Source organism: Carex rostrata, chromosome 8, assembly GCF_964058835.1.
Source record: "Carex rostrata chromosome 8, lpCarRost1.2, whole genome shotgun sequence".
Lineage (NCBI taxonomy): Eukaryota > Viridiplantae > Streptophyta > Magnoliopsida > Poales > Cyperaceae > Carex > Carex rostrata.
The window spans coordinates 445,243-512,991 of NC_135925.1; the positions used below are offsets into that span (position 1 = coordinate 445,243).

Consider the following 67,749-nt stretch of genomic DNA (forward strand, 5'->3'; position numbering starts at 1 on the left):
TTTTAGAACTTTTTTACTATATATTAAGCCACTTTGAAAATCACTGATTTTACATTTTCTGGACCATTGGATCAGCGATTTTCAAAGTGGCTTAATAAATAGTAAAAAAATTCCAAAAAATGTAAAATTTGGTCTCCAAGCACATCTTAATATGTAGAACGCATCTAATGGTTCGGATTAACTATTCGGACTTTAAAAATAGAGAAAAAGGATAGGGTACATTTGGGTGCACAAAAATTTGGGTGCATTTGAACCCTCCTCATATAGTAATATATATATAGATTATAGAAGACAAATGGAACATTCGACATTTGTTGTGACTTGTAATTAGTTTCTTTTTTGTTTATAAATTTTCTCCTTTACATACGTAACAATCTAGATCCACCTGGAATGATAGTAATGCCTGCTTGGTACACGTCACATGACCGCACCACCTCTGCTCTGCTCGGCTCTGCTCTGCTCTGCTTTGCTCTGCAAATGATGACATCTCTAGTATTCGATTTTGACGGGAACAATAACAAAAGCTTGGGCTTTTGAAAATGGCAGTACAAATTGGTGTCCCCAAAATGCTCGCTCGATTGCTTGCTAGCTTAATTTGTCCAGTGAGTCACATGCTTTAATTACGGATTACCCAGTAAAAGCTATTAAGCTAGCATCAATCAATCTTGTGCTTTAATTACGGATTACCCCGTACGTAAAAGCATCAATCAATCAATCAATCAATCTTGTGCTTTTAAAAACAGCCATCATATTTGGGGAACGGGGAATGGGGAATGGGGAGGGAGCGGACTAGTGGACCTTCCCCTTAATTACTTAATTAGGTACTGACTGTGTATAGTTAATTACAAATCAAACCATAAATAAGAGTATATATATCTCTTTTAATTAGTAATGTATAGGGAAGAAAATCAGCTAAAGAATAAAGATATTAACGTTAACGTTAACGGATCTCATTTGGCTTCATGCACCATATCATTTTTTCTAATTATATATAATTAACTGCATGAAATTAAATAATAAGCTCAGAACTCCTTTTGCTACTTCATTAATAGTTACCATTACAAGAATGACACCTACTAATCCCTTTTGAAGGAAAATAAATATAATTATTAGGAAATATCTATAGGGATTAGGTACCACTTCACAACTTGTACAAATTCCAGTGAAATTGAATTGATAATTTCATATAAAATCCGTACACATTTTGGCAAATTTTCTATTACCCACTTTTTTATATGTTGTTATTGTTAATGTTAATGAAGTGCTGTTTGTGGTTTTTTTTATGCGGTTCTTGTTTATTGTAGCATTTTCATTATACTTGTAAATAATTGAAATAATTGATGCTGATGTGGTAATTATAATTTACACTCTAATAATGTAGAGCAATTTGCTAATAGAGTAGCAATCGATATATGCTAACGTGGTAACTATAATTTTAATTGTAAAAGTATAGAGCAATTTGCTAATATAGTAATCTTACTATATTAGGTATCTTAATTTTTTTATTAATACCCAAAAAATAATATAAAATTATCGGATCTACCCACTTTTTTGGTGAAATTCGAAAATTGCCCCTTCCATGACTAAATAACCGGACTAAGACCACATTTTTAGTAATTTAGTCACTGGATCCAAGAAAAAATACCTGGTTACTAAATAACTGGAAAGTAGCCCTATGTTTGTTTGGCTTAGTAACCGGTTTTTTTTTTTTTTTTTTTACAAAACATAATTTTTTTATTGAAATATTTGAAATGTTGAATATATTTCTTTGAAAGTAGATGTAATACAATATAATTTGATTTATTAAAAAGACTGCAACAAATAATCCGGATCAACATTTTTAGGCCAGATTTTTCGCGGTTATAAGAAAAATTAATATATTTCTTTATGTGTTATTGGAAAAAAATAAAAATGCTTAGATTCGGAGTTATTGATTCCGGTTCAAAAGTCACTTCTAGGTAAATACAAAAAATATTGCCATCCTTCTAGTACATTTAATTTATAAAAAGTTGTATCTATTTTTGAAAAAAAAACTATAAGTTATTTAATGATTGATATTAAAAAAGAATTCTCAAAATAGATACAACTTTTTATAAATTAAATGTACTAGAAGGGTCCCAATATTTTATGCATTACCTAGAAGTGATTTTTGAACCGCAATCAATAACTCACATTCAAAGTATATTTTTTTTTTTTCAAATAACACATAAAGAAATATATTAATTTTTCTTACAGCCGTTAAAAATTCAACATGAAAAATATTGATCCATATTATTTGTTGCAGTATTTCTAATAAATCAAATTAGATTGTATTCCATCTATTTTTAAAGAAATATATTCAACATTTCTAATATTTCAATGCAAAAAATAAAAATTTAAAATTTTTCTAGTTTTATAAAAAAACAAAAAAAAACAAAAAACCGGTTACTAAATCACCGGAAAGGTTGCATTTCATCTCTTTGTAACCGAGTATTTTTCAAAACTTTTCGGTTATTTAGTAACCGAGTATTTTTCTTGGATCCGGTGACTAAATCACCAGAAAGGTGGTCTTAGTCTGGTTATTTAGTCACCGGAAGGGACAATTTTTGAATTCCGCCGAAAAAGTGGGTAGATCCAGTAATTTCATATTATTTTTGGGTATTAATAATAATTTCGGATTTTTTTAGCATGAGACAGAAATCTGATATCTTTAATTTTTATTTTATGTTATTGATTGTTGCAATTTTCAATTAAATTTAGTTGTTGTTGGGATAGAATTAGAAAATTGAGATAAGGACTGAAACTTTAGTACAATATGATGAGTAGAACTAGGGTGTTCTTAAGCTCACCAAAGTGTTTGGTGAGTTTAACTCCAAAACCTATTAAATCAGTTTCAAATGACGAATCCGAACAGTTGGAACCTGCCTATTTTATGTGTGATGCGTCTACATGTGAAATTTTTAAACATTCGAATTAGTTTAGTATACAGTCAATCGGTCAAAATTGGAAGGTTAATAAATTAATTTTAGTGCATTCATTTTTGGAACGTTTTTTGACCACTAGACTTTATACTAAATTAATTTGAATGTTTAAAATTTTCACATGTAGACTCATCACTCGTAAGGTAGGTGGATTTCAACGGTTCGGATTCGTTATTTGAAATAGATTTGATGAGTTTTGGAGTTAAGCTCACCAAACACTTTGGTGAGCTTAAGAACACCCTAGTTCTACTCCAATATGATTTTATTTTATAAGAAGAGCTAAACAATAGTGATACATACAAAAATTACGAAAAAATAATGGACAAAGTTACAAAGTTTTAATTTATAGAGATGACTTAACCTGTCTCTCTTTTTTTTAAGATTAGTGATTTTTAGGTGCAAATTAATAATTCTATTAATAAAAAACGAATTTACTATGAGTCAAATGACTCTATCTTAAATCTACTTTTTTATTATGACAAAATTTTTCAAATTACTCTAAATAACTCTAATTTTCTAATTTCACTTATATACACTTATAATTATTCTTTTACTTTAATTTCTATCGCTCTCTAAGACCGAATATGCTCTTTCGATCGCCGCCGAGTTCCTTTTCCATTATCTCGGCTTACCGTTATGTTCCTTTTCCATTGATATTATCAAATCATGTTGACAGTTGGGTATTTATTATTTGTAACTAAATAGAAAAGTTAAAATATATCCGTCCAGTAAGGATTCAATTATCATAATATAATCTTGAAATGGAATAACTTCAATAATTATTATGTGAATGCAAATGAAAATATGACCTCATTGATTATGAACTTAAGCTATGAAAATACATATATGACACGTGTAATCAATCAGGGTTCTATTAGGCCCTTTCTCAATTTTAGTTTCTAGCTAGGTGTCAAATATATGAAAATGATAAGAAGAAAAAAAAAAAATGATAATTTATAAGTCATAACAGACAAACTTATTGAATCTGGAAAGGTCCAGAGAAACAATCTTAAGCCCAATAATTGGGCCTATTGGAGGATCGAGCCATCGAGGAATGCCGCTGCAATCACTAAAATGACTAGTAGTATAATTAATTAATTAATTACAAGTTTGAAGAGAAATAAAATTTAATATGTTGATCATATATTTAGAAAACAACCAAATTTTTTATAAATTTATGAATAATTATAGTACAAATCAAATAATATTATTTATAATATTTCTTAAAGTCAAGTCACAACTCCCAAATCAATTGAAAAGTTTCTTATAAATATTTAAGTTAAAATACTATTTGTTTAAAGAAAAATAGAGATCTAACCTATTAACTTTCATTTAATATTTAAAAAAAAATTTCATCTGAATTTTGAATTCATGACAATCACTCATACAGCGAGTTGTCTTCTGCTACTAAATTAAAGATTGATTCTTAAATAAACGTTATAACTTCATCTTTATTCAAATTCACAAATAATTATGATATAAATATGAATATTATTCATAAATATTTCGAGCACCAAAAAAGTTGAAAATAAAATAATATAAAATAATGTAGATATTATCTGAAAACTTTGTTCCTTTAATTCGCCAGAACTTTCTGATGCGAATTGGACATGCAAGCTTGTCAAGAGTGAGTAGGCGAGTAGCCATCTTATAAAAGACAAAAGGAAACTTCTACATTCATGCTGTGACCTGTAATTAATTTCTCTTTGTTTATACAGTTTCTTCTTTACATACCTAACAAGTATGTCCACCTGGAATTATACAAATTAATGTCTGCTTGGTACACGTCACATGACTGTAATGTGGTTTAAGTGAAGGAATAGAAGTTGCTTTAGAAAATGAGAAAAAGATAATAGATGTAAAAAAATCACATCGTCAGCGGATGCAACACATCATGTGTGTTGGTTAGATAGTTAGATGTTGCAGTTTATATAATTAAATTTTTTTATAATATTTTTTTTAAAATTGTGGGTTGAAGGTTAAGTCATCCGATACATTTTTAAACTCCTATGCATATTATAGAGGATTTTTTCAATTTGTGGGTTTCGAACCTATGACCTCTCACATGAGAGCCATGCACCTTTGCCACTAAACCAAAGATAGGTTCTTTGATAATGTCTTTCGGAACATGAAAAACAATCAGTAGACAATTAGTATAAAGTAGTAGAAAAAGATTAAAGACAACAATTACAAAATGCAAGACAACTAGAATATGATGAAAGACAACTAGAAGAATATAAAACATAACTAGTATAGCATGAAAAACAACAAGTACAAAGTGAAAATAACAAGAAACAGATGAAATACAAGTAAAAAAAAATGAAATACAACTTGTAGTAGACAAAAGACAACTATAAAAGATTAAATACAACATGTAGTAGACAAAAAAAACAATTAGTATAACATAAAATATAACTAGAAGAAGATGAAAAACAACTAGTAAAATATGAAAGACAACTCGAAAAAGATGAAGCATAACCAGTAAACGATGAAAGACAATTAGAAGAATATAAAAGACAACCAATAAACTGATAGAGTTAATGTTCTAGAGCAAATGTCGTTGCTTGTTTGTTCATATATTGGTTGATATGATCAACTTGTTCTTTGAGTTTAACTTTACTTATAGTATTTGAATAAGATTCAGAGTATGAGACACTATCTCGTAACAAGTAATAAATTCTAAATTTCTCTAATCTTTGTAATTAACAGGGAACACTAATTACATACAAGATTAGCGTGATGATTAAATATTGATTGAGTTTCACGAATCAATCTATAGGAGATCGGTTTAATACTTTAATATCACGAATGCATATAAGAGTGTAGAACATTGGAGTGACCTTTTGTTGGACATTATAAATGGAGCATGTGTATATGTGTCATTAATGTTCACATAGTGTATATTTTTGAAGTTTGAGATGATTTAGTTTTCTCATTTGAAGGTTGTGCATATGATATTATTCCAATGTGTTCTCATGTGTAGAGATTACGAAGGATAACTACTCTGTGTGTGTGTGTATCACTTGGAGAAGTTCGTGAATATCAATAAGACAAATATCCCTCATAACAACATGTAATATTGTGATGAGTGATTATATCTTTGGGACCCTTGATTGAGCAAGATTATATATGCGCATTACAATTAATTACTGATTGTAAATATAATCAGTCTCTTGAGTCAAGAAACATAATAGATAAGTAAGCAATATTACATGTTCCTGACTTGCGCTTATCATTATAGATATTATGCGATATTGGATATTACACGGGCAATATATGATATGTCTATATATTAGAATATGATACTATTAGAGAACATATCATATGTATTGATTAGATAATTATATTGTTTTATACTAGAGGCAATTTATGATCAATAAAATATGATTTCATTGCAAACATAAATACAGATCTAAAGCGGTCACACCCTATAAGGTACTTGTTGAGATATCGTATTGTGATATGATACTTAAGGGTGTTATGTGATAATACTAAGTCAATTATAGAATGTATCATTGATGTAGGACAATATATATGGCATTAAAATAACACATATAAGTGTGGATCAATAGTCCAGTTAATTTGGTACATGTGATGTACAAATTAATCGAGGAACTGTTTAATATGATTAAACAAAGAAATAGGTTGATTTAAATTATTCATTAGGTCAATTTGATTGTTGTTGTACCTTAAAAAAGTTACCAATTAAATAAATGGAAATCGGTAACTATTTTAAAATGCTTGAACAATGCTAAATGTGCACAAAATCTTCCTAAGATGAAAGGAAACGACATATTAGAATTCATGACAAAATTCTATATGCAAAACCATGAATTTTGATGTTTTATACAGATCCTAACTCAAAATGGTTGAAGAGTTATGGATTTTTGAAATATATGCTGACATGGCAAGACCTGAATGGTGCCACCTCAGCCTGGGTACCCCTAGCAATTACCCTAAACATTCTGGGTACAAGTTGGGAGCCGCAAACCCCATCCTACAAGTGGAACCCCTTATCCAGTGAAAGAAATAAAATTTCGCTGAAACAAGGAGATGAGTAGACTTGGAGCATGAGGATTGAACCCTGTACACCGAGCTGTAAGAGTTTAGGCTTACACTGCACCAAATCTACTCAAATTGTCGGGTTTAAATTAAACCCAGCGCCTCAGCGCTTCCGACCCCTTCAATTGGAGTACACCCGGCGCTTTGTGCACCGTATTCAAGCCTTTACATGGCTCACCAAACGCCAAGTGCACCCAAACGGACCCAAGAGGAGTACTGTGCTCTGTAGTGGCTGACTTGTGGGACCCGAGCCCTGACTTCTTCTTCTCCCTTCAGCCCGAGCTCCAAGCATGGAATCAAGGCTAAAATTCGAGGAAATTACTAAGATATAACATAGATTCTCACCTCGAATTAAAAGATATTGATGATCTCCTCTCTATACCTGAGAATTGAACAATGTCTCTCTCTCACAAGCTTTGATTTTAGCCGAGAAAGGAAAGGGGACAAAGTTGTGAACTTGAGTTTAAAGCATAATTGAGCTTCAGGGTTTCACAGGGATACTCAATACACTCAGGCGATGCTATCTATGCCCTCAATTTGAAGTTTAATGGGCTTAGGAAAGTAAATCGCACGAAGAGCACCGGCTCAGTTCCTGCCATGGCTGAGAGCATCAAATTGATTGTGCAAAGGGTAAATTGAACCTTAGACATTATAAGGGAGTTCAAACGATATTATCTGTCAATGCAGCATGCCTTGAAGCGCAATAATCAAGAAGGGCACATGTTAAGCCCTGTGTGAGCTCGGGTCCAATGTAACTCGGCTTGTTAGCTGCTAACAGCTCACCCTGGTCCCCAGGACACGTGCCCAGAGCACCTGAGGTCAGTCCAAAATAGGGGAATCTTCCCCTGCACAATGGAAACATGCAATTCATCACACTCCTTTGAGATGGCAGTAAATCAAGGGCTACAATGCTGCCCACTAATCTAAAGACTAATCCAAGAGCCAGGATTGATCTAGCAGCTTTAAATGACATGTCAAATGATGATTGGGTGATCCCCTGCCTTGATGGCACTACAGATGACATGAAATAGCTTCAAGCATTTGATCAAGCATGTATGGTCAAGATGAGACCACCTCAGCCAAAGCAAAACCCTAGCCAGGCTCATAGCCTATAAAAAGGCACCCATAGATGAAGCTCGACACACACACACAAATAGAGAAAAATATATGCAGAAAGCAAAGAGATAGAATATACACTTGAGAACTTTTTTAGGCTAGACACAGAGCTCAAATTAGCTCAAAAGCTCCCTCTTCTTGGGCATTTATAAAAATTTCGGCTTTATTTGTATGTGTTGAGAACTATTTTGATTAGATGAATGTTTGAGAACTTCTATTTGATAATTTGCGTTAAGAACTATTTTGATTAGATATAAGTTTGAGAACTTAACTATTCTATCGAAACCGTCTCCTCTAAGTTAACCCTAAAATGGGTGACTGGGGGTAAAAAGAAGGATCAAGCACAAAAATAGTTAGCCAATTTGAGGAATAAAAGTACAATCTGGCAATATGATTTTGGTACAAAAAATTAGAATGAAAAAACGGGTACCGTTTTATTAGAAAATTTCTTTTGCAGACAATAATCGTGTATTCTGACGAGATAACCTTCCTTTGGACAAATAGAGGCCTGTAAAATAAAAGAGAAAAAAGAAGTATGAAATGAAAAATGAAAGATCTCAACTGTTAAACCTGAATGAATTCTGGATTTCTGATGCATATTTAGTTGAGTTAATAGAGAGACTCATTACTTAAAAGATCAGGTGCAGTTAAGTAATATTCACTTGGTTTTATCTGGATTTTAGCAGCTTGCTGATGTTTCCGATATTAGAGTTAAGGTTTTCATGCAAATATGACAAAAAATCAATAAAGACATAGCAGATTAGCTAAAACAGCGTACCTTCACACCAGCCTCGTTGCACACATCACAAGAAGGAACCTCGTTGGTATAGAAAAAGGCCGAGTTTGATGCATTCAAGTGTACTTATAATAAGATTAAGGTGATTTTGTGTTGTTAAATTAAAAAATGTTCTATTTCTATTTGAGGTTTTAAAAAAAGCAAAAAAAGAAAAAAAAATACCCAAGTTGCAGAAAATTTCTGCGACTTGGGTATTTAAAAAAAAAAATCAAAATCTGGTTATTTTTAATTAAAAATATTAAAAAATGGATATAAATAAAAATGTCGGGGATGAAATCGGCTTGTCTTTGTCTTACATTAAATTAAGCTTGTATTAGTCATTGCTTGGCTGGTTTGAATTTAGAAAAGAAGTATTTTGTTTGATGCTTTTTTAAAAATAAGGTAGTTTATATAGAAAAATCCTTGAAAATAACAATATATAATATTTTTAAAATATATATCAAGTACATTGATGCTTTCAATTAGAAAAATATAGATTTCATTTCCTCATTTATCTGCTCTTGAATCTTGATGTAAATTAATATGATATTGACAGAAAATGACGAAATCCACACACAAACACAAGCACGTGCATGCACGCACACGCGCACATAAATACAAATACAAATACAAATTAATTATTACTGAATACATATACAAGTGGAAATTTAAAAAATATGTTATCATAGAATTATCACATGTTTCAGAATGCTCAACATAAACATTTAAATTTACATTAATAAGTACTTCATAATATGTGTGCCAATTAAAAATTAGATATTAGCTAATATAAGTTTTTCACCAATTATTATCATATATATTATGATACAAAACTCACGAACAAATTATGAATCTTAATAGAAGATGAAATGTATGCGAAATAATAACTGAGTAATTAGGTTGATAATAACATTTTATATTAAATTTCAGAGAGTAAGTTAAAAGTATGTATGATCCTATAATCCTATCAAAACTTGGGGGCAGTGGGGAAAAAAAAAAATTATAGTTGACTGCCTCACCGTGGTCCGTGGAGCCATCAGGTGCAGGAATGGTCATGGACCACCCCACACAGTGAGGCGTGGGGCAAAGTTAACAAACATTGTCAATATGTCCCTCCGAATCATAAAACATATACTGACAAGTATTTTCAATTAATTCCAAAACAAAATTACCAATTAGTCGTACAAAGCAAAACTTACACTAAATTAGTCTAGACAAATTTCATAGAATACTGGCACACACAAAAAATATGTACAGGAGGATTCTGGTTAACAATCATAAACGAATAAGCTAATGAGTCCATTTTTTTTTTTTTTTTTTTTTTTAAATTACGTTTCTGCATCTACTTTGTCTGCTGAAGTAGTTGTCCTCTTCTAAGGTCAGTCGCCTCCTACTAAGAAAATCACTGCTTAGTACAAGGTAAGTTTTTTCCTTGTATACATAAAGCAATAAATTGATAGTAAAATTAGCTAACATATTATATTTAAATAAATGCTGTAAAGATAACAGCTAGCTTAGGAATATGCAATTCATTTCGAATGAGAAACCATAAGAAATATGCAGCTCATTTTGAACCACGGGCTTGGTGCAGTGCCATGACCCTCTCTCTAAAGAGAAATACAGATTCAATTCTCAAGAATAGCATCTAAAATATGTTGGGGTGCACCGAAGCCCTTTAATAAAAAAAAAAAAGGAAATATGCAATTCATTTTGTTCATTTTGAATAAAGTCAGGATGCGCTAAGCTCACGAAGTGGGTTCATGAGCTTAACCTTATACGAACAGATCAGCATCAAGAACAAATTATAACTTTTGATCTTAATCTACTTAATGAGCCATGTGATTATCTTCTAAATTTGTAATCTTGTGACATGATTTAGTACATGTAGCATTATCAAGAGGTTGGAGTTATTTTGGTTTGTGCACTTTTCAAACAATTTCTGACCTCTTGATCGTAATAGAAGACAAACTCCAACGTATGTGAAGTGATCAAGATCAATAATCACAATTAATTGTTTGAAGCCCAATCAAATGATTCTGAGGTAAAGCTCGCGATAGCAAACAGTCAAAAAAATTGTAATTTCAAAATTTTAAATTAATTTAGTATAAAGTCAAACGGTCAAAAAATCATGAAAAATGAATGTATTTAAATTAACTTATAAAACTTCTTTGTTGACTGTTTGACTTTATACTAAATTAATTCGAAAATTTATAAATTTGGCATGTAACCATATCACTATCACTCATGAAGTAGATCGGTTTCAACGGTTTGGATCCATTATTTGAAGTTAATCCAATATGTTTGGAGTCAAGCTCACCAAGCCTCTTGGTGAGCTTAAGAACACCCCAGTTCTACTCATGCTATTGTTATATTCTCTAATAATTCAATAATTTTCAAGAACATAAATCGATCAAACAAAAGATACCTTACATTCCTATTAGCTGTTTTTTGAACTAGCCATCTTGACCAATGTTTGTTTTTTCTCCTGTAAGGATAAAAAAGCATTATATACTATATATAATTTTAGGAATCTAATCTTCAAAGAAAAAAAAAATCTCACAAATTAACCTGATCATGGATTCGCATTTGAAAACTGCCAAGTTGCCCCAATTGACCTTCATAATATTTTTTTCTCTTTATGCATTGCATTACCGCTGTCATAATATAGATAATTCCAAACAAAATTAGTTGAGGGCAAATAGAGAGTATTTCATGATGCAAGAGGCAATTCAAAGTAATTTAGAAATTAGAGCATCAATCTTGAGTTCAAATCTCACCAAAACCTTTTTTGTGTACTTAATTACTTCCTGCCGATCCATACTTATACAAATACCAGTAAGCTAAGTTGCTAGTATAATGCATTATTTTGTTTGTTAGGACAGAGATTATAATAATTAAGCTTTTGTTTTGCTGTTTCTTGGCTTTAATAATATGGAAAAACCTGACTTTACCGGCCGGTACAACAGTACCTCAGTAGTTAAACTGGCAACAATCATACCATGTATGTGCAAGCTAATTGCTATAAATCCAAAGTTGCTCTCTCACCTTCTTTATTCCGAGATTTAGTGAATTCTTTTGCTCGCTCCGCCTCAATTGAAATCTTCTTTTGCAACACTATCTCCTTTTTCTCAAGTGTCTCTAGAGCCTACGAAGTTTAATGGTGAATCAAAAGTGTGTATTACTGAACAACCCCTCTAATATTTTCCACAATGTCAAGGACTAAGAAGCGTTCAGGTATTACTAAGAAGAAATTTCTTTCTTTCTTTATTTTTCATACTTCCTTCCTTTTTCCCATTTCTTTTATTGAAATGAAAAGGAAAACAATCAAATATTTAGAAACTGTAGAAAACCTTAATTGAACTAATTACACAAAAGACCATTCATTATATCCAGAAATTACTCCAATTGATTGCAACCTAGTAATTTTATCGATTTAGACTGAAGCCTACTTAACCCAACAACAAATTCAACAAAAATACTGGCAAACAAGTATGAAAATGGAAAGAAATCGAATTGAACAGTAGACATCAGCAATGCAAGTAACAAAAATACCTGCTTGAGTTGATCAGAGGAGGAGATCGACTCCCCTTTGCAACTACGAAAAAGCTTGGAGAACATAGAGCGCCGCAAGTGGTAGCGAGCGCGCCTGTGTACACCTCTACCTGTGCTGTGGCCTGTGGGAAGGAGACAGAGAGAAAAAGAGCGTAAAATCCCGTTTATTTATAGCAAGTTTTTCCTTCGTCTCTTGATTCCTCGTTGTGGCAGGTCGATTTCTTGGGATGGATTGGAATTTGGAAATGACGTGCGACGGTGCGAGTGTCCCTTGGATTTTGATTCGCATTTTACTTCATGCAGCGGAAGGACTATAGAATCAAAGCAGCGCTTCATACGATTCGTGCGCTGCATAAAGCTAAAACGACACTGTTAAAATCTCTACCCTTCCCTTGGGAGTTGGGAGTAGGGACTGAAGTCCACAGATCAGAGAATTGGGTGGGATACAGATTAATTATTATAATATCGGTGTAGCGGATCAATGACGTAAAAAAACCGACATTGCATTATTGTATCATTTCAGGAGCCCACATGTCGGAAGATGAATGCACGTTAGACATGTTAGTTTTTAGTACATATTATTATAGGAAATTGTTTCTGCTAGTTGTACAAATTATAAATTTATAATGGGCCAGTTTATTTGAGACTTGTTTTATTGTTGTCTAAATGCCCGTGGGCCGTTTATTTGAGACTTAACGGACTCAGGCCTTTTTAAATAAATATTTAGGTTTTTAGAACCCAGATTAAATCGAGTATAATGCACAGGACAGTATTAGTTACAAATGGATTGCTTTGAGATTCATATCGTAAGAAATTAAACGGTCAGATTTTCCAAAAAATTAACTCAAATTTTGAGATATCTTAGATGATGATGTGAATTCTAAAAATTATAAAACCATCCAGTACATAATATATTATTTCCAAAATGAGTGTCGCTGCCATATTTGAGTTCATGTTATATGATTTCATACGTAAGTAATTTAGTTATGTGAATGAATAAATAAGAATTGAAGGTATATATTTATCAAAATTAGACAGTAAGCAGAATAATAATTAATCAGTTTGTAACAAATGCTCCTCTTGTTAGAAATATATAAGTGCTGGTAATTAAAGTTCCCAGAGGCACTTCGTCATCCAAAGTCCAAACCCATAAATTGATTGTATATAATTAAATTCACCTATAGAGACAATATAATATCATATCATATCTTCTAACAGGTACATTTGAGATCCCTTTGGACCCGTTAAAATTAAGTTCGGATTACACCAGCTAGCAATTCCTCCAACCCAATCTGCTTAGCTTAGCCATCTTTTTCTAAATCTTCACAGAGAGACGTGCTCTTTAGCAATTTAATAGAAGTCTTTACTCTTTAGAGTAGTGTCATGTGTGCGACAATTCATGCCCACAGTTAATTTCTACCAGAGAAAATTAAGCAAAAGTACAAAAAAAGAAAATGAAGGCCGGTTCTCAAATTTTTCTTGACAAAGTAATTACATACGGACAACTTAACAAAAGCAAGCAAATTATTTGAGTAAGACAATATTTATGACATAATATATATAATTGATCAAAAAGCCTTAGTAAGGCTGCCTTACAGACTACATATATATTGACAACTTAACAAAAAGCAAAGGAATTAACTTACAGACAACATATATAGTAGTAGTCGGAATCTTATAGAGAGTGCGTAGGTTATGAGAAGCCTTTCCAGTCAATTTTGCCAGAAACTAAGAAATATGTTACATTGTCAGAAAGTTCTCAATAATGTCTGGTTTTGATAAAAGCATAATGTATGGTCTCAAACGACACAACACCCGGTTTAATTTTCTTTAGCAACTGAAATTAAGTTCAGCTCATGATGAGTTTGATTAAGAGTTTAATTAAGACAGGATCCGTCGTAGTATAGCATAGGTTTAATTAATTAATTAATTAATTATTTACCTTTTGATTTAATTCCTGAAAGCAAACAATAACAAGGTACTTAAGATCAGACACAAAGGAGAGAGCATCTTCATTCCCTTTTTCAAAGCATAGTACTAAATAACATTAACACCCTGTACTGTCTGGGAAGCATCGTAACAAAATACCAACTAATCTCAACAGTATAAAGCCACACACATCGGGGCTGAGGTAACATCAATATATCAAAATTAAAGCTAAGAATTAATGTTTTGTCTTGACCTCTTCATGGACTCCTCATACAGCACCATTGCTTGCATCTCATCTCATCATACAGCACCACCTGGTCATCAGGATGCCACTTTCACCTGCTCTTTAACAGCTATATATTGTCCAATAGTAAAACAGTTTATAAACAATTTCTTAATAAAAAACTTTTTACTGCATAGTTTCTAAATAAGAAATCCTCCTACATTTCTAAATTTCTAAAACTAAATTAGAAACTTTTTACTGCCATTGCGGCCCAAATCAGTTCTCATTCAAGGGGCCTCTTCTTTGGGGAAAAAAAAGAAAAGAAAAAAAAAAAAAGCAAATAAAAACAAAAACATACATATCATTACCTGAATTCCATGAATATATTTACTTTGTCCCAACAAAAATCACGTGCTCGTACATTTTGTAGTCGGTCCCTGATTCACTCTAAATAGAGACAGAATCCTTCATGGACAACACAGATCTCAATATGGTGTGGAGAGTCCTTGACATACGGGACCCATACCACATGGCATTTTTAATTGTATGACACCTATTCAGTGAAAAGAGCCACACACTTTGCATACTTTTATCTGCCACAGAGAACCAGCATTCCACGTGACAAACGTATAAATAAATGTATGACAGTAGCACTCCACATCACATGCCTGCTATAATTCCAAATTTCCAATATAAAGAAAATCAGTATCATTTTTTTTTTGAATTTAAAAAATTGAATTATGGAAAACAAGATAAATTGCTTTTTAAATATTAATGAATGCATCCAAACTGATTTTTATATTAATGACCACACAGTAAGTAAAATTAATGAGATCGAATCATTAATTTAATTCCATTAATTTTTTAACTCAAATATTAATTAATTTTTACATTAAATTCACAACTTCTAATTGGAACAAATCAATAATCCGGTTCTAATATTTCTGAATTTTCAGTGCCTAAAACACGTTGTGGAATCAAACTATTCATTCAACTCCAAAAAAAAAACAATCCATCATTTTCTGATAATTTGATTTTTTTTTTAATTTTTAAAAATAAAATCTTTGTATGCCAGTAAGTATATCCCATATTTCTGACAACTACAACTATGCTTTAAAATATATAGTTAGTGAGTCCTGAGTCACAGTCACTTAGTACCAACCACACATTACAAAACAAAGATGCACCGTCGATGCCACTTGGCATTTTTGGATTTCAGATAAGATTTGTGCCTAATCAGGATTTACACACTGTTTGTATATGGTGGTGCTTTTAAATTAGTAATATTTCGTTTTCTTATATCAGATTTTTTTTTAAGGGACGGTGTCTCTCTCGTTTTACTTGAGATTTTTTGTGAGATAGAATATATATATAGTTCTGTTCCTAGTTCCTTGGTACTTATTTGCTTTCTTATTCTCCTTTCTATTTTTCTCTTTATTTATTGATACACATGGAGAGACTTTCGCTTGAACTAAAGTCAGAGATTAGAATTTTAGAAAAAAGGAGATTAAGGAAATTAAGAGGACATGGAAAATGCTTCACATCCTTCAACTGTTCTCTCTCTTCTCAGTGGAAAGGTTAAAAATTATTTAGTATCACTTTTTTTTTTTTCTAAGATTATTGTTTTCCTTTGCATTTACTATTTTTTTTTGTTTTTTTTGCTATCTTTGTTCAGCAAAGGCTTCATATAAAATAGCCACATCATCAACTGGAAATGTCGATTCTTCAAACTTCCTCAGAGTTGAACCTAGTAAAATCAATGGATCCAATGGTGCTATGTCTAACTGGAATTTACCAAAAAATAATAACTATAGCATACTTGACTCATTCGAAGATGAGTATGGTGGAATCGTAATCAATGCCGATCGATTACCTCGGGATCCGGAAACCTTTTCCTATGCTTTGCCAATGTCTCTGTCCTATTGGAAACTTTTTGTAAGCTCTAATTAAACACCTTATAAAATTAATGAACATTCTTTTATGCTGTTTTTGACAATAAAAATTAGTACCATTTCGATTCAAGCTGTTGTATATATTAGCAGGATATTTGGCAATATGAAACCTTTTCCCTAATAATGCAGAGAAAGAAAGGGGTATGGCTAAAGTTGCCACTTGAACTCTCGGACTTGGTACCGATTGCAGTAAAGGTACCATATATTTACATCCTTTCTCTTGCTGGTGTGTTCGACTTTCCTTTTATTTTGTTTGACATTACTGCGTACCTGTACCAGACTGGTACGTTATCATTTTGTCTCACATAGTTGGTATGATGTCTTACTGAATTGCTTATGTAGCAAGGGTTTAAGTACCACCATGCTGAGCAAGCATATGTAATGCTAACATATTGGATACCAGAGGGGCCATGCATGCTTCCAGCAAATGCATCCCATCAAGTCGGAGTCGGCGGCTTTGTCATCAATGATCAAAATCAGGTATCTTAGGCATTAATCCCGAACTATATAAACAATTAGTTTTGAAATTAAGCTTCAATTATATATAATTTGCCTCACTTAGAAAAAAAAAACAATTACAGGTACTTGTGGTGCAAGAAAAATATTGCGATTCAGCATTGTTAGGTGCTTGGAAACTTCCCACAGGATTTATTCAAGAGGTTATTATTTATGATATACAATTAAAAATGTGCTATCATGATCCATTGCTTAATGTTCTGATGGCTGAATTTAGTGTAGTCAGAATTATCAGTTAGTATTGTACCAGTTCAAAGGCCTGAATGGCTCAATACCTAGTTGGCACATCAATTACTGATATGCTAAACTTTGTGTTTTTAATGATGATACCAGTACTTATACTGTAAAAATGAAACTGCTATTGCAGTTCTTAATTTCAACAGCTTACAATTATTTCACTTTAAGATTTTAAGTTAGTGCTTTAATTTTTCAGTCAGAGGAGATATTCTCTGGAGCTGTACGAGAGGTTAAAGAGGAAACTGGTGTAAGTTGTTCTCCAAATTTTTGCAACTTTCATGGGACTTAACTAATCCAGATCTATTTAAAATACTGAGTGTACCTTATTTTTTTTTATGACACAGATAGACACCGAGTTCGTGGAAGTCATAGCATTTAGGTAAGATGTAACAATACTCACACTAGGATTACATTTTTACAATATCAAATTTCTTAACACTTGAGTCAAGTCTGGTACCAGCATGCACCAAATGGAACCATAGCAGCATGCACAACTGCAATAATTTGATGATTTATGAATCTCAATTAATGTGGTCTAAAATGAGTTTCATTTCAGGCTTAAAACGGCCAGTTGAACTTTTCTAGAGGATTTACTCATAATTCAGGGTTAATTGAGTTAACTGACATAATAAAAAAAGGATGAGGTTTAACTAAGTGAGATTGGGCTTAATTTTTTTTTTTTTTTTGTTCTTTTTTTAGAAATGAGATTGGACTTAATTTAAAATATAATTTTATTTGAAAGCTAAATTGCATAAATGAGGTGAATTGTGTATTAAAAGAAGGGCTTAGTTGCACAATTTGGACAATGGATGAACCCCTACCGTACTGTCTTGAATTTCAGTACAGCTTATTTATTTGACTTAAAAAATTTAATCTTGAAACCTTTTTTGATCAGACATGCACACCACTTGGCATTTGAGAAGTCTGATCTGTTCTTTATTTGCATGCTGAGACCTCTCTCCCATGAAATTAAAATAGACGAGATGGAGATTCAAGCTGCAAAGGTACAATTATTATTATTATTTTTTAAAGCCTTATAATGTGATCTGTGTAATTAAAATTAGTTGATTTATTTCACTAGAACATGTGGAACGCCCCCATAAATACTGCCTAGTACCAGTATAACCCATTAACCCCACAGGCCACAGCATAGGAGAAACATCATTCAAGTCCCTAAATTCTTGCTGACATCAATTCTGTAATGTTTGGTATTTGTGATGAGTAGTGGATGCCTTTCGGCGAATTTGTGGAGCAACCGTTGATTCAGGAGGATGGTATGTTCAAAAAGATCATGGAGATTTGCATCCAACGGTTGAGAAAGAGTTACTGTGGATTAACAGCTCATCCTGTTGTCTCCAAATTTGATGGAAGATGGTCTTCTCTTTATTACCATGTCGGAAGCAATAACCAAGACTTTAATTGCCATGCCTCCTGAAATTTGAATTTATGTATACACCACCGTTGTGCTACTGCTACCTACCTAACATCATTTATCATTGTAAAAATATTTATAATATCTTTATGTTCTTCAACATAATAATTTGTTGTGCATAGCTAAATATATTTTTCTGAAAAAATTGTAGTCCCCCTTGTACTGTATTACTAATAAACCTAGTAGGTTATTAGTACCTTCAAGTAGTAAGATCTGTCAATTAGTTTCTTTTTTCCCTAGAGAATATTTGTTCAAATGCTGTGTAGATTTTTATTCTTTTAAAATCAAAACTCTCAAAATATGTCCGTCTATTTTTTTTTTATCCATAGCTTACCACCGGTCCACCTCTACCCTGCCATCCGGAAAGAATGTTTCTTCCATTTTCTCAAATTAAAAGCTTTCCGATTTCACAAACAAGGGCTTGAGCCTTGAGCCTTGTTTCTCTTCAAAAAAAGAAGGGGGCTTTTCAACTTCTATATATATTGGGAAAAAAATATTAATAGGATAGCTTTTTGATTATTGATTATATAAATTTTGATTAATAAATATGTATAAGAGGCAATATTCATCCTTTTAGCACGAATGAGATTTGAAATAAAAAATTAAGAGAAAATATAACAACAAGGATTTTTTGATTAATGGAGATTTAATTTTTATTTTAGATATTCATAAATATTTTAATCGGTATAGTGATACTTGTTTAAGTTGAAATATGAGTAAAGCTAGTATGCACTGTGCTCCTAAAAAGGTTTCGTGGGCATAACTTTAAAATCTATCAGATTGACTTTAAACGACGACTTCAAATAATTGATACTGATCTACTTCATAAGTGATGTGTGTACATGCAAAATTTTCATATTCATTTAGTATAAAAAAATGAAGTTTTATGAGTTATTTTAATGCATTCGATTTTCATCATTTTTTACCGCTTGATTTTTTACTAAATGAATTCGAAAACTGTAAAAATTTGCACGTACACACATCACTTGTGAAGTAGACCAATTTCAATGGTTTGGATTTGTCGTTTGAAACCAATTTGATAGATTTGGAATTTGTGCTCATTAAGCCCTCTTAGTGAGCATAGTACACGTTAGTTTTACTCGATAATTATTGTATATTTTATTTTTATAAAGAACTATAAAATTTTCAAGTTTTGCAAAGTAGTCCATGAAATTTAATATTTTGACAAGAGAGCTTACGGACACAAGGATGGGACAGTACTGTCTTTTTTTTGTTATGATGTATTTTAGAAAAGAGAAATTATCCCGTCCCTTCTTTTTTCATCTCACAAGAAATTCTCCAATCCATTTTTTTTAACTTCCATAACTCTTCTTTTTTACCAAGTTTGCAAAAGAATCACAAAAGATTTTTTAAAAAGATTGAGATTATACAACCTGAAAAGTCAAAACATTTAAGTATTACAAAAGACTTTAAAGTGAGAAACTTTCAAGGACAAGTAAAGAAAATAATAGATAGGTCAGGGGTCTTATTGAAAATAAAGGAATCCTTAGTGGTAGAATATTATTCTCGTCAGATTTGAATCCAAGCAAATAAGAGTTCATAGAATTTTTACTTTTTCGCCGAATTCAAACTAAATAAATTGAATCCTTCATTCCTATTTTCGAATTCATGTATCACAAATGGATACACATCAACATCTATGAGAATTTCCAGTAGACTTTTTTGTTTTTTATAAAGTTTATAGGTATGAAGTTTTTAGATATTAAAGTCAATAAAGTGGTATCTAAAAACTTCTATCTATTATCTATGATTGGATTTGAATCAAAGACTGTTACCGTATTAAAGCAATATTCTAACCTTCATCTTTTAAATTTTTCTATGCACATTTGGGACGTTAAGTATAAATATTTGATATATTATATATAAACACTTTCACGCATAGATATAAAACTATAAGTGCTTATATCACAAAGAGAAAAGTTATTTATTTATTTCTCTCACCACTTACCCATCTTTACATATTTTCATAGAAGAGTATTTTTTTGTTCAATCTCGTACATATTTCTGATGATCTGTGAGAAATTTTGCAAATTTAAAACTACAAACGTCTTATACTCGATTATGTCTATCAAATTAGATTCAAATTGAAATACTTTTTGGTTTTTCCTCTCCTTTTTTCTTCTTCTTGATATGCTATGTATGAAAACTTAATATGTTGGATATAAATACTTAAAAGCTTAACTATTCAGACTTAAAAGTATATAGATATAAATACTCAATATGTTAGATATAAATGATTGATATGTCATGTACATATACTTGATATTTCTTTGAGAATGGTGAAAAGTTAAAAATTAATAATTTTTTTAATATTTTACACTAGCTAGTCCTACTTTTGATACAAAGAATTTATAAAAGATTTCAATTTAAATTAAAATCCAATTAGCGCCAAATGTCCAATCTTTATAAAGAGTTGATATGTCCAGCTTTTATAAAGACTTGGTATGTTAGGTATAAATATTTAATATATTGTATATAAATACTTGTACGTTGTAAATACACTAGATCACTAGTAGAGATATGAAATCGGGAATTTATATGAGAAACTATTATCACGTTCCTTTAAAAAAAAAAATTGTAAAAAGTAAATTCTAAACTTTAATTTTTTACGAAAGTAAAACTAATACTCAACATTTAATTAAAAAAAAATGGTCTTAAACATCACAATCGTGAATTTAATACAATTTGCTTTTACTTCATTTAGGCACTGAAAATATCGTTTGTTTAGTATTTGAGAGTCAATATTTGTGTGAGTAATGATTAATTAATCGTGCATTACCTCACCGCTCGATTTTGTATCTGGAGCGTCCGATCAGAATGTGGTCTCCATTACGATTCGTGCTAACATATAATGAACATACTAAATTTAAACTCAACAATGAGGTCCGGTCGAGGTAGATATGAATTCGAAGAAGGTACATTTTTGTGGCGCAAAAAGGAAAGGAGAAAGAGAACCCAAAAATATCCAAATTGAAGAGCAAATAGCAAATTCCAACTTCCTCAATTCGATCGCTTTCCAGCCATCAATTTGTTAGGCTCCGCAAAATCCATCTCCTCTGGTCCTCTGGATGGCGATTTCGAATTCGCTTCCCATTTGGGGGTTATAGAGATTCAATTTGGTTCCCCTCCCCTCATGGGGAAGGATAAGAAACAAAGCTCCAAGAAAGGAGCTGTAACCAACATTTATTTGAACGTCTATGATCTCACTCCCATCAATGATTATCTCTATTGGTTCGGTCTTGGAATTTTTCATTCAGGGATTGAAGGTACATTTTTATTTTTCAAATCTTTATCTTTGTTTACATCTTCAAATTAATTCGTATGTTTCTCTTCGTTTCTTATATTGACCAATTTAGTTTTTTTTTTTCTTAAAATGTTTTGAATTTAAGATGTACCGCGTTTTTTTCATGCTGTTCAATCGATTAGAATAATTTGTTTTGTTCTTATAGATCGAGCTTTAAGATAATAAATAGACCTCTACCAATTATTTCAAAAAAAAAAAGAGATAATAAATAGACATAAATTGTAATTTTTATTTCCAAAAAGGTGTTATTAACCGTTTCCAAACAAGCTTAACAAAACCTATAAGCATAGATCTTGCATCATCACGAATTTCAACTTTCCAAAGATGCATTAGAATCACATTATTAAATTACATACTATACTACCCATTCTTAAATACATTTCTCTCAAAAATAAATTACTAAAGATGGTCATTTTAACTCTTCTAATTATTATTATTATTATTTATTTCGACTTTAATTCACAGTACATGGATTGGAGTATGGGTATGGGGCCCACGAGTACCCGACAAGTGGGGTCTTTGAGGTGGAGCCAAGGCTTTGTCCCGGTTTCCTGTTTAGACAGTCTGTAAGAATTGGTACCACTAACATGCCACAATCAGATTTCCAAAACTTCATTCAGGACCTGGCATCTAAGTACCACGGCAACTCGTATCACTTAATCTCGAAAAATTGTAACCACTTCACCGAGGAGGTAGCAATGTATCTTACAGGGAAACCTATACCTCCGTGGATCAACCGCCTCGCCCGATTAGGTCAGCACCAGGTTAAATTATGCTATCAACCGGTGCCTGTACAGATTGGGAATGTTACTAAATAACTTGAGCTGTTAAACTGTAATGGTACTTGCTGGTATTGTAATACCTTATACCATGACTTGCTATGCACCAACTAGTGGGCTAGTACCTTTATTTTTTTTTCTCTATTCATTTACTTTTTTTTTTTTTTTTTTCAAATAACCAAGCCCTAGTAAACTACTACATGCCCTCCATGGCGAACTTAAATTTTATTAATTTTAACCATGACCAGATTCTGCAAAACTTCACGCAAACTCGACAAAGCATGTTTCAATAAAATTGTATGGTTTGCAGCCTCTGCTAACCCCACAAAAAACTCGACAAAGCATATCCCTCGTACCTTACCTGACACATATGGTCCCTCAATTGTCCTTTAGCCGGTCAGTATTTTAATAATTTTCATTGACTGGGATGTGATTTAGTATTAATTTCATTGGTACAAAACAGGTTCATTATTCAATTGTCTTCTACCTGACGGAATCCAGGTGTCACAAGTTAGGCACGTCCCAAGTCAAAACCGTGGCACCGCCTCTGGTGCGCTATTCTTTTCACTCTTATACACATGTAACAGAGTTTGTCTGAGGGGATAACATGCTGATTTTACCTGTTACCCAGTGGTCAAGATACTTGGTAGATAATGGGATCAACTGCACCCAATGAAAAAAAAAAATTTAATTGGGTAGTAAAATTCTTAAGGTGTTTTTATAATGAAATTTATTTAAGTGTCTATTGTTGACCCCACATAAATGCAGTGCTAGCTCCGCTGCTGCTGTTAGCTTGGGTTCAGTACCAGCATGTACCAGATTTTATTAATTTTTATTCTAAGCATGCTAGGAGCCAACTCAGATTATATTTTAGCATGCTAACTGTGCATTCAAATTAGAAATTATAATTTTGTCCCTGTAATTAATGGTCTGGGACATGTTTTTAACCTTTTCTGTCCTGACTCTTCAAGTAAATGAATTTGATCTCCAAAATCCCACATAATCCAATACATAATTACTTGTTTCTGACTTCTGAGCCAATGTATCTCTCGTAGATTTTATGTCTTACTAACGGACTTTTAAATCAACATTAGAAAAAGATAATAGAAACATACTGCACTTACATTATGATGTCAGAATAATTACTATCTTACACAGATTATCTCTTATTCAAAATATGTTTTAGGAAAAATGATTGTATCAAACCTAAATGTGTGTGGGGGTACAGTAGTTGGTACTATATGTGCAAATAATGCACATATGGATTGCTTTCCTTGACCCCCTTTTGTGTGCATCAATTACATTATTTCAAGATTCTCATAATAAATTTATGATTTACAGAGGGATCAGAGTCAACGGTTTCATCAATCATTGACGATGAGGATGACCTGCTACTGATGGCACCAAGACTCAGCAACTTCTCCAGTTCTAGTTCTTCCACTTCCACTTCCACTTCCAATTCTAATGGCAATTCCAATTCCAATTCTAATGCTAATTCCAATTCTGATTGCAACTCTAATGCCATTTCCAATTCACATTCGCGTTCGCATTCCCATTCCCACTCTCCTTCACATTCTCATGCACGTTCCCACTCCGGTTCTGTTTTTAACTCTAGAGACAAAGACCAACCTCCAAAACTTGCCAAAGTTCTCATGTGATTTAAATGGGGAAAAGATAGGAAAAGGGGAAAGGGACGGAGTCCATTGATGTGAAACTGCAAATTCCAAAGAGCAATCCAACTCAATTTCAAATGTAAACCGTTCAATCTTTTAACATGTTTGTAGGGGCCAATGGTTGTTTTCGCTGATGTGATGTTATTACATTTTTGTGCCAACTAATGCTTATCCTGCATGTACAGTGTATGTTATTATGTTTTGTTACACACTTTTTTTTTTTTTGTAAACAATTGATTGCTAAACTGATAAGCATGCTTCTGATCTAAATTCATTTTTGTTGGAGCGTTAATGTGTTGTCACTGGAGAGGATTATTACTTCTCTGGTAGTTCTTCAGAGAATCAAATTGGTTTACAGATGAGGCTGTTTATTAATAGTTTTGGATGCTTAAAATTAATACGAAAGAGAAATAATTGTGCTGTATCATGGAAAGGATTGAATGGCTTGTTGTTGTTTTTTAACGAAATTTAGGATTCAAGATGAGTTTTGTTGAAACTAAGACTGTTCCTTTGATCTCAGAAGGGGAAATTAATCATTTAGCATCCTTCTTAAATTGTAAGGCTATTTAATTGCTAATTAAATATTCAGAATCCACGAAGAGCGAATGGCAAATTTTTCTTGAGAAATTTCAGAAAAAGTTGCCGGCTGAGGTGGAAAACTTTGTCTTATATATTACGTAGTTCAGTTCTGTCAGCATTGTCTTTATATATTTAACAATCTTTAAGATGCCTTGCCTTACTAGTTTCTTAGGAAATCTTTTGTGCCGGTGGTAAAAGCCGGGAACAAAACGAAATACCATTTAGTTAAGAATTAAGATTTGGGGGTTGGGGGTTTGAGGATTCCATAATAGATGTACCTTCTTTGAACCAGAATGACAAACTAAATGATTTAAGCCTTTTTGCCATATATTGTTCGAGTATTTGATGAGAAAAAATAAAATACAAGAGTGTTTCAGAGTACTATTGATAGGTCAGCTAGACCACTGTACAATTACATATTTAACCTTCTTTCCAGTTTTTGGACTGCATCTCGTGTAAAAATGGAGCAGTTATACAGAGAGAAAAAAAAAATGATCTTCTACGTGACTTAGTTCAGCTTAATTTGGTGGGAAGATGGATTAGTTTGTTTAGTCTGTGTTGTTTTGATTCATTGATTGGCTTCTGTTATAGCCAAGACAGAGACACTAAACTTGTGTTTTTTTATTAACTTGGCAAAGTACGTGTGCCACTTACTATTTTAATTTTTGGGATGTAATATAATTTTTAATTTACAAAAATTTCTTTTAAAGAAATAGTTTTCAAACTATTTTTATTGACTTTCATTCTGTCTTCCATAATAATTATTGCTGACCAGTTGAGCCATGTTCACTGACCTTCAAAAAAATAATTATTGCTGACGTGATTAGTAAAAGAAATTAAAAGTTAATTGCACAAGTGTACGAGTTTAGAAATTAAAATTAATTTAAATTTTATTTAATGCTTGATGGTTTTTTTTAATTTATTTTTAATTTTACTTGGATGCTTTAAGCCAAGGTAATTGATTGTTTCTATTGCTCTGTTGAAATCGAAGCACAAGATCTAAATACTAATTTCTGGCCTCGTCCCTCTTTCTAGTATAAATACAGCTAGTAGTAAAATTGCAACGTTCTGATTTTTATTATTACATTAGCAAGTTACAATCAATTAAATTATAAAGGATTGCTTCCAATAGCTTCTTTTTCCCCATTTCCGACATTCAAAACAACTCTACCATTCTTTTTACTTGTCCTTTTCTGGTATATATATTTTTGAGCCACCTACGTCAGAAAACGGTCAATTACATGATGTATAACATCTGCACCTTCCGAATGCATTACTGGATCCTTCACCTACAAATTATTAAACAAAACAAACAATGAATATATTATTAGATCATTCATGTTTGGGTATAACATGCATAGTGCAAATACTTGCCATGTACATACTGGTGAAATACTGGCAAAGCTATGAAAAACACCTGAATGATGCTGTGAGCAGCAAATTTCTGCTTGCTGGTGTTAAAACTGACGTCTACCTTTCCCCATGATACATGCATTTCATGTTTGGGTATAACATGCATAGTGTAAATACTTGCCATGTACATACTGGTGAAATACTGGCAAAGCTATGAAAAATACCTGAATGATGCTGTGAGCAGCAAATTTCTGCTTGCTGGTGTTAAAACGGACATCTACCTTTCCCCGTGATACATGCATTTCATGTTTGGGTATAACAGGCATAGTGTAAATACTTGCCATGTACATATTGGTGAAATACTGGCAAAGCTCTGTAACATACCTGAATGATGCTGTGAGCAGCAAATTTCTGCTTGCTGGTGTGAAAACTGACATCTACCTTTTCCCATGATACCCTTCTCAAGCCTCTCACAAGATTTTCTGTGGCGGCATGTAAAATTAATTGGTGTAAGCTATTCAACATTATATTATGTACCTTTTCCCTTGTTCCATTTTGGTCTTTGAAGTTTCAAAAGTATCAATTTAATCCTCAGAATTTCTAATTCGTATCATATCGGTCCTACATTTACCATTCATTAAATAAAAAAATATGTTCATCCATCTCGCCATCATTTTAGTACGCTGCAATTAGCATAAATGTTGGCATGAATACTGATATTACTATCCACAGTATCACATAGATTAAATGGATACTATCATACTAACGTTAACATCCATGTAATCAGAAACTAATAAACAATAATGTTCATATACATCTCACATAAATATCATCATGACATGGACGCTAAGATGGATTTTTCATCTAACCTCTGAATGAGGATAGAGCAAACACATACCTATACAAGCAACCAATCAGAGGTCTTTTTTTATGAATACCTATATAAGTAGGCAGGATGCTTTTTAACAGCTTATTCCCTCCTTTTAAATGAGAAAGAACCCAAACTTTTAAGGACCAATATAGAAAATGAGTGATACTTTAGGGACCATTTGTGTAATTTACTAGTTAAGTGTTAGTTCACTTGCCTTCTATCATGTCATAATCACCATCTGTTATTATAGCTTCATTGCATTTATCAGGATTTTCACCGTTTGATGTTTCCTCGTGGACAATATGTGGATATATCTCGCTTGGTATCTCTTGAAACTGTCATAAATGCTCCAATTTAAATATATATACATCAAATATGGTGATGCAAATGAAATTGTCGGACATTCTCTTCAACCAAAAAAAAAACACACAAACTTAATAAGAAAATGTTTATAGTTTTACCTTGGGCAGTTCAGAATTTCTTCTAATAGAGGATGTTCTCCAGCCAACAATATCTTTCAAACCATAAAGTTAAGGGAAATTAAAAAAATATATAAAAATGAAATAATTTAGCACCTTTCCCTACTACGTTGACTACAAACAAATTGACAAGTATACTAACTAACAAATGCAAATAAATAATAAAAATGAAAAATGAAAAATGAAAAGAAAAAGGATACGATCATAGGCAACATTTGAGTAAGCAACCCGACGCTTAAATGCTCGCAATGCCGACCTACATACATTTATTACAATTACTTCATTTGAACCAGCATTTGAGATCACATTATGAACCTTTATTTTGGATCAACTAAATGAGAAAAAGGGAAGTTTTGCAGTCAAATCCTTATAAATGACAAACTCACCATTCAACCCTAAAAAACTGAGAGAATACCACTCATCGGCCCCAATTTTGCCTCCAGAAGTATATTTGTGACAAATGACAAATAAAAAAGTAGTAGTTTGGTTTGTGGCGCACATAGTTGAGGTTTATGCAAGGGTGCTGAGATGGCATCCCGGTTTTCTTTTTTAATAAAATATAATTTTCTGCTGGAAAGGATTCTACGGTGCAAGCAATATGCCCATGTTTACACCGTAACAATTTTCCAGTGTTACCTATTGTCCGAAAACCTACCCGACTCCTTCCCTTTCTGCCTAAATAAAAAAAAGTCCGGTATCCCTCTTTCTGTTCATGAATAATAACAAAGAATAGTGACAAAAATCAGCTTACATGAAATACAGATCATCACAGTCTTCTATCATACGCTGTAACAGAGGTGGCTTTCCATCATCAGAATCTACTAGAAATAAATGTCTGCCGGTTCGTCTAAATATCAAATGAATTACATGGCATGCTAATTTTTCCACGGCCGTAAGACCAAATAGAAATGGAACCTACACAGGGAATACAACAATTGAAATAAAAAAGAATGTTATAATGAAAATTTGATACTGCACACACACACACATTTTGTAAAACCATACCATACCACTCAGGTCTGATACTGTTATGAACTAGTCAAACTTAAAATGAAGGGACAAATTGTAATAATAAGAGACCTGTCTGTTTCCTCTGGAACCGAGATGAGGCGTAGCAATGGTGATAAAATTCATCGCTTCAAGGCCGCATATGGTACCACTACTGTTTTCAAAATCAGGAATTTGCCCCTCAGAATCTCCTAGAGATTTCCTTCTAGAAGGTCTAAAGAGTCGTCCAATGGCATATCTTGCCACCAGTCCTCCAATGGAGTGTGCAACAAAAGATATTTTTCGAAGGTTTGGTTTTCCTTTAATTACTTCAGTTACCTGCTTATTCATTTAAACAAAAATAAATGACAGCCAAATTGAAGTACTTTTTCTACACCTGGCAATCTTCATATAATTAATAGGTTATGAAATTCAGTTTAGGTTATCCCATTACTTGCATTTTGTTTCACTTCACAAATGCAAGACAAGGATAGTTTAGGCATTCCCAACTATCCCCTTCTTTACAGAACTACCTAGGGTCATATATGACATTATACACAAAATATATCAAACCTCTTCAGCTAGGCGTTCACCCATCACATCAACACCATCCAAAGTGAGCCTGTTTATGTTACGTTCGCTACCTGGAGAAAGTAACAGATGGTAAGTAAAGAACAAACAATTTGAAGATGATAAACCAAATCAAAGAGATATAGCAATCCATATAACATAACCAGGAGGAACAAAAACAACAACATTCGGTAAAAGAAACGAGCATCATTCCATGGAGGTAAAAACTTACAATGAACTAAGACTTTATCAGGAAGCATCTTCACAAAATGCTCCTCCGCAAATTTCCAATTTGTATTGCTGTTAAAACAAATAAACTTAACTATATTAAATAGTGAACATAAATTTATTCCATATCATCCAATATAATGAGTTCTTTTTTTGTGATTCACTAAAATTTATGCTCTTTCTCTCTCTCTCTCAGTGCACATTTTAAAATATACCACCAGGAATAAAATATGTATGTCTGTTATATATAATTTCTCCTAGAATAGCAGCTGGACATAAGCATACAGTGAACCACACTTTCAGCACCCCCATCAGTTAATACGACAATATATGTGTTCTGAACAAACCCATTCAAACATTTCCAGAAAGGACAAAAAAAAAAAATGTTTCTCCTTGTACAAATAAGCATCCAGTATGCAATGCAAAATATGGCTTTTAATAACATAAATTAGATTAAATATTCACCAACTACTCTCCAGACTCAATAGATGGATCCCCAGCCAACCAGTAGCAAATTAAATATTTACATGCTTCTGACAGGGAACATTTGTTCAATAATCCATGATTTAATATAATAATTATCAGACGTCTCTATCTTTAATTAATTGCCAGAAACATCTGAATTATTAAAAAAATACTAGTACTTAAACTGTAATTATCAAAGCTACATAAAACTTGGACAGACAAACAATTCTTACTATAGTGTTCAGAAAAAATATATATATATATATCAGTTTAAACTACAAACAGGATAGATAGCTCAGAAAAAAAAATATATTACGGATGTAGACCTGTAATCCTATAAAAAAAAATGCATAATCTGAATTAGACACGGTAGAGAAAATGGGAAATTAACCCAAATTGCACAAAACAAATTCGATTCCGTGAGTAATTCCTCAATTCAAATAAAATTCAATTATTCAACAGCTTTGAGCATAATTCGAGCCCCAAATAACGCCAATCTAAAGCGCCCACCTACTTCAAAAACAAAAACTCCCGAAAATCAGGCAACATGTAAAACCAATTAAAACAAAAACAAAAAATCAGCTTAATTCATCGGTCCGAGAAAATCAAATTCCTTATGAATTCAAAATTCATAGAAAGAGCGATCCATCGTACCTCCCAAGGATCCCGTGTACCATCACGACCAAGTGATCCGCTGGGGAAACAGTGCAACCGTCAGATGAGCTCCACATGTCCGTACCTCCGGCGCCATTGATAGATTCCTCCTTACAAACCCCTAAATCCCCCATTAATCGCTCGATTAAAACCGATAGGTATTCAGAGGGACAGGGGTGCAAAGTGCAAAGTGCAAAGTGCAAACGCAAAAATAGGTGAGAAAAAGCGATTGCAGAGAAGTAAATTAAAAGCGACGGATGAGACACGCGGGTCGTTTCTTAATTCTTATACAAAGCCTCCGCAACACTCGAAAGAGTCGGCATTGTTTTTCTGTATCAAATTTTGTGTAACGAGTGGAATTTGCACGTGATCTGGGTCGTCTGATAACCTGCTATAATTAGTACAACATATAATACGGTACGGAGAAAAGTAACCAAACCGAAAGCGGCTAGTTTTCTATTTTCTAGGAGTCCGCATCGTCTGCATTAACTCAAAAGAGCATCTTGATCGTCCGATTATAAATAGAGCCTATCCGTCCACCATCTATAGTGTAGTGGATCCTTAATATGAGTGCGGATCTAATCTGTACGAATCTTAAATCTCATCGGATGGTCCAGATACATTAACTCAAAAGATTCCTTTTTGAGTTAATGCAGAGGATACGAATTTCACATTGGGAGAAGATAAGTTGCTCTCAAGTCTCAACTGCAAAAGAAATTATAGGCGGTTTGCTTCAAGTTCTAAAATCTAAAATAAAAAATGTTTATACAAGATTTGTAAATAGACAATCTTTAAATCGTAATAATTTATAATGTGGTTTCTTGTTCAAAATTTATTGGTCCAATTTAATTTTTGCTAATTCTTTGTCGGCCTCAAAACCGAACTCCTTCCATTTATGGTTCTGTGGTAAATGTAAATTTTCATAGCCGTTACAATGAACTTTCTATTAAATATTTAAAACTAACTCTTTTATAAATTTTAACAGATTTTTAAGTATATTTTTAAACAATGGTGAAACTTGGCAATGTCTTTGACGGAGCAGCTCTGCACACTAGATTAAAAAAAAAAAAAGGTTCAATATTAAATCATTTCAAACTCAAATAGAAATTCATAATTATATACATATATTCATTATATAAAAATACTTAAACTCCTTCTATTGGATAATATCACTAAAAACTATGGGGGAGGAGATACTGTTTTGATTCATCCTTATCTTAAGATGCGATGAGACTTTATTTAATTAATATTTGATGTAGATGTACGCCTTCTAAAATATATGAGACTTTGGAGTAACTAATTGACAAATTAAGGTTTTTTTTTTTTTGTAATAATCTTGTAGGACATTGTTTTCATATATTGACATCATCAACACGCTCTACCATCCGACATTTTTTCGCATTTACTATAGTAAAAAAAATTATATTTTCATGTTATTTTCTTCGTTTAAAAAATTAAAAGAGAACATATGACTGATGTATTTAGAGGTAATAAAATTCTTAAAACACAATCAGTTTTTTTTTTTTGTGTTTCTTTGTAAAGTATAATTAATTGTATTGTTTTTTATTATATGCAATTTTAACAATTTGAAAAAAAAATAATATATATTGGCGTTTATTTTTTGTTGAATGCAGAAGTTATTTTAAAACAAATTTTCTCATTTACAAATCATATTTTGTAGTAGATATTTTTTAAAAAGCGAATTCTCAAAAACTAACTCTAATAACATAAAACTAGGATGAAGGCATATATATTTTCATACGCATCATAATGCATCAGTTCTATGTTCATTAAATAATAAATATAAAGTTCCTAAATTTTACATAGAAAAATAAATTATCAACAAAAATGCATTGTTTGCGCTACCTATAGCTATGAATGTTGGTATCAGCTTTTTTTTGTACTAGCTGGGAAAAAATAAATAAACTAAATCCACCGAATTCATGCGTGGCAATTATTTGAGAAGCAATGCACGGTCACGGATAGCCTCTTGCGAGCTGTAAGTTGTAGGTTAGACCAGAGCTAGGTTTCTATTAACTGTGTATTTTTCTGTAGCCAAATTTTTTTAATTAATTGGGTGTTAATTTTACTAAAAAAAAAAAAATTAGAAATGTAAAAATTAAATTATCGGAAAACTGATGAATGACCTTTTTTTTTCATTTGAAAAAAGGGACCTAACTATTTGAACCGATTTATTGATTTTTTTTAGATGCTGTTGTAATCGGCTTCCCCTAAATTTACATACTTAAATGGACCGAATCATTAACAATGTTTCTACGTATCACAAAATTGATCCATTATTTTCCGATAATTTTTTTTATATTTCTAAAAATAAAAAATTGCTAGTTTTTTTTTTGTGGAATTGAGTTTTCCGTTGGAAGTATAGTAGGTGGTTCTGAGTACTACCGAACCAAGCTGGTTTTGGTAGTTGAAAACTCGTTAAGATAAAAGTATCTTTTAATGAAAATATGTTTTTTTTTTTTAAGAAGATACAAAAAATAAATAAATAAATGGAGAAGATGAAGATATGTTGTTTAAACATGAGACAGCGAAGAAATGCACATTTGATCATCGACTACCCGGTCTTAAATTTTTCTAAAACATCTTGTGTTTATGGCAATGATATGCTCAATAATTTAAAGTCCAGTCTTGTGTTTATGGCAATGATATGCTCAATAATTTCAAGTCCAGGTGATGTGGAGATAAGCATCAGACTTCTCAGCATGTATATTCACTTATTCCGTCTAATCTTAGTAATAAAAATGCTTTAAGTTTCTCACATAATGAGATATCATGGGGATATCAGAAGATTAAAAAGCAATTTATAGTCAAATATAATATTAATAGAATTGCTTATCCAATTTTTTACTATTTTTTAAGAGGGGTAGAAAATCACTGTTTTTTGACAGGTTCAAAGACAATGATTTTGTACCTATTTTAAAAAATAGTAAAAACATTCCAAAAAATATAAAATTTCATCTCCATTCATATTTTAGTATAAATTTTCATATGGCTGACAAGTAAAAAAAGATACTGACGAAAGATAAACTAATTAAAAAAGGTTGGAAGCTAGGATAATACGAAATGGCAATTATGTGATGAAATAGAAACAATAGACCATTTATTTGTTGAAGGTACATTTGCCCAAAAAGTATGGTTCTGAATGGGAGCTTGTTAAACAAATTATTCAATTTTATTGCCAATTAGCAGTCAAACATAAAAATGTTTTTTCCTTTGAACAGTTAGTGACTTAGTGCAGTAGTTTGGAGAATTTGGAAGCATAGTGATATTTGTTTTAATGCAGCTAAGCTAACCCTAAATTAAATAACCTAGACAGACAGGTCATATTTGTAATTCTTTCCTTGGTTAAATATTGGAGAGGTCATGGCAGAGACAGACCTATGGCTATGGCTATGGCTATGGCTATGGCTAATTGGCTACCAGTCAATACTGATGAAATCCCAATCAAGAGTTTATGCAGTGCCCATGTTGGTGGCTTAGTTTATGCAGCCCTTATATGTGGCTTAGGCGCTTAGCTAAAACATTTAGAATTCACAACTTCATTTTTTATATGTGGCACTGGACCATGATATGACCATGATATTCAGGATGTCGTTTTGTGGTGTGAGATATCCCTCATCAGACTCTACTCTACTCTAGCTATGTAACTTAACTCTGTATCTGTATTGAAACGAGCTTATGCCTTTTATCCAAAAAAAATAAAAAATAAATCAAATATAATTTGAAACCAGATAATCTAAAATTCAAATTGACCCAATCTAAAATAGAATATAAAATAACATTAAATTCTTTTCCAATTTAATCCTAACCGTCCAATCAGACTCACTTGATTGCCATTTGCCAGCTCAGACAAACCTAAGGGTACACAGATGGCAATGCATAGCAATTCCGTGATGCCATTAAACTGGAAAAGAAAAATGTGGTCCCCAAATTGGAGAAGAAACGTCGAAGCAGCGTCGGGGGCCCACTGCCCAGGGGTCGGTTTTCAGATTTGAATGTGCCTTGTAAGTTATAAGCGACAGTAATTGTCGATTAGAATCTCCGGCCAGCCATTCGTACAAACCAAACCAAACCAAATCAAACCAAACCAAACCAAGGATATTTCTTTAAAGCACCAAACAACATATTTATCCAGAGGAAGAAGATGACCATATTACCAGAAGAAAAAAAACATAAAGAGAAAGCACAATTAGATGTTATTTAGATCAATATCAAGAATTTGTAAAAACATCATACAGCCATCAACTATATCGATAAACATTTTAAATAAACTACTTGGCAAAAAGTAATTGTTGGACTATTTGTAGTTGACCAACACCAACACCAACACCAACACCAACGTTTTTTACAATGGCCTAACTTGTTTCTAAGTTATCCGGCCGTTATATGAATGAACGTAGACACTGATACTAGAATACATATGTCAATTGGGAATTAGAAGCATGTTTGCCAATTTGTGACTTGTTATCAAGGTTCTAAATAGCAATTATAGTGCTATTAGCTTTTAAGGTCCGAAAAAGCTATAGCGCAACCATAGCTAGCTATTTTAAATCATTATAAAAGAAAAGCAGTTGATAGTATTATAGTCTTTGAGGTCCGAAAAAACTATAGCAGAGCTATTGTGTAACTATAACTGGCTATTTAGAACACTGCTGGTTACTAATATAGTTTTTCTTCAGCAAGTAATGAGGATAAACAAATTGACAAAACAAAAGTTGCATTAGATTTTAAATATGCAGTCTTTCATAAAAAATAACATTTTAGAGCATCTCTATCGGCTTTTATATATATCGAATTGTAAATCCGTATTGACTTCCGATGTAGCAATTGCATTTCGTCAATCACCGATGTAGAAGGATTTCAAAATATGCAAGCTTTCATCTGGCACTCGTGATTCTACAGAAAATATAAGTTTTTGGAATCGTATTTGTATATATAGTACTTTATCGACCAGTTATATCTTTAGTAATTTAAAAATTAAATTTTTTAATTTTATTGAAATTGGTGGGTCATTCGAGTGAATTATTGGTGAATGAAGCTTCAGTGATTGGATAGAGTGGGACCAACTTTTCTACTACACACGCCTTCAAGTTGAAGGCCAAACCAAGAAGGCTTTCTTTCAATTTTCATTTGTGCCTGTGCCTGTGCCTGTGGGGACAGCTAGAGGTCTCATGTGTTGTCCTCACGCAATTGCAATTGCAATTGCAATTGTAGGATATGAATATGATATGGTCTTCTTCTCATATGAAAGTGTGTATTGTATCTTGACTCTTTCTCTATTCATTTTAATAATAATAGAATAATGCGCATTTCCATGGAGCAAAACACCCATTGATGATATCACAATCACATCGTCCATTCCTAGATCACAAGAAAATTTTGTAATTTTCCCATTAAGGCCCAAAATAGTCCATCATGAATGAACCGCGGATCACATTCTTTAAAATATTCTTTTGGGTAGGCCTCTTCAATGTATTAGACCATGTTTTTCGGCCCAAAATTCAACGGATCAAACTCGTGTCACCATTTATTGAGAAACTTGACAGAGGCGCCAACGCCATGGTGATGTGGTATGGATTGAGAACCTCTTCCTCCTCCTCCTCCACCTCAGCTGTTCTAGTCAATGTTTGATGCTGTTTACATGGCAATTTCATCCTTCTCCTCGCCGATTGTCTTCCATCCTCTGTCTTCTTCTTCTCCATCTTCTCAATTTTATTAAGGAAATTGGATTGTGAATTGAACTCTATTCCATCGATACCTATTGAATTCTCCTTTTAATGAGAAAAATGTGAATTTTGAGTCATGAATTTGTGACTTGCACTTTTATTTTGCAGATTTGGAATTGTTAACGGTTTTTCTTTTGATTGTGAAACTATAAATGATGTATGGATGTAGATTGATGCATATATATATATATATATATACACACACACCTCTCAAAGATCGATAGACCTTCAATATAATTGATAAGAGGGACTATATTGTGGTTGGATTTTGGAATGAAAGAAAGAGAGTATGTTTTAATATTCATCATGTAATTAAACCTGCAAGTAGTATATATAGAGTTATAGGCGCCAACAGATTTGCATTAGTTTCGTTTTGTTGTAAGAGTAGGGAGGGAGGCAATTTATATTTTAATTTTTTTTTAAGGTCATCCAGCCAATGCCAGTGACATTTTGCATTGATAAAAAAGAAGCTTTTACATCCCAGTCCTAAACTTTTTACAATTTTGCAATATAAAAAAAATAATACAATTAAATTAAACCTCTATGAAACTTGTTGAGTACGGTCTCTCAATACTCTAGTCGGGGACAACACTTGTGTGCATACCAGCAGACCTTTGTATAAAACAAGACAAAAACAAAGTAGAAAAGTGAAATTCTGTGCCCATTGTTTGAGGTTTTTGAGCACCATATAATTTTTTTACATTTCAATGTTATTAATTACAACACGAATTAACCGATCAACAGTGGCCGCCTTTAATTGACGGATTGCCGCTGCAGTTGCTAGGTCCCGATGGATGACCTTTAGAGCTTAATAGAAGTTGGAGACTATCTAGATCGAATACTGGCCAGCTCCCATCCAACAGCCTCGCTGCTTCGAGCATCGACATGCTAGACATCATGAGCACCAAGAACAGTAATGGCACAATGCATTTTCCATGAGAATTGTTAGATAAACCCATCTATATATATCTCTCTCAGAAATTGTCAAGAAGAAGAAGCTAGTGTTTGCTTATTAATTATAATCCAAGGGCTTTTTTTTTTATGTATGGTAGTAGGCAATGAATATGGTGCTCAAAAAAGGTCTATATATATACACAAGAAAAGGTGATATTGAGTGATTGACCGTTTTTAATTATACGTTGGATTAGTATAATGGTTTGAATTTGAATTGTTGGATGGTTTTATAATTCTCAGCTAGCGAAGACTTTTTTTGAGAGAAAATTGTCAGCGAAGACTTGGAGTGGAGATGCTATTGCCTATTGGGTTGGGTTGGACCTAAATCCAACAACCACTGTACGTACAATCCACATGCTGGAGCTTGATTTGATTTGAATTCATATCATTATCACCTAATTAAGGGCTAAGGTAACAGACTATTTGTACCGTCCAATCAGAATTCATATATATATGTATATATTAATATATCAACTCGGATTCTGATCAGAAATATTCTTCGTATGGGTAATGGGGTTGTGTGTGAAAAGTTTATGTGGTGGACTGGACTGGTCGACTCGAGGGAAGCGCGTGGGTCAACACTTGCGAATAACCGCAGTTGCATTGAGGATTTGACCGGACCTAATTATTCGTATGTAAGTAAGATCAAAGATCAAAGATGTAACAAGTCTGTACTATTACTATTACTGCCCTCTGCCCAGCCCTTAATATTATTATTATTATTATTATTATTATTATCATTCAATGCGTCCGTGACCGTCCATCATCTGCTATTCTGCTACATGGACCATCCGATTTATAGACTTGTTTGACTTATTCTGAATAATGCCAACTAGTGTAGTTGCTACTTTGGTAGCGTTAGCGTATGCGTATGTGATGGGTCAGTGCCTCAGTGGTCAGCGGGAGGGCCCCGGACAATTAATTTTTATTTCAATTCTTCTCTTCTTTTGTCTTGCCGTGTCCGAATTCCGATGGCTAGCTATTAAGTATATCATTTATGATCTGGTGAGAATAATATAATAAATCAACCGATATAATTAACTACTACATTAGGGTTATAATGCTTCAATAACACTGATTTTAGTAGTCAATTCAAGAAAAAGACTAAGAAATGTAAAACAATGAAACAACATATTTTTCTACAAAAGCGAAGGCTTAGAAAATGTCAATATTTGCTTGCATCAGTTGCTCCTTGAATTTTTTTTAGTTTAATTTTTGAAATGTCGTCGTTGAAAGAGAGAGGCCGTCCAGTATGAATATCTCAAAAGCATTGTTCCTTGAATTTTTTTTAGTTGAATTTTTGAAATGCCGTCGTTGAAAGAGAGAGGCCGTCCAGTATGAATATCTCAAAAGCATTGTTCAAATTGGAGCCCCAAATATTTGTGTGTTTTGTTTTTAGAATAATTATATTCATTCCCATACTCCTATCCCCTTCTATCCTCACAGCTACAATTTAGGAATGTTATATTATGGTCCCACTAAATATTTAAACATTTCTAAAATTACAGGGTTGTAATATCAAGTAGCGGGGACCATAATACAACCTTCCTAAATTGGTTATGTCGGTCAATGTCATACGTAATACTTAATATTAATACTTTTATATGTCAGTCAGTGTCATATGTAAAAAATATTTTCAAGTATAAGTATAAATACTTGCATGACGAGGTATAAAATACTTGTGTGATGACGAACCCGAAAGTATGTTGTCATGGATCTCATTTGAAAGAGAAATTACGTAGAAGACACTCGTGGTTTTAGATTCGTAAAATTTCTCATAAATCGTCAGAAATGTGGACGAGATTGAATAAAGACAAAAAAACTACCTCTAAAAACGTGTATGACCCCCCCTCCCCCGTAATTTGAGATTTAGTTGGAAAAACAATTATTTATGTATAAATTATTCATCTTATAGATATAAATATTTTCGTTTTTAGGTATAGATATTTCTGCGCATAGAGATTAATACTTTAGAAAAAAAAAACAATGCTGAAACTTTTGTGGTCCTCAAAGTAGTTATGGATGTTAAATGCGGGGATAAATGTGGAGATAGAGGTGCGGGGACAATTATCATGATCCTTATTTTTATTCATGGAATCGTGGAATTGTAAAAATTTATATGATGCGATTAAAATATAGAGGTCAACATAGCTTTTTTTTTTTTTAAAGAAATATATAAGAAAATTTAGTACAAATGAAAGTTTAATGATAAATCATACTATTTAAAAAAATTGAGATCTAAAATGTGAAATTATCAATATATTAATTTTGGATGGGGTGTTACTGTTCATTCTACAGTAACACCCCCAATATCTACCGTCGGATGGGAAACATACAGATCCAAATTTATTCTCTATATCTCATGGCTGAAAAACACGCGTCGGTGCCATCTCTTCCTTTCTTTGCTACGTGTTGCTCCCTCTTTTCTTTCTGGACACTGTTCCTCATCGTCACCGCCTAAACCTTAGACCATTCTACTTTTGTCCCGTCCCACATCGTTCCTCTTCTCCTCTCAGAACGGACCACGCCATCTCTCTTTGCTCTGCCCGCCTACTCTCTATTTCTCCTCCCTCCGCCGTCTTACTCCCCTTCACCTTCGCATCATCCCCAATCCCGAACCTCAGTCTTTCTGCCTTTCTCTTCCGAAACAAAAAAGGATTTCGAAGAATTCAAACTTCAACTTCAAGAGGCTCGCCATAACACAAATTCGACTCTTGATGCTCCCATGCAGGTATTGCTTTCATTTGGTTGGGATTCTTTCTATTATTTGGTTTTTTTCCTTTAAACTGCCAATTACTCGGTTAAATTGTGGTGCCTCCTTTTCTTTTTTTGGGAAGTTCTTCAGTATGATTTTCCTACATTTCAGTGCATTGTAGCACTGTCTCGTCAGTAGATTGTTTTGGGGCATTGGCTTGTACCAAATTCAGCCAATAAATAAGATATATTTGGCACTAATTCCAAACAATACTATAGAGGTTAAAGGTTTTAACTTCTTATTATGATTTATTCATTTCTACGAATTCTTCAATTACCATATCAATTTCAAACTTACGATCCCAATTTCTATCAATTTAACCCTCTAATTGCAATTTATTTATAATACACTAATTTTGGATGGCTTGGTACTGTAGCATGAACAGTAGTACCCCTTCTGTTCATCGTCGGATGGAAGATGAATGGTTTCAGATTTGTTCCTCTTATGTCAGCTGATGTCATCTCATTTTACTCGGATTTCGACTTCAAATTCGTCTCCAATAAAAAAAAAAAAGACTTCAAATTCGTCCAAAGTTGTGTAAGTTGTCATCTCCTCCTCCTTCCACGCTTGCCACCTGTTCTCCCCTTGCTACGTGTTTCCATTTCTCCTCTCTCATTTGCCTCCTCCGCAATTTGAAGATGGCCGACCTCCCCTATTCATGGGTTCTCGCGCGCGTACTCGCTCCCTCATCGCTCCATTTGTGAATTTCAGATACTATCTTCTTTAGTTGAGCTTCCTTCAGATTTTTCCTTCATTTGCTTATTCCTTTGTTAGTTTGGTTATAAATTGAATTCTTAGTTCGATTGAAAAGTATCAACAATAAGACGAGGTTGATTAGCACCAAATATAGAATTAAAATTGCAGGCTTAGTAGATTTAATGCAAATTTAGTTTTGTACATCGATTTTTCTTGGCTGTATATCTGACGAGTTTCTGTCTCATGGTTATCTCTATGTTGTACTCGATTTTGGGTTTACTGTTTCGTGCAACTTTACTCCAACAGTTGAGACATGCAAACTAAAATGTTTGTTGTTTTGTTTATTAAATGTGAGGTTTGATTACCAGCAAAGGCTCTAGCTGTCTACTGTACAAAGGTATACTACTATTCTTTTGTGTTTTTTTTTTTTAAATTAATTACTTCTTCACTGATTGTTCTTGGGAAGAGGAAATATTTGGATTCTTCTTCAAAAAATTGCGACTTACACAATGAATTTATGCTCTTTTGCTGTTACATTGGTGAAGGTTACAATTATAATGCTCAATTGACTCCGCATTCAGTCTTTCTGTATGCTGAGTTATTGGCAGTGAGTTAAGAGTGCCCAATTGACTCAGTATGCAGAAAAAGTGTCAGTCATTGACAATTATATTAGAGTGCTAATTAAATTACATTGGTCTAGCTCACAATTGCAATACTCAACTGACTCAGTAGTAGGTCCTTTTTCTATTTGCTGAATTTAAAAGGTTTTGATTCATCTCGAGTTGGGTCAGGTCCAGAAATCCAATCAAGTTTCTAATTGTTGAATACCAATTGTTTTGAGTTGTCAATCATTTTGAGTCGGATCATATTGGTTTTAAATCCTTTATGCTTTTTGAAATAACCATCTCGAGTCAGATTCGAATCCAAATTGAGTTGTTGGACATCTCCCTGGAACGAGCTGTGTCAAATTATGCCCCTCTACTGTAGTCACGTCATGACAAGCCAATAACCAGCTGGTCAAAATTATATTATGGACAAAAGGAGAATCAATTTTCTCAGGCTTGAGAGGAATGTAGTAGAACACGTTCAAATTAAAATGGTTGTGGTACCGTCTTTTGCTGACATGACAATGTCGGCACTTGCAGGAGTTAGAATGAGGTATTTCTCAATCTTACCTAATCTAGCTATGTAGCATTTTCACATCATTTTCTACCCATGGGCTTATTGTATAGAGGTGAAACCAGTTGGAAAAGATTCTCTGTTAATTTCGCTATAAACATGAAAAAATTGAAGATCTAATTCAAAGCCAATAGAGAGATGTTAAAATTAAAAAAAATGATAATTTGCATGCAATTTCAGTTGAACACTAAAATATATTTATCTTTTAATTTACTACTAAGGAAAATGTGACAAATGGGGCTTATGTGCATCTAGGTGTCCCTCATGTAAAGAAAAAAGGGCAAGCTAAGATTCAAAGAATTTCTGCACTTACTGAAGAGAGATATGATGGCTATGCAAATGATGATGTAAGATAATCCCTAGAAGGTATGTATAGTGCTGATTTTACAACTATTTTGTAAAGATATGTAATTTATTTGTGCAAAATGAGTTCATCAATAATTGTAGAGATGACAGCTAAAAAGGGCCATGAAGATGTTTCTACATTAACACTTAAAGACATTGCTACAATAAATTACCAATTTTAAAATATAGAGGTCAAGGTCCTTCTCGGCTGCCTACTCATTCAAAACTGGCAAACAAGTATAAGAATAAAAGAGCTTCAGTCTGGTACTTGTACAGTACCAACTAACTGGTGAAAGAGAAAAACTGACAGAGATATACTTCGTTTAAGATTTCTATGATTCAATGTTCATTGCTTAATTATTGGATCAAGACTTTTACAGCAGTATCCAATTAAATCATTGGGAATTATAATTTGCCTGGTTGAATTTTTCATGTCTTTCTGAATACACAACTAGAGCGGTTGACGAGTGGGGAGTGCCTTGTTGGAATGCATAAGGTGGCAGTGTCAAAACGTACACTGGAGGTCGTACAGTGAGTGCGCCAGGAAAATCTTAACTTATGGTGTGTTTCTTCCATTGTAAGTGTTTTTCTCGCAATTCTTTCAAAACCACACCACATGTTGAGGTTGCAGGGAAAGACAACCTGGGTAAGGTTTGGGTTCTTAATTTAGTGACTTAGGTCTCAGCACTTTTAATCTGAGTTATTATCATGTAAAATTTGACAGGATTCTGGAGTTGGACCAGGCTATTTTTCTGGCAGAATAATATTTTTAATGTTGGGTTCGGTTGAGGCATGACCTAATTTTTTAGTTGGGTTGATTTGAATTGGGTTGGGTTGTGGTATGTCCTAATTTTGTTTATTTAGGTTGTTTTAGGGCATTGACCTCTCAACAGTTTTGACTGACCTCTTTCAGAATATACAACATGGCTCAGCTCCTCAATCTGACTGGCATATCTGAATATACAAAAAAAATATTTTATCATGTTTGATCGATACTTAAAATTTGATGATATTTCCAAAAGAATGGTTGGAAGCAGGAAAACTATAGGGGGTTGTTCCGGTCAATTATGAGTGAGGCTACATGTTAGTTTCTGGAGAGATGGAATTCCGATATAGTGACTCATGCTGAGGTTGTCAAAAAGGGGTATATGTTAGTTTTTATGCCAATTTAATTATCTTCTTTGTCTTCTAATAATACTCGTCTTTGTTATTTGCATAGATGACACCCCTCGCATAATTATTATCTATCTATCATTTTGGGTTTTCTTTTTCCTGAGTTGAAAATAGAAAAAATCATATCCACCTAAAAAAGACTGAATTGTGTTACTTTTCAAGTTTATAAAAGAGAAATGTGACAAGGACATAATACGAGAAATACAAGCGATAACGTGTCAGATTACTTCATGCATAACTTACCTGCCTTGCCTAGATGAAGCATGTAAGTTGTCATTGGCACCGTGAACTTTATGAATTGAGCCATATTACAAACTCCAGAGCAGCGTCACGTTCCAAGGTAGTTAGTTATGTCAGGTTATTCTTTGATTTTGCAATTCTTAATAGAACAATACAATGAATAATGCATAATATTTCATTAACTGGTCAGCTTATAGAAGAAAATCTTTTTAATTTAAATATATAATGGATGGAGAACAGACATAACTGCGTGAGGGCGACTTGGTTGAGTTTAACTATGTGTATCGCCTTTTGAATGGTTATTTTCTGCATAGATGAATGTTAACAGCATAAACAAAACCAATTTGAGCTCCTATTATTTGCATATGTTAACATTGTTTTCTTTCAGCTATTATCATTTCAGGATTCACAAAAGAATTCACAAATAATTGTCAACAATTTTGAAGGAAACAGATCAGCTACGCTGCTAGCAAATCCGAGACTTGACGATCTGGCTCGAATCTTTTGTCGGCTAGTCAGCAAGGTAAGATGCTTGCTGAACTTAATGCACACAAGTCAAGCTTCCGGAAGCTTCTAGAACCCAGCTGCTATAGGGTTACTCAAGGGGATATTTATTATGGTAAGGAGTATTTGTTACCTAACTGTAATTTTTTTTAAACTATGTATTCCTTGATATTGCCATATCTATTGCTCAGCTTTGTAATTTTGTCTCAGATAATCAATGGATATCCATCAACACAAATTCATCATATGAACCTATAAATTTCAGCAAAAAACGGTTGCGGCGTAGCCGCAACGACGCACCTAGTTATCTTAAAAGGGTAATAGTAATATTATGAGTTTGAAATATTTAACGAGATTACGTGCATCTTTGAACACATGTTTTCATTTTTTATTCTCAAAGGAGATATTGAGACTGTTACAATCACATGCGCGTATTCATAGGGATGACAATGGGCCGAACTCATGAGTACTGTACTAAGTTCATGTCCGACCTGCTTGTTAAAAACTAATGGCCCACCTGTTCAGCCCAATTTGACGGGCTTGAAAATCTATGTCCAGTCCGCCCATGGGCTTTCCCCCAAGCCCATGCCTGCCCCAGCCCATGGACCTGCTCATACCCGCTGGCCAATCCATATTCAACCACATCAAATAGACTGTACAAGAAAACAAAACAATTCATAGTGTGATTTTTCTAATGGGAAAAAAAAATTCCTAGTCTAACAACAAACAACAATGTGATTTTGCTACTGGAGCAACAAAATAATTTATAGTTTAATAGCAGTAGTTTGTTTATTTTTTTTTAACATAAAGGCCCATGGACTGCCTGTGGGCTTCGACATAAGTCCAGATCCGGCCCGACCCCTCTCTAGGCTTGCCTTTATCTGACTCATCACAATGTCGGACCGACCGGATAAAGAACAGAATGGACGGATAAGACCAGGCTGCCGAGCCAATTAAACTTTTTTGCCATCCCTACGCATTCATGATTCGGATTCGTCTCCTTCATTCCATACTTGGAACTGTTTTTTTAATCCATGCGTCAATCTAGTGTATTTTGTAAATGCGTTATAAATGAAAAAAATAATTCCTGCTAACAAATCCACTCAACAAAAATAAAATAGCAAAGAGAGGACAAGAAGAAAAATAGAAAGAGAATCGATATTCCCAAAATGTTTTTTGAGAAGAGAGTTGAGGATCAAGACTTCAAGCCATCTAATCAGTCAGATTTTAAATTTGCGATGTCTCGTGAAGAAAAATATAGTTTTTTGTCACTGGATATTCTCAAAGTATAAAATTATATAAAAAAAATAACAAAGTGAAAATAAAATCCGGAACCTTGACGTCTAAATGTTCTCAATATTCTTGTAAAGTGAATGATTTAAGAAGTTGCTCTAGTTTAGTCTATTTTTGTCTTTAGCTGACAATAATTGCTAATGGCCCTAATTATCTCGAACAAGTAATTAATTAAAAGCAGTTAAATGAAAAAAAAACTAATCACGTAGATTTGACACATCTACAAAATCAACGAAGAGAGAATTTTTTTTATTTTTTTATCTGGAATATATTATTGATTTCTAGAAAAATAAATAATTATATTTAACTTTGTATATGTAATTTGATGGGTAATATAATAGGAGGAGGGTTCAAATGCATCCAAATTTTTGTGCACTCAAATGCATTCTATCTTTCAAATTCTTTTTCTCCGTTTTCATAGTCCGAATAGTCAATCCGAACCGTTAGATGCGATCTATATATTAAGATATGCTTGGAGACCAAATTTTACATTTTTTGAAATTTTTTTACTATTTATTAAGCCACTTTGAAAATAGCTGATTTTACATTTTCTGGACCATTGGATCAGCGATTTTCAAAGTGGCTTAATAAATAGTAAAAAAATTGCAAAAAATGTAAAATTTGGTCTCCAAGCACATCTTAATATATAGATTACATCTAACGGTTCGGATTTACTATTCAGACTTTGAAAACGGAGAAAAAAGATAGATTACATTTGGATGCACAAAAATTTGGGTGCATTTGAACCCTCCTCATGTAATAGATACTTATAATAACTGAAAGAGAAATAAAAAAAAAATATTATAGATTATTAGAGGTAGAAATAAGAAATCGGGAGTTTGAATAAGGATTTGGATTTTGTCCAAAGGATTATGAGCAATTTCATCCAAAGTTGGATATAAACCGTCCAATCAGCTTTTTAATTCGTGTGAACAAAATTAAGATGAATAATTTTAAATGATCCCGTGAATCTAAACCGTCAAAATGAATTTTGATGTGAATGACGGTTTAGATCGGGGTTTGGATAAGACTTTGTCCAAACCATTTGAACAAAAACCAAACCCTCCGAAGAATTATCGGACTGAGAAGCTGAAGAATTGAATATCAACTGTGGTTGTTGCCACCACCGTAAATCCAATCTGAACACGGCATCGCCATGGGAAGTCAACACCACAGGTCCACCACCTCCGCTTCCTCATCCTCACCTCGCTCCTTGTTCTCCTCCTTTTGCTCCGCTGCTCTCCGGCGAAAGTCAATCGAGCTCACCCCCACCTCCTCCGCCAGCACCGGCGGACTAGAGCGCCACCTCGGCCCGTTCGAGCTCGTTCTTCTAGGAATCGGTGCCTCCATTGGCGCTGGAATTTTCGTTGTCACTGGTACCGTAGCTAGAGATGCTGGTCCTGGTGAGTTTTATTTGATTTCATTGAGACTCAGGCAGTTAGCTGATCAAATGATTTCTCAAAATGCCAATATTTTTCCCATCTTGATTTTAAGTAGGATTAGGATTGTCTAAACAATAAAATTATCATCATTTCATCTGCCATAAAAGTTATAAAATCAAAACAAGCTGAAGAAGGCAGATACAAATTTTCCATTTCAGTTACAAAGTCTATATGTATCTTGTGCATTCAATTAAGATATAAGACAACGTTTAATAATCAAATTGCAATCCAATCAAGGCACACACGCATGCTCGCTGAAAACACACATAAACACACACAGTACCCTTATATGATTAGATCTACCACACTTTCATTTGTCTTTAAAAACATAGAAACCCTGAAATGCTAACCATCAGTGACCCCTGACAGGTGTCACAATCAGCTTCATTCTTGCGGGCGCAGCATGCACCCTTAATGCCCTCTGCTATGCCGAGCTCTCAACCCGCTTCCCTGCTGTGGTCGGTGGGGCCTACCTCTATGCCTACTCTGCCTTCAACGAGCTCACTGCATTTCTCGTGTTCGCACAATTAATGCTTGATTACCATATAGGCGCCGCAAGCATAGCCAGAAGCTTAGCTAGTTATTTCGTGTCTCTTTTGGAGCTGTTTCCTTTTCTCAATGGACACTTCCCTAGCTGGATCGGCCATGGGAAGGAGCTTTTTGGTGGGGTCGTTTCATTGAATTTGCTCGCACCGGTTCTGCTGGCAATTCTAACCTATGTACTTTGTTATGGGGTAAAGGAGTCATCAGGAATTAATTCATTCATGACAGCACTGAAGGTGTGTTAATGGAGTTGTTTTATTTTTCTGTGTTGCTTACATATTACTTGTTTTGCATTTGGTGGTTTGTTTAGGTTAGGATGCTTGTTTTTAATCTTTTGATACCCCAGAGGTACCAATATGCACCTATCAATACCAGGGACTAGGCAGCGGCGGATGGTAATACAAGGAAATGGGTGCTAAGCCACCCCTATAAACTGAAAATTTGTAAATTTGTCCATTGAATTTTGTAATTTTTGTATGCATCAATACTGCTAGCTTCCCTCATAAAATGACATTACATGATTGGCTCCAATTCACGTTTGACCCCCATAGTTTAAAGGTCTGGCTCTGCCCCTGGGTACATTTGTACCACCAGGTTATCATTGTATTATTTGTGAAACTGCATAATCTCTCAAAAGCAGGGCTAAGATTGAAATTGAATGATTTCAGGTGACCATTGTTCTAGTTGTAATACTGGTTGGCTCTTTTGAGGTTGATGTGTCGAATTGGACGCCATTTGCACCAAATGGGTTTAAAGAAATTGTAACTGGTGCTACTGTAGTCTTCTTTGCATATGTTGGATTTGATGCTGTTGCCAATTCAGCTGAAGAAACAAAAAAACCACAAGTAATCCCTTGACTTCTTCAGAAATTTATTTTCTTTAGTTTATTTTTACTTGTTGTTCTTATGAGTGCCAAAATTTTGAGAAATTTCTTGTACCGCTACAGAAAAATTTTAAAATATGCTATATGCATTGGTGAAACATGAGAAATGCCTCAAGCACATAGTTGCAGATTTACCTGTCCCCCTAAGAATCAGTTTCTGAGTAGCACAAACTGAAACACAAGTTACTAACTACAACATCGCCCGATACAGTGGACTGAAGTGTTTCCTTGCATATCTAAAAAATGCTATGTATTTCTAGGCATGCCTTTTCATTGCCTTGACCAAATTATTCACGGGAAAGGACATTGCAAGCAATGATATGGCATTTTATCTCACATGTCATTCCATTGGAAACAAAATTAAACATACATCTGATATGTAACCAAATATTAAAAACAAAATTAAGCATATATCTGATAATAAACCTCCCACGACATACGGGCAGTCTGCAGCTTGTACCTGTACCACATCACCTAGCAAACCACATTTCTGGTAACTGTGCTCAGGCATTGCTGTTTTCCCCATTATATTTTCAAAGAATGCCTAAACCACCCTCTTTTCATATTATCTCTATATGATACACTGAGAAAGAAGGGGCAGTTTGCTATTTGGTATATTATTTAGTGCTATATTGTTCCCATGATGTTTATATATAACTGCATTAAACTTTGTTTGCTCTATTTGGACAGAGAGACTTACCAATTGGGATACTGGGAAGCCTGATTGTATGTATCACCTTATATGTTTGTGTATGTTTGGTATTAACTGGCATGGTGCCATACCAAAACCTTGGTGCAGATGCTCCATTGGCTGAGGCTTTCACTGCCAAAGGGTTGAAGTTTGTCTCAGTTCTTATAAGCATTGGTGCTGTTGCTGGCCTCACTACTACACTTCTTGTTGGCCTCTATGTACAGGTATAACTATGAATTTCATCTGGGTGCTTTTGGTTAAAAATAATAAGCAAAAAAATGATTTCCTTTCTTAAGAAATTGGCTTATTCAAGCTTTTTCCTTCTACAATAATTAACTCTTTACGTACGCTGGTCCTTCGTGGTTTTTCCTTGGCTTAATTCTTTGATTTCCTAGCAGGCATATATTTATATTGCATATTGGTTTCTCCCAGTCGGAGTAATATTACAAATTTGATCTTGTAACTTAGTTTTTCTTTGGAACAAGGGCATTTGCAGTCCTTATTGACAATATTCCCCAACAACACTCCCTGTCATGGCGAATATATTTATTATCATAACACATTGTGTCTTTTTGTAACTAGTCGCGGTTGTATCTTGGGCTTGGAAGGGATGGCCTTCTGCCATCAGTATTTGCTCAAGTCCACCCAAAGAGGCACACTCCTGTAAACTCGCAAATCTGGGTTGGTATTGTTGCAGCTGTATTAGCTGGTATCTTCAATGTTACACAGCTCTCCCATATTCTCTCTGTTGGAACCCTGGTGCGTGCTTCTGTTTAAGACCTATTTTAATCTGAACTGTCAGTTTGTACATGTATTTTTCTTAAGAGTAGAACTAAAGTGTTCTTAAGAGTGGAACCCTGGTATTCTAGACAAATGCTGACCCCTTTTGGTAATATCTCCTACTTATGTATGTGCTTGATCTGCTGTTACCAATCATGATGGATTTTTTCACATGCCATTGCCATATTTATAGTTAGGTAACCTGACCAGCAAGTATCCAATTGACAGTGCATCTAGTCTTCTATTAGTCACGAACCATTTTGATAAATCCCTTATTTTGCCCTTCTTTTTTTATATTGAAAATTGAGACAGCAGTATGACCTTGTATCATCTCTGTACTATCATGTGCTGTCCTCTCATAATAAGGTTTTTTGAATGAGTAGGGTTAAAATGTTCATTGTTTTCTTGCCCCGATCATTCCACATCCTTATCTCCGTTTTCAAAGTCCAAACAGTCAATCTGAACCACTCAACATATCTCCATATTAAAATGTGACCAAATTTATATTTTTTGGGAATTTTTTACTATTTTTTTTAGATAGGTACAAAATCATCGTTTTTGGATGGTCCAGAATATTCTGAAAAAAAACAGTAAAAAAAGTTCCAAAAAAATATAAAATTTGGTCACATTTTAATATGGAGATCATGTTGAGCGATTCGGATTAACTGTTTGGACTTTGAAAACAAAGATAAGGATGTGAGACATGATTGGGGCACACAAGCAATGGAGCATTTTAACCCTACTCTTTTTTTATTATTATTAAAATTTAATATAGGGTACTTTCTTTTACAGACTGGTTATTCAGTTGTTTCTGCTTGTGTATTAACCCTTCGGTGGAAGGACAGAGGCGATATTCATGCCTCCAAAATGCGTCTCTCCTCCTGGTGTGAAGGAGTAACTTGTCTTGTTATAGTGGCCGTAAGTAGTTTTGCTGCAGGTCTCTGTTATCGTTTTGGTGCCCCATTCGTATCCTTGGTCATTTTCTTTTTGATTGCCGTTGCTGCGGCTGCTGCTCTTTATTTCCGACAAGTAAGCCCTTTTTTATTTCTCAAAAGACAAAAAGATAAAAAATATTGTTTGGTTCAGTTTATGTGTGTGTACTTTTGCCATCATCCTTCTCTCCATTATACAAGAAAATTCATTATTTCGGCAATTTGGTTGCAAATATGCTAGAAAAATTTAGAAATTAGCTTCCACCCTTATTTTAGCTGATACCAACAATTGTTAATGTAAACTCCTCAGATAAGATTATGTTAAATTCCTTGTTTATTTTTTTTGTTGACACCAAGCTGTTTGACTTGTTCTTTTTTATTCTTCTCCCAAAAAATAAAGTTTCAAACGGTCATTAATTTTGTTGTATGTGAAATCAGATATATTTTCTTCATATTGGTTAGCTGCAAACCTGCACAAAATTAGATAACTGATTTATAAAATGAAAAGTAAAGGCATAAAATCCCATATTTTGTATTGGAGCTGGTTTGGTGTTGGTCAAATTTTGTTTCTTATAGTCCGGTAAACTTCAGTATTATACTATTATGAAATGATAAAGTCTAAGGCTCGCAGGCCAATAGGGTCGTACCACTTGTCCGCCCAGAAACCCTGCTTGTATTACAATATCTAGACGATGAGTAACTTTTGCATTTTCAGGTGTATGGAGAGACTCCTGGTTTTTCTTGTCCTTGGATTCCTTTTGTGCCAATTATCTCCATTTTCTTCAATTTTTTCTTGTTTGCACAGGTATTTTGCTCTTAATTCTTCTCAACTAATTTCATTTTTCATAGAACCAGCATAACAAAAATACAAAACTACATTAATAGATGATATTTGAACCTTGTATCCAATTAAGCCCCGGTTCACCTAGTTAAACCTCAGCCTCCGCATTGATTGCCATCAAATGAGCCCTATTGGCCTCAATTATTACCAAACTAAAACATACAAATGGAGAGCAATTAGATATCTTTCTGTTCATTTGCTTATTTATTTATCTATCTATTTGTTTCTTTGTTTATTTATTTATTTAATTTTATTTGTGCAGTTGCATGAAGAAGGATGGTATAGATTTGTGATACTCAGCCTCATCTCTGTTGGAATATATGCATTTTACGGCCAGCATAATGCAACTGGTGCAATCACAGATCACTACCATCCTATTTCTACAGACACTGCCTAAATACTGCAATTTTTTTTACTGCAAGTGAATAAGTGATAGATTATGGGGACTGTTATATTGTAAGATAGGGTCTAGTGTGTGTACATGATAGATTATTAGGCCAATTTGTATTTATTATTTCAGAAATGACATATATAAAGTAAATTCTAGCCTAGTCGTCGCCAATTGTACCCATTGCAAACACCTTCGTTGAAGTTACTTTAATTTGTTGGTATTTTACCAAAGCCTTTTTGAGTCTGTTGAAGTGAAACTTTAATCTTGAATGATTTTGCAAATTCTAAAAATGATATTTTACTCGTGGGACTGGGAGTGCTTCTGGCTGCAATTTTTCATGAATATTTTCTAATAATATATAGAATTAAATTTAAATATTTTCATGAAAAAAGCATGCTAAATTTGATTTTTATGAAAAATCGCTCCACACAAATTTAAGTATGATGGAGCAAAAATATTTTATGCCAGTGGAGCTGTTTTTCATAATAATCAAATCTAATATATTTATTTCGTTGAAATAATTAAATTTGATGCTATTTTAAAAAAAAAAAAAATCACCTGGGAGTACCTCATTTTTTGAGTCCGAATCAGGTCCGTTTGTTATAAACGAGTACGATTTTAAAGGAATTACAGGCTGGAATGATGGAACAAAAATCAACGGTGAATCGGAGGATCCGGACCCGTGGCGCGACGAATATTTACATCCCTGGCCCACGCCCCACGGCCGCCGTTTGATGGATATGCGGGACTCAGGAGGGTTTTACTTTTTAGTCTAGGGTTTTACAAAGCGGCGTAAAACATCATCAGAGTTCAGAAGTTAGAACCCTCTGCTTCTCTGAACCTTCTTCTCGCTTAGTTAATTACCTTTCCAGTTAAGCGCCATGATTGCCAATCAGCTCAAGGCCATCAAGGCCTTGACCAACGCCGCACCTCCGCCTCCTCGCGGACCCCAGACCCGACCTTCAATTCTCTACGGCCCCAAAGACGCTGCTGATATTGATCTCCAAACACTTCTACCCATTGCCCTCTCAGGTATTTTTCTTAACCAACCAAGAGGTTTCACTTTTCACTTCACCATGCAATCTCCTAATTTGTTTATAAATTATATTCATCTAAATTTCAGGTTTGGAAGTGTTAATTGATTTGGACAACAAGTTTTCGAGCTACAGAGAAACGCTCTTTAGCCAGACAAGTCTTGAACTGAACCGGCAGATGATGAATCAAAAAGAAAATGAGAAGCTCAACAAATCAATTAATTCATATTTAAGACTTCTTTCTGGGCATTTACTGCACGTTGCTGCACGCAAGACATTAGAGTATCTCATTCGCAGATACATGTATAAAACTGTCCCTTTTACACCTTTGTTAAATAATTGTTTGCACTTCATTCATTGGATTGAGTATACACTACTTGTATGACTGACTAATGATGTCGTTACTAATGTTGCAACGTTTTCCTTTTTCTTTTTTCGCTTTTCACCGGGTTAAATTGGACAGAGACCAGTAGCTTCAGGTTCTCTTACAAAATTGACCCTAATTGAGGCATCTTTTGGTTTAAATAATACTCAATTTGTCAAATCAACAGTTACTAGTACTATATATGTTTAGCCAGACTCAAACCTGGCTGGGCCTGGTTTGCAGACACTGGTTGAAATTGAAAACTTTTTTTTAGTTCTTACTTATGTAGCTTATGACATTATTGGTTCACTCTATTTTGTTTCTCTTTTTCCATTTTGGATATGCAGGGTTCATGTTTATAACGTAGAAGAGTTGATTTTGTGCGCCTTGCCGTACCATGACACCCATCTATTTGTGCAAATAGTACAACTTATTGAACCAGGGTAAGAATTACTCGTGAATATTTTACAAGGTCTTATATGCAACTTTTATGTTGCTTCTGACTTTATCCTTGTTATTTATGAGATGGTGCAGAAATACTAAGTGGGGGTTTCTTGAAGGGATCAAGTCGTCAGGTGCAGCCCCACCCAGACACGTCCTTGTGCAACAATGCATCCGTGACAAGGGCTTATTGGAAACTCTTTGCAATTATGTATGCATTTGTATAACTCATCTATGAATTTAAGTAATGTAGAATTGGTAAAGTGTAGGCGAGATGGCATGATTCAATGATGTCATTAACGCCGGGAAAACTTAAGCCTAAAAAACCAAATTTCAAGGAAGCGGAGAATGGGAAGTAGCAACAGTAGATGTACACTATTGACGCCTGTTATACATAACAGTGCGATTTCATCTGGTGTGTCATGATAATTAGAGCATTTATAGGTTTTTTATTATAACTTTGTGCTCAAGCCTCATCTGGATCCTAATTCCTACACAACCTCTATTTAACAGGTTAATAACAACCTTAAAGTAATTATATATTGTAATTTTTCCCTTTTCTTTTTACATCACATATCTAGGCCTCTGCAAATAAAAACTTCGAACATCCGATGCCAGTAATTTCCTTCTGCACAGCAGTTATAGTGGAGACACTAGGTTCGATGCCAAAGCTTGATACAGATACAGTTCAAAGGGTGTTAGGCTTCGTGCTTAGTGCACTCAATCTTGAAAATAAAGCTGAACGTGAGCATAAGGTTTGTTCTTTTTTCTGAGCTTGCCATTAGATCTTAAGAGATCATATTTTATTGAAGGCTGCAAGCATAAAGGTTTACATGGCCATCGGACATTTTTTTTTGGGGTTAATTCAATTAATATCCAACTATTAAGGCCAAGGTGAAACGAACAAATGCAACTTTGGAAAGTTTTATATCAGTCCAATTGAAAATCGCTCTGTAATTTGTTCTGGCAAACTTGGTTATAAAAAACCTGGGATCACTAGACATGATTTTTGTACAATGTTGGGATTGGAGGAAAGAAGCTCAGCAATTGTAAAACAAAATTTAATGGAACATACCTTTTTGTTCAAACTGGCTGAGTGTTATATCTAGTTACCCAAAATACTGGGCCTCATTTGCAAAATGGGAAATATTGATTTGTTTCCCCAAGTTGTAAAAACAGGGTACATTCTGCATATTGGACCGATTCAGTACCTACCTTATAAAAAGTTTTACGGTGGTTATTTATTCAGAATAACTTAGATGCACCAAGAAAAACCTATGACGCCCTCTTCTCTTATTGTGGATTTACAAAAAACCATGGCTACAGGAAGCCATTATTATAAAAAATTATGCATAACTACAATAAACTACAAATATTATGTTTATGACATAATATCGCATGAGGCCATGAAAACTAGTCATTACATACTATTTCATTATGGATATAGATATTTGAAATTAAAACTTAACTAAATAGTAAATTTTATGAGTATTTACAGAAATCTTCTCTGTTTTTCAATTAGTGACTTATGCAGTATGTTATGTTTCTTGTTGATAAAATGTTGATATCTAGGCTGGTGCTCTCATGATAATTGGTTTATTGGTGACCAGAGCAACACTGGCAGTTAAGCTAATCCAGAAGTTGGTGCTTTACGTGGCAACAGTGGCCAAGCACGAGGCAAATGAGTCGCTTGATTTGCCGTGGCTTCGGGTTACGACTATGGCACTGATAAGCCTTGTTCAGGTATTTACTATTTCATTCCAGTGTTTCATCTTGGTTCCTTGGGTAAAAGAGAAGTGATGAGAAGAGAGCAGAAGAAAAGAAAATATGAAATTTATATTATATATCATGCCTGATTGGAGAAAAGAGCAAAGAGCAAAGAGTAGCTCGTTCATCTTCTCTAAGTTGAGATAGAATGAAAATTTGCTCTTTGCTGGGAAACTTCTTCTCTCTCCATCTCTCCCCAAAATTCCAACCAGACACAATAATATGTCTCCATCTCTTTTCTTTTCTCTCCAATCAGACATGCTTTCAGGACTTAATAGAAGATTTACTCTCTGATAATCAATATTATTACATATAGTAAACATTACATGCTACAAGGACAAAAAGGGCAGTACTGGATAATTACGCCACACTGTACCTACTGGCTAATGTAACAATAATGTTATTATGCAGATGTGTTTGGCTGATTAAACAAGTTCTATTGTTAATATGTTGTTGTCAAGATACAACTTGAGAAAAATAATCTTTTTACTGTGGTGCATTATTGTATAATTTATTGAGCTTTTTCCCTCACTCTTATACTGATTTGCAGTCTCAGCCTGCCCAAATTTTCCCTAAGAAGACTGTTCTTGTTCTACAAGAAATTAGGTATTTGCTCTATTCCCAACTCTGCCCCCTTGCTCCTAATCACCATTGGCATTCTAATAGGGTTTCGCTTTTTCTTTTTCTAAAGGGACTTTATTGAAGTACTATCTGAGCTATCCAAAGATTACAATATACAGAGGTTTATCAACATCTATCTGGAGTCGTTGATTGCAATCAGGTTGGTTTTCTAGCTTTGTTACTTTTATGTTTTTTTTTTTTTAAGTCTGTTCAATTAAAGGCTGCGTAGCAGCTGATACCTGTGTAAATCACCATCCAGCATATGCTTTCACTGAACCTGACCACAGACCGCCTACATATGCAAGTCTGGGAAGACTGTCAAAAAATAAGAAAAGACTCAAAGAACATGCTGATGAAATTTGCATCAAATTTGTTAGCAAACATAAAGTATAAACACGGGATGGTACTATGATTTATACAGATTTCTTGTATAGCAATCCTTTGTGCATAGAAAATGTAAATTGACTATCTTGTCTTTCTGTAGCACCCCGGACAATTTGTACTTCGATTCCTTTGTGTATGTAATTGAGAAGGTCCCCCTGAAGAGAGAGGCTGTTGAAAATATCATTAGCAAGGTGCTTGCTCACTGTACCAAGATGGCAAGATCCACGGACAAGTCATGTTCTCCTAATATGGGTACATATTTTGTTAAATGTTCTGTAATCAGGTTAAGGTGTCATTGGCACTTGCTTGTACCAGCTAGTTTCAGTGACCACTTTCTTAAAAAATGCCCTTCTGACATAGAATGGAATAATCTATTGCAAATATCTATTCCAATCTTGTTTGAACATTGTTGCAATTATCTCTTAAAAATTAGAGTTGGGACCCAGTGACAATGGATAAACCTAACAATTGTGACAACATTTGTGATTTAGAAAAATTAGAAAAAGGGTTATAATCGTCTTTGTTGGCCTTATATTTTTGTTGTTTATCAAATATAATACAATGTTGAGGGTCATTTGACATTCCATCACAGGCTGTTGAATATTGACCTTTGCAAATTTCAAGTCATTTGACAAATAGTAAAGCTTGCATCACATTTTATCCATTTTCATGTTCTACAATATGTGTGAAGTATAGATTGCAAAATGATAAACTTCAACTGTTTTCAAGCTTGTCAAATTAATCTGTTGTCAAGACCTAATTCCACTAAACTGTCATGGAACAATACCTCCTCAACAATTTATGTTAATTTTTCAGGTAAGTGGTTAAAAAAGATCAGAGTAGCTATGGAGAAATATTACCCATCAGAATTACAAGCGTCTATACGTAAAGCTTTTGAGGTTCATTATCAACTTCTCTTCTTGGTTTGCCACTGCTCAGATGATTTACGTGTCTTTGCTGACAAAGTTTATTTTAGCAGAAAGGAGAGTCAGTGTCACAAGGATTAGCTCTCTTGCTTGATCGAACTGAGGAGTTGTCATCAGAAACATTTGATTCAAAATTATGGATCTCTTTGGAACATCCAAAGGTTTTTTTCTTTCTATACTGTAAATCTGTACTATGTTTCGTGGAAATGAAATCAATTTCTCTTTTATGAAATGAAACCCATAGTTGTTGTTGAATATTGATAAGCTCCAACTTGCTTGCTCTGGATTAATTGCATTCTTGTCGCAAATTTCTCAAGTAAAATTTTCTTTTTGGGTGTTATATAGGCCGAGATTAGGAAATCTGCAATAAAGAAAATTGCTGAATCCAATATAATCAAGAAATTTGCCAACAATCCTCAGGTACTTGCACACTGTTTGTGTTTTCTGTGAAATAGTAGGCTACAAGCTCCTATTTCTTGGGACTTTTGTTGGTGAATGCCATTCAATAAAAATCTTGTACCTTTGTGAAATGTGTTCAGGAACTTCTTAATGTGCAAGACACAATAATCAGAGGTTTATCTGATGTAAACTTGAGTGTTGTTCAAGCCGCCTTATCTATAGAAGGAATGGCTGAAGTTTTTAGTGCCAATTCCCTTTTGAAAGCTTACCAAAATGTGCTTTCCAACTGCATTGATATTGTCACGAAAGGTATTTGTTTTGTTATATTTCCCAATTATGTATGGTAGCGAGCAATACATTATTTTTTCATATTTTTTTGAATCCAAATTAAAATTCTTTCCAGTGATCTCCTGACCTGTAGTTCAGAAAATACACTGCTATTTTGTTCTGAAAAAGAAATAGCATACTCGTTGTCAGCATATGTATGCATATGCTTATCTTTTCTTTGACCAATAAATTACTTCAGTGAATATAGGTCCTACTTTTCTCCGTATTAAGCATGTCATATTCATGTTATTCCTTCTTTTTTTTGCTTTATCAATCCGTAATGTACCAAACTTATTAGGTATCTGTTTCTCTGTTTGTCTATAAAATACTGATGTCATTTTTCTTTGTCCAACTCTGTTTGAAGGTGCTTCTGGCACATCAAGGGCTTTTGATGTAATGGTTTCTTGCCTCGAGCGAATGGTGGAGCTGCAGTCACACAACCCAACTCATGCAAAAGATGTTGCTTTCACAATATTTCCTCTTCTTGTTGTTCGATCAAAGGTCTCTTTCTTTTATATTTTCTAATTCTTTTGTAACTTGAATTTATTTGTTTGTTTTTTGGGGTATTTTATTGGTCATTTATAGTATTCTTTTCTGCAGACTTCGAAGGCTAATGTTAAGGCTGTGGAGTTATTTAATGCCATCAAATGGCCTTTCTTTGCTGAAAGCACAGTTTCATTTGATCCCATCAATTTTGATGAATTGAAGGTAGGCTGCTTGAGACCATTCTTTTAATCTTTTATTATTGAAGTGATTGTCCTTACCGGAAGTGACATTTCATCCTTGCCTGATTTTTAGGTGTTTGATAATTAAATTTTATTTATGCCGTTATATTTGTCCATAATCTCAACAATGTACCCACTGCTATAGGGAGGGTAATATGACAGCCCACATGCTAGCAAATTTGGGTAGGACAGAAATTTCAATACACTGGTTATACCTTCCCTCTATTTGGTAATATGTAAGCTGGTCGATGTAATTGGATTTGTGCTGTCTGAACATTGCATGGCCTATGGGCAACTGGACATAAAATAAAATAATCTCAACAGAGTATCAATTTGTTTTAAACAGCAAAGGCATTTAGGAAATAATAAAATAAGAACACAAAAATAAAAAATTGAGCTGGAACTGGTACTGCAGCTTAAAAGGAGCATTCATTGATATTTTATTTCTTATTTGTTGGTGTGGAATTTGTATTATCTTGTCAATTTCACATTACTTTTATAATTTTTATACTTTCTGCAGACATTTGATGCTGAAACTGCATCTACCATTAATTCCAAGATAATAGAATCTCTGTCCAGAACTTTTCTGGAGAACCCAAAAGAGTACATTGGGTGGTTGGCCGAGTCAGCAAAGGTTAGCAATTTGTCGAAGAGCTTGTTTCTACAGATAACCTTGCATGCTTTGTTAGTGAACAACAAAGGTACTTACATATCTCAAAGGCAAAAGTAATATATTCCTATAGTCTGTTTATTTGGCTTACTTGGTTTACTGTCTCCCTTTTAATTGATTTGTCAGGTTTTGGCCGAGTAATGGAGCTGTATCAGATCTGTTTCTGTTCTCTTAAGGATGAGTGGTCTGAAATGGGGCCTCCACATGGGTGTAGTCTCAATGAAGAGGAGGTAGAGATGTTTATTTCATTTAAGTATTCCTGCAATAACTTTCCTTAAGATATGAAGTGCCCTAAACCTAGTTCTTACTCTAGGCTGAGAAGTGTTGTACTGAGCTGACAAATAGCCTCTCCAATGGCGACGTCAAAGAACTTAACTCCAAAGCACTTGTTTGTATCTTTTGGAGTTTACTGAAAGCATGTGCTTCTGCTAGGCAGCATAACTCGGTAGGTTTTGTTTTTTTCAAGAAATTGTTTTGAAATATTCCTTTTAAAATAGCATTGCAACCGTGAAACTGAATTCCAGATAGCATGATTTAGATTTTAGACAAAACTAAAAGAGAAAGTACTTTTGTATGATTTTTTTCTGTTTCAAGAGTAGGTTTTGGTGTCAAAAATATCTTGTGGGTGCTTAGTTTCACAGGAAGTGTCTTTAGCCTATATTAGTACTGCATCTGTAGTCAGTTTATTTTGCCATATGAGGCAAGAAATTAATCAGTTCTATAAATATTTTATTGTTAAGTTATATTCTTACAATTCTGTTTACCTTCTTGTAGGGTGGCACAAATAACATTGAATTGATGGTCGATGAGTTATTTTTGTTCTTCTGTACAGCACAATCAAAACATATATTTGAGAAGCATTTGCAGTTTTTAGTGATCAACTGCACAGATGGTGCACCTCTTCGGTTTTTGTCAAAGTACTTTGCTGAAGAAGGTTGGCGGCTTATGTTTCTTTGGTACATTGTCTTGGTAACTGAGCGGGGAAGGGAGAATCGGACTAATATATCTTTAATAGTTATGTACTACAGTCAAACACACTCTTTAGCTTATCTGATTCCCAGTTTCAATTAGAGTTAACTTTCAGGTTTAGAGGAAATAGATAGATGTAGTGAAGTTACAATTTTGCTTTAGTATTGAGTGTGTACTTTCAGTTTACAATGTCTGGTCTTTTTGGAATATTAAATTCTCCCTTGTGAGTAGCTAGTACCAACTTTTCACAGAAATTTGTCTGCTTCAGAATATTTTTCCATTTGTTTAACATTTGATTCAGTATGGAATTACTCTTGGAATGCTTGTGTCATAAGCTTGCTTCTGTTCATGTGTCATAAGTTTGCTTCTGTTCATGATTTTTTTTAGGAACCTCTATTGCAGTCCAAGTAGAAAGCCTTCGACTGGTTGTGTCTTTGTCTGAAAGAAGCAATTTGGATGAAAATTTTCATTGTCAGCTTTTGCTTGGGTTACCATCCTTTTTCATCCCACTTTCTCACGAAGATAAGGTCTGTTATTATCTTATTTCAAAGTAATCTCTTTTGATTTCCTTTTTTTTTGGGGAAGATCAACTGTAATTTGGTACCTAAACTCGTCTAGTGTTTTCGTCTTGTTTAGAGAACTTGCATTGTAAAATCTGTCTTTCGAGCTTTTACCTGTAAACTGTATCAATAATAACTATTAGAATTCAATGTTGAAATTGAATATTCTCGTCTAAGTTGTTGCCTTTGGTATTCTTATAATTTATTTTTTCCTAATTGAAGCCGTGCCTGTCTTTTATTTGTACAGGATATAAGGACCTCAGCTATGAATTGCATAGAATCTCTCCTTGCTGTATGGCGCCGCTTCTGTACTTCTCTGCCGAGAAATGGTATTCTCCTCTGACACTAGCAACTTTTTACCCTATGGTGGAGTTGTCATAGGCATGTGCCTAAAGTGTCACTTATGTCTTTAGAATTTCAGTTTCAACAAAATGATATCATTACAGTTCAAGTCTGGCAGTGACTTCGTATTCATGGCTTATTTTAGTCTAAAAAATTGCAGTAAAAGCCTAATAGTTCAAACTGCACAATATACTGGTATACTATTGTTCATTTGGCCTGGCATTTACGGTATTGGTACCTACCTGGTCTATGGGTCCTTGTTCTGATATATCTTCTCATTTTTCTTGAGCTAATACCACATTCTGGTTAATTTACACATTTTGTGATTCACACTCCAGGAAATAACAACAAGATGCCCCAATGTGTGCTGTCAGACAAATTTAGTGTGTTTTTGGAGGCATTGGTAGACCAAAAGAATATGATTACTTCAGATGCAAGTTTTCTTTCTTCATATCTTGCCTCAATGCTTGGCTCCTCCAATCACGACCTCGTGGTACCTGATTATGTTCAGGACAGGTAAACCTTTTTTTTATTTCCTTCAGTCATTTATAAATTATCGTCCAACTCATTTTTGACCTTGTTTATTCTGAAATATTAAGTTTCTTCCAGTGGGAAATTAAGAAAATCCACCTATTGTTGACTAAAAAATTGGAACAGTATGTACTCTTACTGTGAATGGTGATAGTGCTTGATCTTGTAATATTAAATGATTTGGTATTTATTTTAATTGAGCAGTCAACGTTCTTCTGATGCAATTTTTTTAGATTTGATAATCAAGCAAGGGATAGTCTGCTTCTATTTTTCTTGAACTCTGCACTAGCATTTTCCTCTTATGGAAAGGTTTGTTAAATTTCTTTTACAGTAATTATTTTTCTGCCAAGATTGCAATACTCTAAGCTCAAATTGTTAGATAACCCAAGCTGACTTGTTTAATATGCCAATAAACAAATGCAGAACGTAAGCCCTAAGCCTTTGAAATTGCTACAGTAAGTTGAAAATAGAATTAAAAGCGCAAGTGTTGCGAGTTTTGAATGTTTTGTGGTTTTTGTTGTGATCCAGTTGATGCTGCTAAAGCTGCTAAAGGGAATAGGTAGTGCCATATTTGAAGTAGAAGGTGCTAAGCGGTTCCTACAGAGTTTGATGGAAAGATGGATTAAGTATCATCTTGGATTAGATAATCAACAGGAGAAGTTGACTTCTTGCGAAATTGATATTCTCTGTTTGCTCTTGGAGGTACGAAATGAAGTGCCCTTTTCTGCAATTTTCTTGATATATTATTGCACATTATTTTTTCTCTTCTACCTTAGAATTACTACAACATGTATTATTTGGTCTCCTTATGTTACATGATATGATTAAACAGTTTAACAAAACATGGACTCCAGATGGGGGTTAAAATGGATTGGATATGGAGTAGATAGTGGTAAAACCATATCTGTATCTGTTTTAATTTTGCAGAAACGGATGGGATATTTATTAAAAAAATATATAAATATTATGAAAAAATACCAAGTTTATAATATTTATCTCAGTATAATGGTGAATAATTTTTCATAATATATATTAAACTATATGGTATATATCTACTATTCGGATACGGAATATTAAAAATTAAAAACCATATCCATATCCACACAGATATTCGGATATTGGATATCCGTATCCATTTTCACCCCTAACTCCGGACCCTTTTGCATTTCTTTTAACCTTTTTGGTGGGGTTACTTAAACAGGGTAGTTTCTGGAGTAAAAATAGGTTGTAAATTTGTAATACATTTATTTAGCAAGTTCGACTGTTTTTAGTAATTGAAACAGATAAAATGCGATGAAAATTTTGCATCATTTGTTGACATAATTTATAGAAGTACAATACATACAACACAAATCTAGCAAAAGGTTTGTGTTGGTAATATTGTTTCCTTTATTTCTCCAGGTATTTCTTTCAGCATCAAGTATGTCAGATATTGATGCAAACATATTGGATTCAATTGTCAGAGCTTTAAGAGTAAGTTAGAATATCTTGTCACTGGAAAGAAAAATTACATCCTTTTTTTTTTCCCTTGTTAACATCTTTCCTAAATTTTTCAGATGAAGAATTTTTCTTCTGGTGATTTTGCTGTGGTCCAAACAGTTGTCACGATCCTTCAAACTGTAAAACCATCCTTGATAGATAGTATGGATATGGAGATGCAGGTTCAATTTATTCACTTTTGACTATTATGAGTTCAATTCTATTGACTTAGACTTTACCATCAATGCTAGACAATACCCAAATAGGTTTTTGCAGTGCAAATATGTCAAATAATGTCTTTTTTTGCCCTCCTGTTTGTTGTGTACCTTTGAAACACACAAGGCTTTTATTCATGGCCCTCAAAAATGAGAAAATCTCAGAGGCCCTCAAGAATCTTGTACCTGTCTTTTTCCAATTTTGTCCGTTTATTTTTGTTTGTGGATCATGCTGATTGTCAAGGGAAAAATTAATAAAAGTGATCCTTATTTTAGGAGGATTTGTGGAACTTGTTTATTATATACGCTGTGGTAAAAGGAAAAGTTTCCACCTTGTATTCGCCTTTCAGATTATTTCATTGTGTTCCATGTAAATTTTATCATCACAGTCATGACTCTTTAGTTCTTTGTCTATTCTGGTATGTGGATACTCAAAAAAGTAATGTTACCCCATTTATGACTCATATTCGTTAACTTTATCTCTTCAGGAAAATTTTTTGTGTGCCCTTGTTCTTCTACTCCGAAATGAGAACACTGAAATCCGAAATGCAACCAGAGAAACACTGCTTCTTCAAAATGTTTGTTCTTCTTACCTTTCCATTTTTGTAACAATATTCTATAGCAGCAAGTAGACAATTAGCATGGGAATAGACCAGTTCAGTAGTCTCAACTTACTATTGTCCATACGTTTTGTTTACATATTCAGGCATACAAATGACATTTATCACTTGTAGCAGTGGTACATGTGTTCTTCTATTGAACTTTGTTGGTGGTAATGCAGATAAGCTATATCACTATAAGAAAATTAATCACTGCTATTCTCTTCCGAGGCGAGGAGAGTGATGGCTTAAAGGCAAACAAACGAAAGAAGAGGAATCCAAGTGAAAATTTCTTTGGACAGTTTCAAGATTCTTTTCAAAGAGGGGAGTCTCGAATTTCTTTTCTTGTGGCTCTTCTTGATATGCTGTTGCTGAAGAAAGACTTTGTGAATAGGTATCTCTTGAAATTATTGTATTTTAATCAAGCATTGCTGAAGAGTAAAGTACTGTACTAGTATGTGCTTTACTGCTTATGGCGTGCTCTAGTTGGGGTATATTATGAACAGCTTTGTTAAGTCACTTTTGTTTGGTTTTTTTCATGCATAGCTTTTGTCTATAGTTCAATTGCTTGTTGTATTGTGTTTAATTTTCAGGGGTTATTTGGTGAAGCCACTTCTTCAGGTCCTTTCAAATCTTTTCTCTGACGAGGGAATCAAGGGTTATTTTGGTGAAATTGAAACAGAAAATGAAAATTTTGATACAGAACTGTTCTCTAGTGTTCTCTATCAAGCTCGGCAGTTGTCATTAATTGTTCTCAAGGATATCACGGATTTGCTTGAACCCAACATTCCCCAAGTAATCTCTATTTTTCCCTCTATTTTCTTATCTTAAATTATAAAAAATTTAAATAACTTGTGAGTGCATCGAATACAGACTGGTCCTTGTTTGTACAGTTAACCTGAAATGGTTGAAACACACATAGATTGGGACATTCTTGTGTTACTACATAGCAAGATTACCATTCCAGGTATCAGCACAAAATTGGCCTGGTTCAGAAACATTTATTACTTCAACAGGCATATAGAAACTATTTATTTTTATTTAATGGTTGGGCTCATCTGGTCCAGTATCAACTGATTATCCTAAACTTAAGCCTTTATGTACCCATATGGACACCAATAAGTCAAAAGACAAAACAAAATTGACAATGACAATGGAGTTGAATTAAAGGTATCTACTGACAGCTGGGGGTCTTTAGTATTTATTGTTTTGTTTTGTTGGACTCAAAAGGACAGTATGGTAATTTCAGGATGAGTTGTTTGATAAGGGCAACATCGATCTCCTAGTAACTTGTGCAAGATCAGCTACAGATGCATCCGTGCGCAACCACATATTTGCTCTTATTTCTTCAGTAGCCAGGGTCTCTCCACAGCTCATTTCTGACAACATTATTAGCATCTTCTCTGTCATTGGAGAATCTGCCTTAAAACAGGTTCTTACTTTGCCCCTGATGCATAATAAATACTTCTAATTTCATTAGATATGAGTATGCCACAGCTCCTGAAAATAAACACGAAAGGCTGTGAAAATTAAAGTTGTGCAGAATTTGTTGAATTTATTTCTAATGAAGTGGTACAGCTTCAGTGAAGAGTGTATGCATTTGGTACTGATGGTACACAACTGCTAGTCTGCTACATAGTAATTATTACTTCATTCATGCTACTTGAATAAATTTATATAAAACTGAAGTACTCTTCATGTTACTTGAATAAATAAATTTATATCGAACTCAAGTACTCTTCTCTCTCTTTCTCCCTAGGATGACAGCCACTCGCAACATGTTGTGGAAGACTTGATAGCAGCTCTTGTGCCGTGTTGGCTGTCAATGACTACCAGTGTTGAAAAGCTTCTTCAGGTAACTTTTTGTTCTTCCGTTGATGGTTTTCATTTGCTGTTTTATATTTTCTTTGATCTCAATTCATTTCCCTTTTTTTTTTTTTTTCTGTCATATAGATCTTCATAGAGGCTTTACCTGATCTTGCACCGCAGAGGCGATTAGTGCTCCTTCTCTACCTTTCAAGGTATAATCACACGTTTATTTCTTGATTCATTTCTTTGTATCACGCAAGTTTTTCTTTTTTTATTTCTTGATTCATTCATTTCTTTGTTTGTGTCCTTGTTTACAAGTTTAATCATGCAATACTGTTCGAGTAAGAATACTAGTGTACCCTGTTTTTTGTTTGCTTGTTTTGTTATTAAGAAGGCCTGTCTTTCTTTATTCTTATGTCATTCATAAAGGGGATGTAGTTATGGTACTCTGTTATGAATTTGTTGTAAAACGGCATACATTGTTACCGAGATTGTATATATCATGTATATGTGTTGCTTGTACAGGACCTTAGGAGAAGACTGCAGCTTGGGGACTGTGATATATCTTCTCCTTCATGCCATGGTCAAACGGCTTGTACTAACCACTCGTGGCGAACAATTGTCTAATCTGACAACCTCATTGGACCGCTGGGAGTATACTTTAGCTCTTCAGCTGTGTGAACAGTACTCTTGTAAAGTGTGGTTCCCTTCTTTAGTGAACCTACTCAAGGAAGTCCAGTTGCATGAAGGGGATGCTCAGTTCCCAGTGCTGTTTCTCGCTCTACAGTTCACCGTGGATATGTTGCAAGACACTGAGTTGGTATTTGAATTCGAGTCTCAGAAGGCTGCTAATTTTCTTCAGGTTTGATTTTGAAATTGCTACAAGATTTTTTTTTTTTTTTTTTTTTTTTGGGGGGGGGGGGGGGGGGGGGGGGGTTGCTGTCCTTTTTTGTAAGTGTAAACCAAGTCAATTGGCCCCTCTTCGTTGGCTACTATTGCTAATAATTCAGTTCCTGCAAGTTCTAAAAGGGCCCAATATTATGCAGCTGTTGCCGGAATGGGTTATATGCATGTATATCCAGTATATGAGTTACATTAATTTTGATAGGAGGAGCTCATAGTTATATCTTTCACCTGTTTTAGGTTACACTTGGAACATTGATGGAGCAAGTTGTGCTCCAATTACAGAATTCATCTACTAGAAAGAAGCAACCTGGCGTTGATGTGAATTTTGTGAAGGAATTTGGTGACTTGGGGAATAAAACCCTTAAAACTATCACTCGACGGATTAATTCATCAACATTTTTCACAAGCATTACTCGGTTACTTGGCTTTGAAAATAGAAATGTGCAACGAAAGGTAATAATATAATAACTTGTATTTTTCTCTTCAAGGAAAAATACATTGATTTGCATCCTCACTTCATATCAGAGTGATTTTGGAAAGAACAGAGTTGGGTATTTTTGACCCAAAAATATATT

The 67,749-nt window shown here is 33.8% G+C and overlaps 6 protein-coding genes and 2 long non-coding RNA genes across 21 annotated transcripts in view; 5 read left to right on the plus strand and 3 right to left on the minus strand.

Annotated features, from left to right (window-relative positions):
• Positions 1 to 10,033: 10,033 nt before the first annotated feature.
• Positions 10,034 to 12,730, minus strand: LOC144558826 (vacuolar protein sorting-associated protein 32 homolog 2-like). 12 transcript variants are annotated; one of them, XM_078307715.1, is made up of 5 exons: positions 12,466 to 12,730; positions 11,959 to 12,058; positions 11,482 to 11,567; positions 11,344 to 11,398; positions 10,034 to 10,303 (listed from the first exon to the last, which is right to left on the minus strand). In XM_078307715.1, exons 1-4 carry the CDS (start codon positions 12,529 to 12,531, stop codon positions 11,351 to 11,353), a joined length of 300 nt encoding a protein of 99 aa, XP_078163841.1. In that variant the 5' UTR covers positions 12,532 to 12,730; the 3' UTR covers positions 10,034 to 10,303; positions 11,344 to 11,350. The 12 variants fall into 12 exon arrangements, with proteins under 12 accessions (XP_078163841.1, XP_078163838.1, XP_078163836.1 ...); XM_078307712.1 differs by having other exon boundaries at positions 10,034 to 10,306; XM_078307710.1 differs by having other exon boundaries at positions 10,034 to 10,318.
• A 3,036-nt stretch (positions 12,731 to 15,766) lies between these two features.
• Positions 15,767 to 18,948, plus strand: NUDT8 (nudix hydrolase homolog 8). Of its 2 annotated transcripts, XM_078307688.1 has the most exons (9): positions 15,767 to 16,194; positions 16,293 to 16,552; positions 16,699 to 16,764; positions 16,912 to 17,049; positions 17,151 to 17,228; positions 17,519 to 17,569; positions 17,667 to 17,701; positions 18,218 to 18,326; positions 18,548 to 18,948. In XM_078307688.1, exons 1-9 carry the CDS (start codon positions 16,068 to 16,070, stop codon positions 18,755 to 18,757), a joined length of 1,074 nt encoding a protein of 357 aa, XP_078163814.1. In that variant the 5' UTR covers positions 15,767 to 16,067; the 3' UTR covers positions 18,758 to 18,948. The 2 variants fall into 2 exon arrangements, with proteins under 2 accessions (XP_078163814.1, XP_078163815.1); XM_078307689.1 differs by lacking the exon at positions 16,293 to 16,552 and having other exon boundaries at positions 15,996 to 16,194.
• A 2,746-nt stretch (positions 18,949 to 21,694) lies between these two features.
• Positions 21,695 to 24,801, plus strand: LOC144557911 (deSI-like protein At4g17486). Its single transcript, XM_078306565.1, has 4 exons — positions 21,695 to 22,041; positions 22,545 to 22,832; positions 23,322 to 23,408; positions 24,200 to 24,801. Exons 1-4 carry the CDS (start codon positions 21,909 to 21,911, stop codon positions 24,514 to 24,516), a joined length of 825 nt encoding a protein of 274 aa, XP_078162691.1. The 5' UTR covers positions 21,695 to 21,908; the 3' UTR covers positions 24,517 to 24,801.
• On the minus strand, positions 22,989 to 23,315 carry LOC144557912 (uncharacterized). The gene is made up of 2 exons (XR_013512819.1): positions 23,180 to 23,315; positions 22,989 to 23,117 (listed from the first exon to the last, which is right to left on the minus strand). It is a non-coding gene; the product is annotated as an uncharacterized LOC144557912 (long non-coding RNA).
• A 1,362-nt stretch (positions 24,802 to 26,163) lies between the features above and the next one.
• LOC144557913 (alpha/beta-Hydrolases superfamily protein) lies at positions 26,164 to 30,979 on the minus strand. Its single transcript, XM_078306566.1, has 10 exons — positions 30,718 to 30,979; positions 29,603 to 29,670; positions 29,374 to 29,444; positions 28,894 to 29,139; positions 28,565 to 28,728; positions 28,014 to 28,069; positions 27,796 to 27,848; positions 27,549 to 27,669; positions 26,848 to 26,945; positions 26,164 to 26,399 (listed from the first exon to the last, which is right to left on the minus strand). Exons 1-10 carry the CDS (start codon positions 30,849 to 30,851, stop codon positions 26,328 to 26,330), a joined length of 1,083 nt encoding a protein of 360 aa, XP_078162692.1. The 5' UTR covers positions 30,852 to 30,979; the 3' UTR covers positions 26,164 to 26,327.
• Positions 30,980 to 42,083: 11,104 nt separating this feature from the next.
• On the plus strand, positions 42,084 to 44,221 carry LOC144558318 (uncharacterized). The gene is made up of 3 exons (XR_013512884.1): positions 42,084 to 42,418; positions 42,849 to 42,970; positions 43,258 to 44,221. It is a non-coding gene; the product is annotated as an uncharacterized LOC144558318 (long non-coding RNA).
• Positions 44,222 to 46,603: 2,382 nt separating this feature from the next.
• On the plus strand, positions 46,604 to 52,326 carry CAT9 (cationic amino acid transporter 9). The gene is made up of 8 exons (XM_078307169.1): positions 46,604 to 47,006; positions 47,415 to 47,824; positions 48,257 to 48,433; positions 49,162 to 49,386; positions 49,745 to 49,921; positions 50,735 to 50,971; positions 51,590 to 51,679; positions 51,978 to 52,326. The coding sequence occupies exons 1-8, from the start codon at positions 46,760 to 46,762 to the stop codon at positions 52,110 to 52,112; spliced, it is 1,698 nt and encodes a 565-aa protein (XP_078163295.1). The 5' UTR covers positions 46,604 to 46,759; the 3' UTR covers positions 52,113 to 52,326.
• A 549-nt stretch (positions 52,327 to 52,875) lies between these two features.
• LOC144558813 (ARM repeat superfamily protein) overlaps positions 52,876 to 67,749 on the plus strand; it is an 18,125-nt gene continuing 3,251 nt past the window's right edge. The window contains exons 1-34 of one of the 2 annotated variants that reach the window (XM_078307690.1): positions 52,876 to 53,138; positions 53,230 to 53,443; positions 53,852 to 53,947; positions 54,039 to 54,156; positions 54,527 to 54,700; positions 55,518 to 55,688; positions 56,263 to 56,318; positions 56,404 to 56,493; positions 56,818 to 56,969; positions 57,534 to 57,616; positions 57,697 to 57,804; positions 57,989 to 58,063; positions 58,183 to 58,351; positions 58,734 to 58,870; positions 58,970 to 59,077; positions 59,615 to 59,795; positions 59,891 to 59,994; positions 60,078 to 60,209; positions 60,539 to 60,698; positions 61,121 to 61,260; positions 61,541 to 61,622; positions 61,974 to 62,151; positions 62,400 to 62,475; positions 62,695 to 62,868; positions 63,568 to 63,639; positions 63,723 to 63,827; positions 64,349 to 64,438; positions 64,642 to 64,853; positions 65,053 to 65,254; positions 65,709 to 65,891; positions 66,219 to 66,314; positions 66,413 to 66,480; positions 66,794 to 67,130; positions 67,412 to 67,627. In XM_078307690.1, the coding sequence (XP_078163816.1) occupies positions 52,988 to 53,138; positions 53,230 to 53,443; positions 53,852 to 53,947; positions 54,039 to 54,156; positions 54,527 to 54,700; positions 55,518 to 55,688; positions 56,263 to 56,318; positions 56,404 to 56,493; positions 56,818 to 56,969; positions 57,534 to 57,616; positions 57,697 to 57,804; positions 57,989 to 58,063; positions 58,183 to 58,351; positions 58,734 to 58,870; positions 58,970 to 59,077; positions 59,615 to 59,795; positions 59,891 to 59,994; positions 60,078 to 60,209; positions 60,539 to 60,698; positions 61,121 to 61,260; positions 61,541 to 61,622; positions 61,974 to 62,151; positions 62,400 to 62,475; positions 62,695 to 62,868; positions 63,568 to 63,639; positions 63,723 to 63,827; positions 64,349 to 64,438; positions 64,642 to 64,853; positions 65,053 to 65,254; positions 65,709 to 65,891; positions 66,219 to 66,314; positions 66,413 to 66,480; positions 66,794 to 67,130; positions 67,412 to 67,627 (4,710 nt within the window). In that variant the 5' untranslated portion in view covers positions 52,876 to 52,987. Of the gene's footprint in view, positions 53,139 to 53,229; positions 53,444 to 53,851; positions 53,948 to 54,038; positions 54,157 to 54,198; positions 54,316 to 54,526; positions 54,701 to 55,517; positions 55,689 to 56,262; positions 56,319 to 56,403; positions 56,494 to 56,817; positions 56,970 to 57,533; positions 57,617 to 57,696; positions 57,805 to 57,988; positions 58,064 to 58,182; positions 58,352 to 58,733; positions 58,871 to 58,969; positions 59,078 to 59,614; positions 59,796 to 59,890; positions 59,995 to 60,077; positions 60,210 to 60,538; positions 60,699 to 61,120; positions 61,261 to 61,540; positions 61,623 to 61,973; positions 62,152 to 62,399; positions 62,476 to 62,694; positions 62,869 to 63,567; positions 63,640 to 63,722; positions 63,828 to 64,348; positions 64,439 to 64,641; positions 64,854 to 65,052; positions 65,255 to 65,708; positions 65,892 to 66,218; positions 66,315 to 66,412; positions 66,481 to 66,793; positions 67,131 to 67,411; positions 67,628 to 67,749 lie in introns of those variants that run through there. The other variant, XM_078307691.1, reaches the window with a different exon arrangement.

What these genes read in the sequence shown, in the direction of transcription:
- LOC144558826 (XM_078307715.1), bottom strand. Translation starts at nt 12,531, where the DNA reads ATGTTCTCCAAGCTTTTTCGTAGTTGCAAAGGGGAGTCGATCTCCTCC. An exon ending in CCTCTGATCAACTCAAGCAG is followed by an intron (nt 12,059 to 12,465) that starts GTATTTTTGTTA and finishes TAAACTTCGTAG; the next exon opens with GCTCTAGAGACACTTGAGAA. An exon ending in TAAATCTCGGAATAAAGAAG is followed by an intron (nt 11,568 to 11,958) that starts GTGAGAGAGCAA and finishes ATATTATGACAG; the next exon opens with CGGTAATGCAATGCATAAAG.
- NUDT8 (XM_078307688.1), top strand. Translation starts at nt 16,068, where the DNA reads ATGGAGAGACTTTCGCTTGAACTAAAGTCAGAGATTAGAATTTTAGAA. An exon ending in TGGTACCGATTGCAGTAAAG is followed by an intron (nt 16,765 to 16,911) that starts GTACCATATATT and finishes TTGCTTATGTAG; the next exon opens with CAAGGGTTTAAGTACCACCA. An exon ending in AGGTTAAAGAGGAAACTGGT is followed by an intron (nt 17,570 to 17,666) that starts GTAAGTTGTTCT and finishes TTTATGACACAG; the next exon opens with ATAGACACCGAGTTCGTGGA.
- LOC144557911 (XM_078306565.1), top strand. Translation starts at nt 21,909, where the DNA reads ATGGGGAAGGATAAGAAACAAAGCTCCAAGAAAGGAGCTGTAACCAAC. An exon ending in CAACCGCCTCGCCCGATTAG is followed by an intron (nt 22,833 to 23,321) that starts GTCAGCACCAGG and finishes GGTACAAAACAG; the next exon opens with GTTCATTATTCAATTGTCTT. An exon ending in AAACCGTGGCACCGCCTCTG is followed by an intron (nt 23,409 to 24,199) that starts GTGCGCTATTCT and finishes TATGATTTACAG; the next exon opens with AGGGATCAGAGTCAACGGTT.
- LOC144557913 (XM_078306566.1), bottom strand. Translation starts at nt 30,851, where the DNA reads ATGGGGGATTTAGGGGTTTGTAAGGAGGAATCTATCAATGGCGCCGGA. An exon ending in TGATAAAGTCTTAGTTCATT is followed by an intron (nt 29,445 to 29,602) that starts GTAAGTTTTTAC and finishes TACTTTCTCCAG; the next exon opens with GTAGCGAACGTAACATAAAC. An exon ending in CTGCTCACAGCATCATTCAG is followed by an intron (nt 26,400 to 26,847) that starts GTATGTTACAGA and finishes AATAATTTGTAG; the next exon opens with GTGAAGGATCCAGTAATGCA.
- CAT9 (XM_078307169.1), top strand. Translation starts at nt 46,760, where the DNA reads ATGGGAAGTCAACACCACAGGTCCACCACCTCCGCTTCCTCATCCTCA. An exon ending in AGCTAGAGATGCTGGTCCTG is followed by an intron (nt 47,007 to 47,414) that starts GTGAGTTTTATT and finishes GACCCCTGACAG; the next exon opens with GTGTCACAATCAGCTTCATT. An exon ending in TTGTTGGCCTCTATGTACAG is followed by an intron (nt 49,387 to 49,744) that starts GTATAACTATGA and finishes TTTTGTAACTAG; the next exon opens with TCGCGGTTGTATCTTGGGCT.